General features: G+C 51.6%; 1 protein-coding gene across 1 annotated transcript; it reads left to right on the top strand.

The window, feature by feature from the left end:
* Positions 1–62,430: 62,430 nt before the first annotated feature.
* Positions 62,431–65,771, top strand: LOC113832231 (NK1 transcription factor-related protein 1-like). The gene is made up of 2 exons (XM_027386702.1): positions 62,431–62,899; positions 64,915–65,771. Exons 1-2 carry the CDS (start codon positions 62,431–62,433, stop codon positions 65,769–65,771), a joined length of 1,326 nt encoding a protein of 441 aa, XP_027242503.1.
* Positions 65,772–71,576: the final 5,805 nt, after the last annotated feature.

Here is a 71,576-nt window from a genome sequence, read left to right as displayed (position 1 = left end):
CAGCCTATGCAGAAAGTAAGCAAAGAGTGTCCTGGCTAAGAGGCAATGAATATCATGGCCTGCTGGCAGCTGGGAAAGGAATCTGCCACAGTCCAGCTTGCGATGCCTAACCATGAGTGATGTTTTGTTTTCAGTCACTGTGATTTCAGGTGATTTGTCATAGACAATTAAAACCACTGATAGCATCACCAACACACCGCACCACCATTGTTACCACCATCATCATCACTAATCACCATCCCTGCCGTCACAATTATGACCAGTATCTCCACCACCGTCACCTTCATTATCACAGTACCACATGGCCATCATCATCTCTGCCGTCATGATCACCACCGTTACCACTGTCATCATCACCACCAGCCCCACCGACACTGCCACCACCACCGTGTCTACCACCAGAGCCGTCATTGGTCATGACCACCGTCATCACCATCGTCATCATCATCCTCATAACCGTCATTGGCATTGCCACCATCACTCACCACTGTTGTCAACACTTTACCCTCACGCCTGACATCACTAATGCCATCATAGCTTTACTATCACCACTTCTGGTCGTTTCTGGTCTGCATGCAGTACTTTGCACACTTGCTCTGTAATAATCAGGAAAGCACTGCAAGAAGATGCCTCAGCTTTCATGGGGCCACCAAGCTGACAGGTGACAATGGCCAGGCTTGAGGCAAAGTTTCTTCAGCTTCAGCTGCAAACTGACTCCCTCTCCAAAGCTTAGGATAGTTGCTTGCTGTCCGTCTTCCCTGGGAGACATAAGGCAGAAGGGGACACCCTCCATGCATGCACCGGCAGAAAACAGATGAGAAGTAACCTCCTCTTGAACATTGGCTACTTCTCTGAGACTTGGCTAAAGCTCCACCTCTTTCCTGTTCTGGTCTCCTACAAGGCACCTGGGAATTTTCTCCTGAGTTATAAATGACCTTGGGCACCCTTGGTGTAGAGAGCCAGACTGGATGTTACAGGATTACAGTTAAATAAGATTCAGTGCCCAGACTCTAAGGTCCACCGTGGGCACAGAGGTGCGAGTGGGGACTTAGAAGAACAGGGACTATCTTGGAAGGCCACATACAGCTAGACCAGGTGCCAATGCTGGCTCCTCAGCTCTGCTCCTCGGAGAGCCATGTCTCATGTGCTAGGGAGACAACCACCACCAGGTGGCGCTCAGCTTCTCAGTGAGGAGCCTGTGCTAATTCTTACTTCCTTGTGGACCAGATCAGTTCACAGTAGCTCAGGCTCAACCAGAGCAAAGACATGCTTGCCCCCTCAGGCACCTAGAGCCAGGTCAGAAGCCATGGCTCCATGAGCAGACTTTTTTTTCTCTTGTTCAGGGGCTGGTGTGTCTGTCCAGACAGCTGGACCTGGGTAGACCTCTGGGCTGCCAGCATATGCCCTCCTGTGATCCCCTCTTCCCTACCCACCTGCACTGGGTTCTGAGACCCCTGGAAGGCTCAGAGGTGATCTGCTGCAAAGTGCCTAGTGTGGTGCAAGGGCATGGATGGCTGAGTCCCAGGTCCCATTATCATCCCCTCTCATTACCCGTGGAAACCGTCAGGCCCACAGGCCCAACAATGCCTATGAAAGTGGCTAACATGTGTCCCCTTTAACCAGGGCCATTAATTGATAACACTTAATTAATCTGCCCAGGAGAGAGATCAAACGAAGATTGTGTCCCTTGGCGGCCACACATATTGACTTTGTTATTCCAATTAACCGCCGGGCCAGAAGGGTCTCAGGAGAGAGGCTTAACCTTTGCATCACCCTGAGCTGGCTGCTGGCTGGGCTAGACTAGCCTCACACCAGCTCACCAGGCAGGCTTTTCCTGTGGTGCCCACTTGGCCCTCCCACCAGGCAGCGTACTCTCCCACTCAGGATTCCACACGTGTGGTCACCTCCAGGCCAGCGTGGCTACCCATTTGAGGATCTGCTCACTTGCAATTAACTGCCTTATTTGGAGCTTTTTTTCCCCTCCTTCTTCAAAGAGCAATTAGATTTCTGCAGCCTTTGGAGAAAGCAAATGACCCAGAACGAGACACCTTATAAATCAAGGCTTGAGGGTGGGTGAATCCCTGCGGCTGCAGGTGCCTGGCTAGGATGATGCCCTGAATGAAGCTGTGCCCACAGAGGTGCTGTCTGTCCTAACAGGAGCCCTCTGCCCCAGAGGGAGGACTCCTGCCCCAGGCAGCCAGGTCCTGTCTTGCTGTAGGGTTTGGAGCATAGGTGAGCTATGGAGTCAGGAAGCCTCTTCCTGCTCCTAGCTAGCCTCGCCCATCTCCTCTCCCACAACCCACCCACCCTGTGCATGCCTTAGACACTGTTGCTGTGAATGGCCTCTGTCCCGGTAGTGGCACTCCCCTCAGGATGTTCTTTACTGCAGTGCCATAGAGGTCATGGACACTGAGGAGGGTAACCAGCTGCTCCACAGGACCACAGGGAGTCTGGCCCACTGTGGTCACCGGCTTCTCGAACATTCCAGGACCATCAGGAAGATTTGCCGGATGACTTTCAGTTACCCTAAAAGACTTGGCCCACATGCTCACTTGTAGCCAGATCAGTCTGTTGCAGACCTGTCACTTCAGACAGTGACATGAAGACATGGGCTGCCCAGGCTGCTTTCATGTTGGGAGAGGGTGTTGGGAAACTTCTGAGTGTCTGAGCAGAGCCAGTGTCTGGCGAGAAGTTCAGCACATGAAGCCTGGAGCTGGACAGGTTGGGTCAGGCCCACCCTTAGGAGAAGTATTATTTCCCCCCAATATGGAAAAGTTTTATCCATTAACTGGTGAATGGTAAGTAAAAAACAGTCTACCCGTGGAATATTACTCATCAACGAAAAGGAATGTAGGACCTTAGGATCAGCAATCTTGAAAATATACTGAGTGAGAACTCCAGCTGGAAATGTCCACACTGCCTGATTTACACAGGATTTTGGAATAGGAGATCCTAGAGACTGAAGCACAGGCAGGGTAGCGAGGAGTAGTGGCTGCTTGACAGGAGAGAAATGGTGGTGATGGCTGCAGTACTTTAAGAATATACCTTACGTGTCTTAATTACATTGCTTATTTTTTAAAGTATTTTTATTTTATTTGCATTGGCATTTTGTCTGTATGTATGTCTGTGTGAGGGGTGTCAGATCTTGGAGTTACAGACAGTTGTGAGCTGCCATGTGGGTGCTGGGAATTGAACCAGAGACCTTTTTAAGAGCAGTCAGTGCTTTTAACTGCTGAGCCATCTCTCCATCCCCCTTACATTGTTTATTTTGTGTGCATGTATGTGTGTGAATGTATATATACAATGGTATGCATTTCAGAGGACCACGTAGATCTAACATGTAGATCTCAGGGATTGAGGTTCGGTCATTGTCAGATTTGGCAGCAAGGTTCTACTGAACCATCTTGTCAGTAAATATTCTTTAAAAACAGTTACAGAATCACACAATTCCAAATGGTTAACTTTATGTTTTCTCCATTTTAATACATATTTTTCTGTTTTGACTTTTTAAAACATAATCTCTCTGTGCAGCCTTGGCTATCCTGCAACTTACTACAAAGACCAGGCTGGTCTCGAACTCACAGAAATCTGACTGCCTCTGCCTCCCCAGTGCTGGAATCAGAGGTGTGTGTTACCACTGCCCAACAATGTCCAGCTTTTAACCCAAATTTAAAAGAAGGTAAAAAAATAAGAAAGAAAAAGAAAAAGGAGCTAGAAACAGACCAAATATTTGAGCAGAACTGTGTGTGTGTGTGTGTGTGTGTGTGTGTGTGTTGCTGGGATGGCAGCCAAGGTCCCACACCTGGGGGTACAAACTTCACCTCTGAGCCTCAATCTAGATCTTTGAGCAGATAATTTTGCCACAAATTGTTCATGAATAGCAATGAGCAGGTTTGAAATCACAGATCATCAGGGACGTTTAAATTTGTGTGTCAATTAGATGCCAACTACATCTATTATAATGATACGAAGTGAAGACTCACGCTCTTACCTGCACACTGGTGGGCAGTTTGGGGAGCACAGAAGTTCAGTAAATGGCCGGGGTGTTTATTTTCTTTCTTTCTTCTTTTTTTTTTTTTGAAGATTTACTTATTTTTATTTTATGTGTATGAGTCTGTGTGTATGTCTTTGTATGTCTGTGTATGTCTGTGTACCACACTTGTGCAGTGCCCATGGAAGCCAGAAGAGGGCGTCAGATCCTCTAGAACCTGGGCTCCACAGTTGTTAGCTGTCATGTGGGCGCTGGGGCTTGAACCCATATTCTCTGAAAAAGCAGGAAGTACTCTTAACTACTGAGCCATCTCTCTAGCCCCAGGGGTTGTTTCTTAAAAAGTTATACATACAGGGGCTGGAGAGATGGCTCAGTGGCTGAGAGCACTGACTACTCTTCCAGAGGACCTGAGTTTGGTTCCCAGCATTTCAGGCATCTCACAAACGCCTGTAACTCCAACCCCAGAGGATGCTTTCTGGCCTCTGCAGACACCAGCACTCATGTGGCATACTTAAACAGACACACATACATATAAATAAATATAAAATAAGTTGTTGTTGTTGTTACACACTCATCTACCACATTCAGAACTCTCTGGCATCGAAGGCACACACCATCACAAAGACCTGCTTCAGAAGTTTGACCTGAAAGAGCCCCAGCCTCCAAGGTTCCCAAATGTCTGTCAGCAGAAGACATTTACCATGCTGCTCTGGAATGCTACAAGGGAAGGAGACCAAAACCAAAGAGGCTAGAGGGCAAAGTAGGTGCCTGTGGTTGCCGGGGTGGGGGCAGGATGCAGCTGAGGACTTCCGGCTGGTGGACTGCCTGCCAGGCCATATGCCGCTCTCACTGCAGATCATGTCAAAACCATACGCTTTAAAGGTGGGGATTTGTTGTGTGCCAGTTATATGTTCATAAAACTAGGCTTTTCCTTTTTTGAGACAGAGTCTTACGGACAGGCTGATCTGGAACCTGAGATCCTCTTGTCTCATGCTTTCATATGTGGGGCTGACAGGCCAAGTCTTTCCTCCTAACTGGCTAATACTTTAAAGTGGAGGTTGCGCCAGGCAGTGGTGGTACACAGCTTTAATCCCAGTGCTTGGGAGGCAGAGACAGGCAGATCTGTGAGTTTGAGGCCAGCCTGGTCTACAGAGTGAGTTCCAGGACAGAAACCCTGTCTTGAGAAAACAAACACAAAGTGGAAGTTGCCCTGGGGCTTTTTCATTCCCATCTGTGATCCTTGTGTGTGTGTGTGTGTGTGTGTGTGTGTGCTCGTGCGTGTGTGCGTGCGTGCGTGCGCGTGCACATGCATGTGGCCACGGGGAGGGGCAGGAACCTGCTGGACCCTATCCTTTCTCTGCTTATTCCTCCTGGTTCTCAGAAGCCATGGTACCAAGTTAACAGAGTCTTGGCCTGGTGTGGACAGTATGTACACCAGGATAGATGGGTAGGAAGAAATCCAGGCACGAGGATAGTGTCCTCATATGATAGAGCCTGCCCCAGATAAAATGACTAGAAGGAATTTCAGGACAGAGGCCTAGGCTCTGAGTGTGGCCACACCCTGCCACTGTCCACTCCAGGGCAGTGTCTGCTGTTCTTTTCTCCAGCATACCAGGCAGGAATCCTGTCCCAAGCTGGCTTTGAGCCCCATCTGTGCTGCAAGTGCTGATGTGACTGTCCTGACCTCCTTGGCTGCTTTGACTGAAGCAAGGCCCCAGACATCTTGACCACTGTTCCCCAGAATTCCTTCCCACTCTAACTCTCAGGTCAAGTGCCTGGAGGTCCTGAGGTACCTGAGGTGATGGCTAAGGGAAGGGAAGGCCCTGGGTTGACAGAGTTGTCCAACTTCTCTGCTCAGAGTCCAGCCCCGGGAGGGGTCCCCAGACAGGAGCTGCCCTTTCCCTTTGTCCACCCTCAAGCCTAAGGCCATGCTGGACATCTCCCTTGGCCACCTGGCCCAGCTGTCTGTTGTCCTGTCCAGCCTGCCACAGTCTAGGGAGACAGGATTGCCCCAGACAGAGAACAGACACAAAGTGTGAAAAATTGGAGTGACAGGGCTGCACTGATAGCTTGTTGAATGAGTGATTGAGGGGGGTTGGGAGAGACATTTACATTTATATAGTGCCTTTTGCTGGGCTGGGCATGATGCAGCCCAGGCTGGTTCTTTGGCCTCGATGGCAGTCATAGGGCAGAGCCTGGCCAGGGTGGGGTGACCCACATGGTTGTCCATAGACCTCCTGTAACTATCCTCTCTAGAGAGCCTAGCTTCACCCACCATGTCACTCCAAGTGCTGTTTGTGAAGCCACAGGCCAGCTGCAGGGTGTGGTGATCTGAAGAGCCTGTGCTGGTCGTATGGTCCTCAAAGCTGCTACACTCTTTGGGCAATCGAGCATAGCTGGCAGCCAAGCTGTGTACACCCAGACTTGAGTGTGTTGTAGCTGGAGATGCCAATACCTAAGGAAGTGATTAAGGGGGTGGGCCTGGTCCCATGAGAGAGGCTGCAGGGACCCTGCTCTCTCCAAGCTGTAAGGGAGTCAGGCCCTGATGCCTAAGCCAGTTGTGATGTGAGTTCTGTTCTGTGTCAACCCTGAGAGGGAGAAGAAAAGAGCTTCTTTGGTACAGTTGTGGCTGCACTCCATGACGAAGCCACTGAAAATACCTTCGACAGCAGCACTTGAGCAAGGGGTCTGAGGATGGCATCATCCCTAAGTCAACAACACCCAGAAAGGGGGGAAAAAGAGAAAATACTTGAGAATGAACTCAGCAAGAGTGATGTGAGAGGGGCCAGAAAGATGGCTCAATGGCTAAAAGCACTTGTTGCTCTTGTAGAGGACCTGGATTCAGTCCCCAGCAACCATATGGTGGATCCCAGCCACCTATAACTCCAGCTCCAGGGTCCCTGGCCCTCTCTTCTGACCTCTGCAGGCACAAGGTACACATTGCATATATGTACATGCAAGCAAAGCACTTGGACACATAAAATGAAATAACTCTAAAAAGAAAACAAAGCAGTGTGAACCCCGTGCAAAACCAGCTCAGCTGTGCAGTTCCACAGGGGGCATGAACAATGGAGAGATGACCTAAAGGCACAGAGAGGGTGTGGCCCTTGAAAGCCAGACTGACAGAAGCAGCTGGGTCATTTAGGAATGGGCATACCGACAGAATTCCTATGGAGCTAAATGCCCAGGAAGGAGAGCCAGGAGACAGCAGCTGGCATTCGGGGTACCCTCATGTAAACCCCAAAACCACAGGGCCAGACCAGCTGGCCCTCTCAAGAACACGGGGCAGGAAGTGGAACATGCTTGAGAGAGAACGTGCTGCAGATGGCCTTTCAGAGTTGGCAAAAGTGGGCAACTTAGGTCAAAGGCTAGCTGCCTGACACTGCCCTATGCCTGCCACTCTTAATTCAAAACTAAGCAATAGACAATAACCTCTTTCCCAGGGGACTAAGTTCCCAAGAAATAGTCAGGCACAGTGAAAGACTGACAGTGACAGGTTTCAAGATTTCTTTCTTCCTCTTTAGATGTGTGTGTCCAGTACGTATGTTTGTACGTACATGTATGCAGTTAACCGTAGGGCTGTAAGAGGATGTCTGATTTCTTGGGGCTGGAGTTGAAGGCTGCTGTCAGTTCCCTGATGTGGGTACTGGGAACTGAGAGTAGCAAGTGTTCTCAACCTCTGAGCCATCTCTCTAGCCCCAAGTGCTTCACCCTACCACCACTGTCCAGATTAGCTATGACATCTAGCTTGGCCTCAAACTTGTGATCCTCCTGCCTCAGTCTCTAGAGTGCTAGAATTATACGAGTGTGCCATTATCGCTTGCTACAAAGCCAAAGTGTGTCTTGTGTGGTCCTGTCCTTCCTGAAGGGCAAGAAGGATACACCTCCAAGGCTGGTAGAGAGTATCTGGTGTCAGTGACCCAGTCTGCTGGTCTCCTAACACCTTGACCCCCAGCTGAGGCACAGTGTGTGAGCTGGTGAGACCAGGGCAGGGGTGCTGGGCTCACCCTACTGGGTCACTCACGTCAGCTCTCTGGTCTTGATCCCGACCACCTTTGGATGGGGTATGTCAGGACTCAACCACTACAAGCCTAGACTGCTAATTTTTCAGGGAGTTTCTATAGTGGCCCAGGTGAAAAGTCCCACTTCCTTAGGGTTGCTACCCTCAGGCCATACACCTCACACACACTGGGGTCCTGTCTTTGGAGGGGAGCCCTCTCCATACCTTGTGAGCGCCAGAGTCAAGTCCTCTAGTCTACCTTGAGCAGCTACCAGCCTTGAATCCTCCAGCACCTGGACTGCTGGAGGCTGTCAGAGCTTTGGGGTCTGAAAGCAGGGGTCTGGCCAAGGAAGAGGCTGAGTCGGGAACCTCAAGGTCCACCACTGCCTCGGGAGCTGCCCTGTTAGAAGGGCTGTGGCTTCTAACTTCACTGTCTTTGCTCTGGACCGGATGAGTCAGAGGACGTGTCACACATCACTTTCGTCATGTCTGTCTGACCCTTAGGATACTCCTTTCTGAATAGGGTTGATGAGGGGGGAGACTCCCCAGCTGGGCTGCCAGGGGCACCCCCAGCTCAATGCCTCTGAGTGGCGTCTGGCAGGCACTGCCGTGCAGAGGCGGCGTCTCTGCCCCCTGGGAACTGGCTGGGGCCGGGGGCGCGGCAAGGGGGCCGGGGCTCCGCAGCCCCGAGAAGGCTATTTAAATGCTCCATTGGAGAGGGATTAAAGTTTACGCAAGGTCACCGAGGGTGTGATAATTATAATCACAGGTTTTTGGCTCCACAATGACAGCCATTTGTTATTTCCACTCGGGCAGCTCCTGCGGCCCAGAGCTGGTGACAGGCATGGACTGATTTAGTAACCCAAGCCTGTGCCCCTCCCCTCCCACCACAGTCCCCACAGCCCACTGCTGGGGGCTGCCACGGGGCCTACACCCCCAGGGGGATGGACAGGCTTATTATGGGATGTGAGGGTGAACGGTTGGTGGCTACTGAGAGATGGAGGGGAAGCAGGAGGGGAGAGGACAGGGCCAGGGTTGGGTAAACTGGGTCCACAGGTTGGGGCTGGGGCTGCTGTTGGATGTGAGCTCCTAGCCTCAGTGTGAGCCTGCCAACCCCTGTGCCTCAGTTTTTCCATCTGCAGAGCAGGACGAACTAATTGGCTCTGCTATGACCACATTCAGTCTAATTTTTAGTGGTCACATTAATAATCCCAGGACCAATGGACAGAAATGGAGGGTTCTGTTTACTATGTTGATTTCAAGATCACCCTGGGATTGAGTTTACTTCCCCTATTGGACATCTGGCCTGGGTCCCCCAGCTCCATTGTGGTTGTGCCTCAGTCTCCTCGAAACTAATGTGGAGGTCATGGGCTTGGGTCTCAGGGAAGGAGAATCAGGGTACAGCCCCTTCTTGCCAGGCTGTGCCCTGAAGGCAGCAGGTGGATTCCTGCACTTGGGTCCCTGAATCCCAGCCAAGGGTCTCAGTAGGTACACCAGGAGGGTCACAGGGCTGGGTCCCTGAATCCCAGCCAGCATCTCTGAAGGTGTGCCAGAAGGACTCGCATCTGAACAGACATGTGCCAGGGACCAGTGTCATTCCAGACCCTGGTGTTTCCTCCTCTATAAACTAGGCATGAATCTGTGATGGACAGGCTAAGGAGGTGGCTTGCCACAGTCCTGCCTCTTACCTCCAGGGCATCCTCACCGCCCCCCTGGGAGATTCTGGCCAGGACTCTCAGGCCTTGGAGAAGAGGGGAACCCCAGACACCCCACCCAGGTCCTGCCTGACTTCTGCCTGTTGCTGCCTGTGATTGATGCAGCATTTTTGTTTGTTTTCCCAGTCAGAGGTAAGAACACTTTAATATATATTAAATGGTGATAAATGGGGGTCCCAGCGGCTGGCCTGACGTGGCATTTGTCTTAGAGGGAGCGGCATAAAAAATGGAGGCAAAGCCTGATTGGGGAGCCTGCCATTCCAGAACATGTCTGTCTTGACATACCAGTGTGGACTAGCCATCCTGCTTCATACCCATCATTTAGGGATCACAGTAGTCAGCAAGCCTTCCAACTGACCTGGGATTTGGCCAGACCAAGAGCACTGCTTCTGGTCCTAGAGCAGTAGCTGTGGCCCTGGGTCATTTGCCAACATCTCCCCGCTGGTCTAGATGCCCAGACTGGCCACCCCACACACACTGGTGGACATCTCGGTTGCACCCCCTTCTCCCACACAGCACCAGGGAACCTGCCAATCCTCCTTAGAGCAGATGTACCTCCAAGGGTAAGACACCCTGGGACTGACTCTAGTACTACATTCTTGCCAACCTCCCTCGGGGACTCCCCAAATCTCTTTCTCCATCTGACCATTAGGCTGCCTCTTCACTTCCCACCCTTTGAGACGCTGTCCCAGAAGGCCTCAGAAACAGTGGAATGATGGAGGCACGGAGTCTGATGGGGGACAGATAGCGTCTCTGAACCTAGTGCTGTAGGCTGGCACTGCTGCACCAGCTTCCACACTGTGGGTGATTGAATGGGTGAGGTCACATGTGCCCTTCCAATCCCCACAGTTGGGTCTGTGCTCTGCCCTGATTTGGGTTTTCAGGTGAGCAGGGAAGGGTTAGCTTAATTCCACTGGAGCAACAGAAGCCAGGCTTGAAACTGAAGATGTGGTGGGGGTCAAGTTGTGCCTATGAGGACAGGAAAAGGGGACCAGGCCTGCACAGTGCAGACAAAGGGACTGCAGGATGGGCCACTGCCCTTCACAAGAGACCAAGTGGTGAAGAATATAGGCAGAGGTGGGGTCCTCTCTAAACCATGCTCATGATGCTGTGTTGGGCTCAGATCCTCAAAGCCTGTCTGCCACACTCTTCAGGGTTTGTGTGTGTCCTTAGAGTGAGAATTAATGCTACTTTGAGGAGGAAGCCATGTCATACATACCCTTCCTTTTAGCCATGCCTCAGATTTTTTTCTAAGTCCTGCTTGAAGGAAGAACTGAGGTTCCCATAATAGGAGGTGTCTCTGGGGTGCACAGAATGCAGCAGGCCAGGATGGTGACAGCAGCTCAGACGCTGGGACCTCAATTATCGTTCGTGGACTGGGAAATGTCAGCAGCATCTCCCGCGTGCCCCCAGCACCAGGCTAGGACCTGAGGCAGCAGCAGCCCCAGCATAGAATGATTCGATGGGAAATTACATAATTGCCCACTGCCATGCGGTCACCCTTGACCGTCATGGGGACAGCCATCAGAGGAGTGCCAAATGCAGCATTTGGGAGCTCAGAGCAACCCCCCCCCGCGCCGGGTGTCCCAGGTGACATGTAGCTGTTGGACTCTGCCTGCCTGTGCTGCATCATGGGGGTGGCACAGGGCAGAGCCCATCATCTTAGGCCCCAGCATACTGTGCTGAGTGGGTATAGTCAATGTTTCCCTAGAAACAATGTTTCCTCCAAGACTTCCCCAGAGAAACCAAGGGTGGAGGTGACAGGAGCCAGATCCACAGAAGGATGCTATTCATTTCTCCCACACAGTGGGAGCAGATCTCCCATCCTGTCCTTGTAGGGCAGGTTCCTCCACTGCCAGATCAAGTATGGTGACTGGACCTGGCCTGCTCACAGTCTAGCTCCTGGCAGGCTTTCTTTAGCTGCCAGTGTGCCTCAGTCTCAGGCATCAGAGTGTGGAGACTCCATCACCCAGCACAAGGTCACTTCAGTCTGGGGTCCTTTCAAGACCACTGTGCCCCCCTGTGACTGGTGGCAGCTCTGAACAGCAGAGGCTGGGTCATCACACTCTGTCCCGACTTATGGTCACACTGAGCTCCAACACTACTTCTCCAGTCACTCCGGTTCAGAATCTCTGACCTTGAAATGCAGGAGAAGCCCTGAAAGACAGGGAAAGGATGTGCTCTGTATAAATTTCATGCTCTTCAAAGTGACATTTGTCTGCTTGGTGCTCTCTTGGATGCTCTGTTAGCCTCCTAGACACGTTCTTCCCACCCCCGCCCAGTCACTGGAAACCAGAAAAACTCTCATCACTCGTGCTTGCTTAGAAACTTTTAACATCTCCATCTTATCACACTCGTTATTTATGTGTTTCTGTTCAGGGACAGATGAAACAAGCCAGAAAAACCATGGGCTGAGCTCCTACAGCAGAGGCAGACAGATCTGGAGAAGAGGAGAAGGGGCATCTGGGAGGGAGGTACCAGGACACTATGGATGTCCTCTGCCTGGAAATGGAGACCTGACAACATTCCTTTAGCTTTCAGTCCATCCCATGCTGTCCCATCTCCCTTCCTGTCCTGGCTGACAGCTGATACCTTGAGGTATATCCTTAAGAGGGAGCACAAGAGTAGGAAGCAGACTAGAGGTCAGAAAAGCTGGCCTGATGGCCCTTGGTAATGGGCAGAGACCTTGCCATCTCCCTAAAGACCAAACCACAGCACCCTTCATGCTGATGGCCTTGGCCTTGCATCTTCCTGTCTGTTGAACTCCAGAGGTCCATAACAGTTCACTTAACCCATGGCATGTCCACTGTTCTCATGAACTTACACAGAGATGCCTGTGAAGCTGGGCCCTACTCAACCCAGCCAGAGGCCTCCATTGAAATGCCTGGCCTGAGCAGAGGTAAAGCCACACCAGGGACCCTTCCCACCATCCCTACACCTAGCTTGGCCTCTACTTCTCTCTTCCAAGCCTGAGTCAGGCCAGAGTTGGGTGTGGGAGCCCTCTCTAAATGCTGTGTCCAAGCAGCTAGGCCTTGACTGATTAGGGAGCAGTGGGGATCACTCCCTCCCACAGGGTACGCAGTCTTCTTGGCTGCTGTCTGCTCCCTACCTTTTCACATAGTCTGTCCCCTTCCTTTTTGTCTTTCCCGGGCCTCTTTTGATGGAAATACAGTTCTGATCACCCTGGGATAACTCATCAGTACCTGAACCCAGAATTACATACCCTGTGTCATAAAACTCCAGTCTTAGTTTTGGCACTCCCACACAGCTGTGACAGCCGCTTTTCAAGCCCTAGGGGTTGAGGTGATGGGCCCCAGACTACCACATGAAGGTGAGCTGTTTGTCCCCAGACTCAATGCCGAGGGCCACATCCTAAGGGTCCTTGTGGGTATGTGAGGGAGCTCGGGAGGCCTCTCCCTGGATAAGGCTGAACCGAAAGGTCCAGGAATGGCCTCCAGGAGGGAAAGCCCTGAGCGGTGTGGGGCTCAGAGGGTACCATGTGCATGGGGAGGACAAGTCCCCTGATTACAGATCTCTAGGTAGTTTGATGATAGAAGTTATAGATAAGCAAAATTCCTGGTATTCAAGATACCAAACCAAATGGCACTTCACACCTACCAGACTGGTGGAAATGCAAAGTCCATTATCAAAAAATTGGAGGCAGCAATTACTAAAGAGGCCTTGTACAGGCCCCAGGGTAGTATCAAAAGCCCCCTGCAGCAATTCTGGCTCTCTTGGTTGTATTCGCAGGAGTCAGAAGAGTAAAATGTATGATGGCCACAGCACCTGACACCATGTGTTCTTGGTCAGATGGCAGCTCTGCCCTCAGTGGGGACTTAACCTTTAGACAACCCCTACCCCACCCCAACTCCCGCAGAACTGTGCTGTGTTCCTTGTACTCACATACTGAGTCTGTACTGCACCCTTCCCCACCTGATGGGCCACTGGGAGCCAGGGATGACCAAGGAAGCATGAGTTGCCAGGGTGGGCCTCACTCAGTCTGACCACGTCCTCATTGCCAGAGGGCACAGAGACAACAGTCACCTGTACGTTATTGCCACTAGGTACCGGAGACTCCAGAGGTGTGTCCTTAGACCCCAGCACCTCAGGGATGTGGTAGCTCTTGGTCCCTCTGATATGTGGAGTACAAGCAGCCACTCACTATAGAGGAGAGTGATTGAAGGACTCTCATACTACCCACTCCCAGGAACCCTTCAGGCCTTTGGTTGGAGACTCCCCTTGTACTATTGCCATCATGGGAGGTCTCGGGGGCACCCCAGAACTTTAGTATCTTTCCCATGTCTGGCTTGGGATTCCAAGCAATGCACAATGAAGTTGGAGGTCCCTGTTGGTGGAACCTGAGGTAAGATGTCCCTCAATTTACCTGCCCTTCTTTAAAGGCGGATTTCCACAGGGATCTCCTCCCTATCCCATAGCTACAGATTCCCCAAGACAACAGACACTGACCACTTTCCAGGCAGCTCAGCACCACAGATAACAACTTCAGTTTCAGGTAATCAGCACATAGAAACACCTCCCCCCTCCCCAGGGGAATAGGAGGTGGCCTCAGGGTACAGGGTAGCCATGTACCCCTATGTAGGCTACCACAGAGCCTCACCTTTACAGAGTCCCAGACTTTTGGGGAGTCTCATCTTGCCAGGGGGGATAAACCTGTCCTATTGGGAGAGAAGGATCTTGTGCCCCTCCAGGCCATGGTGGCCATCCCACCAATCTGAAGGATGGAGGGGGTCAGGGGTCACAGGTTATAATTCCTGCAGGGTCTCTGGGTGCCGTGGGTGACTCTTAGTAGTGTTCAATCCCCAAGGTTCCAGAGGTTCCCACAGGCCTGACAGTGGAGGAAACCCTAGGTATAAGTCTTTTGGGGAGGCAGAGTGGGTCTCTGATGGCAGAAGGTCCCTCTTGCCACTAATGAATTGCTAACAGGAAACAGTGTGGGGCCACACTGGAGGATGCAGCCTACAACACAAATCTATAAAATTACCACTCCCCAGCAAGACATCCCCTGGCATAGACACTAAGGTCCCTCGTACCATATGGTAATCCAGGATCCATGCAGAGCAGCCAGGCCAACTGAGTACCAAGATTTGTTCTGTGGAACATGGCCATTGTCAGCCATGACTTATGAACCAAAGAAATTGGCCCCAAGGCAAATGTTATCAGTGATACAGGGTAAGGCCTGCTTGTGTGTTAGCTGGCCATGACAGGTAACTAAACACCTGGCTGGTGACTCTGTTCAGGTCTTGAGGCAAGCGTGGAGAGGGCTGGGCAGTGACATGGTACAAGGGAGGACTCCGAGGAGGCAAAGGGAGAAGGGGAGGAGGTGTGTTTGAATGCTGGTTCTGACAGGCCCTTCTATGACCACATCTGATGTCATCTCTTGGCTTAAATCATCTAGCTGAAAAACAGACAGTGACACTGGCTGGCCATGCAGAAAGCAGCATGAGAGTGTCCCTTCTGTTCCAGGCAGGTAAGTGGCCAAGCAGGGCCAGTCTCACTCTGCTCCTGTCAGCCACTCCCCATCTGACAGGTGGGCATCTCTGGAGCTGGGGCAGCCAGGCTCAGGGCCTTGAAGTAGGGAACCAGTTTGAGTAGAAGAGAAAGGGGCCTGCATCATTGGGAAGAACTGTGTCCCAGAGGGAGATAGGGCACTGCTAACAGTCTCACTGATCAAATCACAGGGTCCCAACTCACAAAGTTGTGAGAGTAACTTCTCATTCAGTCAGCCGAGTAGACCAATGAAGTTTACTTCAGGCAAGGTTTGATCTAGTGTGTGTATGTGTCGGGGGGGCAGAGGTTGCAAGGTGAGTTTAGGAGCTGGAATGACCCAGAGGGAAGAAGTGCTCAGGGTCATGTTGAATGCTGGAACAGGTGGCAGTTGAAGTGGACTGCCCCCTAGGAAGACACTCCAACAGTGTTATGGCTGAACTCCATGTCTGGCGTGTATGAAACCAGGTCCCACCCACAGATGGGAAAGGAAGTGTGGGCACTAGCTCTCAGAAAGTCCTGGGGAGAATGCCTGTAAAGGGATAGGGTTGGTATGGCTGTGCATTGCTTGAGTCCGGCCCTTTAGCTTCTGTTTCTAGAGTCTGTTTTTTTCTGTGTGAGAAGTGGGAAGTGACAAGGTAACTCACATGCAGGATCTCTGAAGGAGCAGGTAGGGTAATGGTGACTGGTCATGTTCCACCGTAGATCCTCAGACGGCCTGTGGTAGCCCTGGGTAGGAGAAAACATCCCATATCTCTCAGCCTGCCCTGGGAAGCCCAGGCCTTGGTTCCTTGCGCTGGTGGCTTTCTCTGCCTATTTGCTTTCTCTGCCTAGCTAGGAGCAAGCCTCCCTGCAGCCAAGATGGTTTGCTTACCCTGGCCTCGCCCAGCTAGCCCTGTGGATGGTGCCCTGCCACTTAAAGGGAGGGGCTTTCTGCTCCCTGGTGGTCTGGTAGCAGGGAGCCCCCATGTGGCCTCCCAACACTGGACACTGCCAAGGGCTCTTTGGGAGGGAGGGGCGCACCACCAGACTGCTGTAAGTTCATTACCTCCTCCAATGCGATAAGCCCTCTGATTGCTGCATTAGGGGCAGAAATGCAAGGTTATAAATTACAGGACGAACTCAAGAGCCTGTCTCTCCAGGGCCAGTGGGAGAAGTTAATTATTTTTATGGGCCCAGATAGGGCATGGGCAATCCGAATGCCTGGGTCCAGGTCCTGGCCACATAGGCACCACCCCCTGCTCTTCCTTTCAGGGAACCTGGCCCAGGCTTCTCAAGGTGGCACTGCAGCAGTAGGCCAGCCCCTTACTCCTCCTGCTGAAGTGTCGGTTAATGGGAACTTGGGTTTGCTATTATCCCTGCCCTGGGAGGAGTGGTTTGAGCTCAGTGCTGAGTGGCCGGTGGGGCCATCAGTAACCCTGAAGGATATTCAGCAATCTTTTTCTCCCCCAATTGCCCACCGCAGCCTATATTACAAATACATAAATCATAATGTTTCAACAAAAGCAAAATTTAATTTTCTCCTTTCAGCCGTTATCTGGGCCGGGTGGTATATGGCAGGCTGCGCCCGGCTCATTTATTACACGCGCTGAATGGGTAATGGCAGGCCCGTCGATTGCAGCTAGCTTTGTTAGGCCTCTGAATGTGCCGCGCAGCCGTGGAGGCCCAATCTCCCCGCATCTGTAATAGATACACAGGGTTCTATTATTCCTTGCCAGAGCAAAATTAAATAGTTGTGTGTGTGCTGGGGTGGGGGCCAGGGCGGGGGAGGCAGAGGGCCATCCCAGGGGGAGGCTCAGCGGCCTTGGCCGCGCCCCCTCACTAGTGCCACAACTGCAAGGGGTCCTTGCCCACCAGCAACAGCGCAGGGGGTGTGCAGTCAACTTCTCGTCACAGCTACAGTCAGAGGTGGTCTTGGATGGGTGGCAGGGACCCTTGGTGTCCCACATGGATAAGCTGTGACAAGCTCACTTTAGAGATCCATCTTAGGATCCTGGAGCTGAACTCCTGACAGAGGCTGCTCTGCAGCTACTGAGCATTTCTTGCTAACTGGTTCTCGGGCAAGTGTGATGGAGACCCACTCTCTTACCAGGGATGCTTCTTCAGATGCTCTTCCGTCTGCCTAGCATTGTCCCATGGAGACACCCAACTCACCTCAGCTCCTGACATGGGCACTGTGACCAGCAGGGTTCCAAGGACTCTGTATCCCCATGCCCTGGGGGCATAACTATCCATGCCCTATCTGGAGCCCATAACCCTTCACAGCAGACAGTGTTCCATTCTCTAGCCTGTTGAATTTGTTGATGGGGACCCAGCCCTCAGGCCCCACAGTACCTCTCTATTCTCACAGGAAATGGCTGAGGACCTGCTGTGCCCAAGACTCAGCCTCCATTCAGAGGTGCTGAGGGAATGCTGAAGTTCCGTGTTCCACACAACTTGCATTCTGGAAGCTTGGCTTCGGGAATGAGGGAATGAAGGAAAGACAGACAAATGCATGGACACACATATGGTGAAACTGGGATCAGGTGGTGTGGTGGTTTGAATGTAATTGTATCCCATAAGAAATAGTACTATTGGGAGGTGTGGCTTTGTTGGAGTATGGTCTTGTTGGAGGAAGTGTGTCACTATGGAGGCAGGCTTCGAGGTCTCACATATACTCAAGCCACAACCAGTATCTCAGTTTACTTCCTGTTGCCTTGCAGGATCAAGGTGTAGCTCCTCCACTCTCAGCCTCTTCTCCAGCACCATGTCTACCTGCATGTCCCTATGTCCACCATGATGATAATGGACTGAACCTCTGAAACTGTAAGCCAGCTCCCAATTAAATGTTTTCCTTTATAAGAGCTGCCACGATCGTGGTGTCTTTTCATAAAACCCTAAGATGGGCAAGTTTCTCAAATGTTACCATTAAGGCCTTAACCTGGTCCCTTGGGGTGTTTAAGTGCATCATGGGAGGAGGGGTTAGCTTGGCTTGGTTGGATATCCACGGACAAGTAGTCTCATGCTATGAACATCCAGGAGAAAGCCACAATTGCTAATCTGCACACACTGACCAACCATCCATAAGACCTCATCTTTGGACTGCTGAGAAAAGCTTTGCCATTTTTCTTGGCCTGGCTCATACAGATAATGGCTTTACTAATTTCCCATGGGCCAATTGGTCTTGGAGTTCTCAGTAGGCCATGGCTATGTCAAAATACACACTCACCCTGGACCTCACTCACTCAGGGCATCCTCTGCTTCCTACACTGCAGGGTACAGTGACCTACTGTGGTGATATATTGTTTATGATTTATTAAAGCTTGCTTGAGGACTCAGAAAGCAAAGTCAGCCATAAGCCATAGATGCCAGGCACACACCTTTAATCCCAGCAGCCAGAAGCTAGGAGGTGATGGTACCCACCTTTAATCCTAGGACTCAGGATTAAGAGATAGATGGATCTCTGTGAGTCCAAGGCCACCCAGATCTACACAAGAGTGAATCAGTCTAAAAGAGAGTTATAGCTCACACCTTAAATCTTAACATTAGGGAAGTGTATAAGACAGAAGCAAGGTCTCAGAGAGGCTTTCATTCTCCAGCCATGCTGAGGAAAGGTTACAGTCTGAGGCTTGGTGAAAGCTTGTGGAGACAGGACCAGCCCATTAAGCCTGGGGATAGAGGTAAGAAGCTAATGGCCAGACGCTTTGCTTTTCTGAAATTCAGCTTGAAGCTTGAACAGCAATATCAGTCTCTGGGTTACTTGTTTATTCATGTTATAACCTACCTCCATACCAGCTGTGGATTTTGAGGTTAGCACATCAGAAGACATCATGTCCACCTTGTGGACTACCTCAGCCCAGAGTACAAAACAGAGACTACCCATGACCATGGTTCTGCTCTTTCCCAGTGTCCTCCTTCATTCCTAGTGATTCATGAGCTGGGGCCTGAGTTTCTGGCTACACTTGACTATGGAAAGACATCTCGGTCAAATTGAGTCAGGAATCCACTTCTGGCAGGTCTTTCATCCCCTCTGTGGCAGATCTGGACAGTGACAGTGTGATCAGCCAAGCTGTCCACCTCCCCCACCCCCATGCCCAGGTACTTCAGCAAAAGTTTCTCAAGCATGACTGACTTCTGTGGACAGACTAGGGGGAGATAAGGTTTGGACATGTGACAGGTGGGACCAGGCTCAGGACCTGCTTTGAAGGAAAGCTCATGGTTTTGTCAACAGCCTGGGTGTACAGCAGTTGAAGAGATAGCTCAAAGGTAAGTTCATAGTTCTTACCTGCACCTTGGATGCAGGAGCTTCCCTTCTGAAGGGGGAGACTAGAGCTTGACTTGAAACTGGCAATCATGTGGGGATGTGGGGTAGTCCCTGGATTTGTGATAGACATCCAGGAAGAATGCTGGGCGGGAGACAGAAGTGGGGCATTGCCTTGCATAGATGGTGCCCAGGGCTCCACATCCAATGAGTGACATAGAAGCAAGAAGAGCTGAAGCTTCCCCCCTGAGGGTTCCACTGTCAAGGAGTTGAAGGGACAAGAAGACCCAACCTAGGAGTCAGGTAAAGGTGGTCATCATGGGGCAAGTCATTGAGAGTCAAAGAAAAGTGTGTCAGGAGGAGGAGTCTCTTCCAGGGCTAAGGCTTGGACCATTGAATTGTGGACTCAAGAGGCCTGTGACTCCTGAGGAATGGCGATGTCAGTGGAATAGCGGGAAAGAAACTGATAGGAGCAACTTCGGAAGAAGAGGGCATTCCTCTCATACCCAATGGGATGAAAGGCTAGACTATTATTCTACTGACAAAATAACAAGAAAAGATGCCCATACCATGAAGACAGGGAGCATCTGGCAAGGAAGGTTTTGAGGCACAAACTCAAAACTTATCCAAGAAGAAATGAAAACAATGAATCATCCAAGAGCTATTAAATCAAATTTAAAACTAAAACCTTTCTCAAAATGTAACTCCAAGACTAAATGGTTTTTTCATTACATTTGTTTGTAGTGTACACGTCTGTACATGTGTAAGAGAACATCAAGAAAGGGCCAGGCCAAGCAAAGTAGGACAAACAGTAGTAGATGCATAGCTGTCACCTGAGACTCCTGGTATGATGTGAGCAGTAATGGGCCCAGGCAGCCCCATCTTATCATTTTCCATTCCACCCCACGCAGTGTCTCTTCTGGGCTCACTCATCCCTATGTCAGTACCTTTACTCAACAGTCACTCCACGTTCCTGGTGCCTACAGCTTGCTAGGGTCTCTATTGCATCTTGAACTCCTCCCTGATAATTTCAGGGGTTAGTGGCAGTAGAGCTCATTCCAGGAAAGGGGCTTCCCCTGGGGAAGAGCATCTCCATCATGGAAAGAGGGGCTTGCCAGAAGGAAGAAAGCCAGTGTGCTGATAGCTTTTGTCTCACCAGGGCCCCTCCCCCATTTACGGCAGCTCACTCCTCTCTGAAGGACTCACAGACACATCCAGAAGTGTGCCCCAGGTGATTCCAAATCCAGTCAAGTTGGCAACTAAGATTAAACATCCCAAAGGGCTATCAGCTGGGAACCCAGCTCCTTGGCCCACAATGGGAACCTGCAGCATGTGGATACATCTCTGTGCCCCCATATGGAGTTCTCCTCAACCAGTCCACGTGCACCATGTGATGACCCATTCAGCAGCCCAGCCATGACCTGCTGCTATAGTCCTCAGGGCACAGAATGCCATGGCTAAGTCCTGCCCACTAAGGCCAAGACCCACCTTACATGCACACACACACACACACACACACACACACACACACACACACACACACACACACGCACACACACGTATATCCATGTAGCCAGGGATTCTCTGGTTTGCTATAAGCTGGGTTCTTAGGGCTGGGCACTTTGGCAGTCTCATAGACAAGTCAGATAGACACACCACTCCCCATAACCTACACCTAACTCTAGGCCTACACCTAACTAACCATAACCCACACCTAACTTATCCCGTGGCGGCTCTGAGGTAGCTACAGCCCCTTATCTGTCAGCTAGGCTGACATTCCTCATGTGTGTATGTTAAGGAGCTTTCTACACAGGAGGATGCCAGCCTCACACACTGGGCTCACAGAGATTGGGCCAGACCTAACTCACACAGGCACAGGGCCAGACATAGCCCATACATGTCTCCCGAATTCCCAGGCAGATACAGGTTATCACCTGGAGACTCAGGCCTATGACCACTGCTGTTACATTGTCCCGATGACTAAGTGCCAACCTGATACTGTCTGGTAGCTATCCTCCCCACCTTCTCACCCCGGTTCCACACCAGCCTCCCTGGTCCAGGGCTATGCTCAGTTGAGCTTGGGGTACTTGGAGACCGCATATAGAAATCCTGAGCTCAGTGGGGTGCTGGGCCAGGGAAGGCTACCACAGCTCAAGCAAGACCTGTGGCCAGGAAGCAAGAGAGAAAGGAACTGGAGTCCTAAATCCCCTTCAGGGTCATTCCCCAGTCATCTAAAGACTTGCATTAGCTCCTCTACTCACAATAGCACTATCAGCCAGGGACTAAGCCTTCAGTGCATGGGCCCTTGAGAGACACCTGAGAGCACTGCACCAAGCAAGGAGAAGTTCATGGTCCCAGACATCAGTCAGGCATGCAGATACCCTATCATGTCCCCAAGCCCAGGAAGGACATTGAGGGTAGCCTTGCATGACGTTCTCTTCCAGGCTACAGCCAACCAGGCAAGCCCTGGCCTTGAGAAAAGCAGCCCCTGAAGGCTATCTGCAGAGTTCTCTACAGGGAAGCACTGTCCCTCTGTGACCTTAGGGCTTCATGAGAGAGTGGTCCTCCACTCACCTAGCCCTGAGGTAACTATACTGTGGTAGAGATTCTACAGTCAGCCCTCCCTCTGTGCCACCTGCCTGGACCTCAGGAGTGTGTTCCAGGAACCCTAGTTTATTTGGCCTTGGAAAGGCCTAGAAGCTATCACATCACTTGTGGTCCTGCTGCTTCTGTGGGGCTGCAGATGCTCACCACAGATCCTCTTGGGACAGAGCCAGCAATCTCAGCCAAGGTGAGCTCCCCAAGGGTGGGCAGCCCTGGGGAGACAAAGGCTGCCCCAGGCAGGAATGGCCATCAAGCACTAAGAAAAGGCATACTGCTGCCCAAGCTTCTAATTTGTGACTAATTTGTTGCACAATGAGGTTGCAATTTTCTAATTGTGATTGCCATTTTAATTTTACTCATGGCTGTGCACCCAACAATGTATAGTCTAGTAATTAAAATTAATTGTACCTTCACCTGCATATTTCTATTAGGCTGTTAAATTTAGTCTGTAAGCTCAATGATTTTGCTCCCTGAAAGATGCTGAATTTATTTCCCTAAATCTGCTCTGCCACACTTGCTGACCCTGGCTCTTCAGCAGCCTTGCCCTCTGATGTGGGGCAGTCATCTCTGTTCCAGCACCACAGCTTTAGTGGCTAGGGAGCTGAGGTCCCAGGGCTCTCACTGAGCCCAAAGTCTCATTCATTTAATCACTAATGTGTTATTAGGTCCCCAAGTCATAAGCAGGGATCTCATGAATAACCTTGGAACAAACAATGGGCTTTTCCATCAAATTAAGCCCATGAATTACTCCTATGGTTCTTGTTGGAAACCATTTTCCCAGCATGGTGTCCTGGTGCCCTTCTGTGGAAAGGCAGAGGTTGAGCCAGGGCTCCCTCTGGGATCCACATGGCAGGATCTGAGAGTCAGGCACAGACATAGCTTGAGAGCACCTTTGGATGCTATTGTATGTTCTTTAAATCCCCAGATCAAAGAAACTGACTGTAATGTGGAGGTGATCCCAAATCCTATGAGCTCCAGTGGCTGCAGGGATTAGATTTTGTGACCCCATTTTGTCTGTGGTGGAAGCAGATGTGGCAGTTCTCCTCATAAGGGGAATAACCAGACAGCAGAGGCTCATGGGACCTAGGGCATTGAATCTTGTCTCAGGCATGACCCCTCAGACCAGGGACAGTGCCCTAGAGCAGTGACAAAGGGCATCCTCAGGCAAGTGAGGAAACAATGGGTTTTTGACCAGCTTAGAGAAGGCAGAAGATATAGACCTAAGTTCTTCTAAAATTTCTTCCCCAAGGAGCATAGGCAAAAGAGGGAGGCCTAGAAGGCATGCCAGGCAGAAAATTCTCACCCTGCCTCCCTCAGTCCCACCCTGACCCTTAGATGGCCTTAGTGGAGCTAACCTTGTTCCTGTGACCAACTGTACGAGAGACTCCCCTGAGGCAATCCAGGTCCTGGTCAGAGGCTAGGGTTAGCTGAGGAGGAGTGAGGTGGAGAGTGTCCTGAGCTGTGTTGATCTTGATGACTCTTGCAAGCATTTCTAAGTCTCCAAACACCCCACACCACCCTGGAATCTGAACTCTCCCTCTGATCAACAAAATGTGGCCAGGGATACCTGAGAGTAAAGGGTGGCAACTCTGGAGAGTCACCAGTATCTCTTGGATGTCTTCCCACAGTCCACACACCCCATATACCAATAGCCCCTGGGCTGGGCTTCATAGACCCCCTCAAGGGAGCTCAGATAGGCTGGGCTCAGGGAAATGCTGACCCACAGGGGACACAGCTGATTCTCTTGTGCCACCTGACAAGGGTGATATGAACTTTATCATTTCTAGGAGCCCAGAGGAGAAACAAAGACAAGTGGTGGGAGAGCTGGATAAGACATCAAGAGTGGTACCCTTAGGACCTCAGGACCTGGCCATGCTCAGAGTGAGAGTCTGTCACCCACAGGGTCAGGATGAGCGTCTGGAGCAGAAGGGCAAGGTGGTGAGGCATGAGACAAGTCATAAAAGGACCCTTTGTCGGCTTCTCTGGGCTGAAAGTTTCCAATGTGGCTGAGTCAAAAAGATCCATTCAGTTAAAAAAAAAACTAGACCATAATAGGACCAGGAGAAGACAGCTGTGACTCTTCTCTAGGGAAAAGGTGGCTTCTTGTGGCACAGAAAGTATTGGTCTTCTGTATTTTTCTTAGGGAACTTGTGCTTTTCCACTTACACACCCACCCACCCCATTCATCACCCCATTTAAGCATCCATCTATTTATCCATCCTTCCACCCACCCACCCAACCACTTACCAGTCCTTCTATATACTTACCCATCTAGCCACATGCCCATCATCTAACCATCTATTATTCATTTACCCATTTATCAATTCATCCATTCCTCTTCCATCCCTTCTTTAGTCATTATCCACCAACACACCCACTCATTCACCACATGAGCCATCATTACATTTATCCAACCCCAGTCTGCCTATTCATCTATCAGTCATCCATCTAGCCATCCTCTATATTCCTTCTCTCTCTTCATCCATTCATTCATCCATTATCCAAAATCCATCCATCTCTATCTGCCCTCTATCCGCCCACCCATCCATTCATCCATCATCTTTCTACCCATCCATTCATCCACCCATCTATCATTCACCTATCCATTCATCCATGTAGCCATCATCCATCCATTATCCATTCATCCTCCTACCAATCTGCCATCCATACATCATTCTTCTACTCATTCATTCATCTACCCATCTATCATACATGCCATCCATCTATCCATTCATTCACACATCCATTATCTGTCCATCATCTATCTATCCTTCTATCCATCCACTCACTAACCCATGCTGATTCAGTGTACATGGAATAGATAGATGGATGATGGCTATATGGGTGGATAGATGAATGGACAGATGATGTATATATGAATGGATGCATTCATCCTTCTACCCATCAATTCATCTACCTATCCATACATCTATCCATCACCCATCCATTCTTTTACTCATCTACCATTCATCCAGTTATCCATTCATTCATGTCTCTTATCCATCCATCATGGCTCAGTGGTGAAGAGTGCACACTGCTCTTGCAAAGGACCCAAGTTCAGTTCCCAGCACTCATTTTGGGCAGCTAAAAACTACCTGTAACTCCAGCTCCAAGGGATCCAATATCTCTGACTTCTACAGGCATCTGCACTCATGTGCACACACTCATACACAGACATATAAATAAATTAAAATTAATGAAAATAACTAAGATAATAAAAAATAAATCTTTTAAAATTCCTAAGACACAGTTTTTTGGTGGCCAGTGCACACTGTGGGGCCTCTGGTACAGAGATCAAGAACACCAGATGAGTGACATCCTAGTAGGGATATGGGGTTAGGGAGTGACACAGAGCTTGCACTGGAGTATCAGGGAAGCAGCCTTGAGGCCAGGTGACCAGAGGTTGCCATGGTGTGATGTCACATCCTGTCCTGCACCTCTGGCTGGTTTGTGCCCAGAGTAGCAGTGAAGTTGGGGGGGGGGCTTCAGAAAGGAGCTCACAGAGGCTACTCTGGGCTCCCACAGTGGGAGTCTTGGCCGTGAGCAGTCTGGAACTCCAGGCTCTGTACAACAACCCTGACTGCCCTATTCTACTGTCTAGCCTCACCCAGTGAGAGCCCTTTCAGGGTAGGCCCAGAATCTCCTACAGATCTGAGCTGTCCTTGCTGGCCTTTCCCCCAGCCTCGCCTTACCCCTATCAGTCCTCCATCAAGGTAGCTACCCACCGGATCCCTCACCTCCTATGTGCTCCTCTCTGGCCTGGCAGCCAGCTCCAGAACAACAGCTCTAACCTCTTCCAAGATCTGCCACTCCGGGTTGAGGCAGAGGCTTACCATCTAGCAGGTACTGGATCTTTCCTGTGCCCACTAACCTAGCATTGGTCTAGGAGGGGTTGAGACAGCAGGGACCCTCTCTGTCTACAGGTCTAGCAGGTGCAAAATGGTAAACACCTTAGAAGGTGTCTATAGCTCCAGTGTAGAGATGCAATCAAAGGATAGGCTGGTAAGGATATACAGGGTCATAAGCTTAAAGAGCGGGATCAGGAGAAGCCTTCTCAGTCCAACCAGGTGGAAGAAGGGCCCGGAGAAAGGGAGTTATGGATTTCTGGGACGTGCATCCTGTATCAGGACCTGTGGGACCCAGACACACACCAAACATGGCATGGGGGAGCTGGGGAGCAGAGCGGGGAAACGGGGCATGAGATGGTGACTGCAGATGGAATCTGTGCAGACACCTAGGGGAGAAGAGCACAGCTGGTCAGGCCTGGGCTTCTGTGCTGACAGCGGTGTGGGATCAAGGGCAAAATGAGGGTGGGTTAGAGGAGGCTTCTATCACCTACCAGCAAGAGAATGGGATGGGTTAGAGCAGGCCTCTATCACCTACCAGCAAGAGAATAGGGGGTGGTAATGTGGAGAATATGAGAGGGGCTGCAGAGGAATATGAGACGGGCTGCTGCCCACAAGTGGAGGGTCCCAGGATTCCCAGTTGAGGAAAGTTTGTAGGGTAAGCACTATTGAGAGCTTGTTGCTGTTATAGCCCATTAACTTGGGGTGCAGCAGGGCAGCATTACACTGAGCATCTGGAGGTATGTTGGCCATTCCGACGCGCACAGGGTCAACACCTCAGTAGGGGGGAGGGTTTTACCACTGGGAAATAAAGCCATGTGCCTTCACTCCAGTGCTCAGACCCATCCCCAGCACAGCCTGCAGACATAGAACCATGAGGACAGGGTGTGGTGGGATGACGCTGACGCCTGTCGGGGTGATAGCAGGAGGTGTGATGCTGGCAGCGCGTTAATCTTCCCCAAATTAAAATCTGCAGCACAGTGGTTAAGATTGAGGCCACCGCGGTTCAGTGCAGCGTGACCGCCAATTTTGATAAAAGTGTTTTAAGAGCAGTGAGACGGAGATAAATTGCCTGCAGCTGCAGCGCACCATCGGGTGAGAGCCTCACAGGCAGCCATGGACACCAGGTCGCCCCCACTGGCCAGCGTTCTCTCCAATGATGTCTGGTGACATTCGGTCAGCCTGGGCAGGGGGTGAGCCCCTACCCAGAGGCTCTCAGTCAGCATAGGGTAAGTTTTAAGCCTGTCCTGGGTTCTCTGGAGAACCTACCCAGCCTGCTAGGAAGATGCTGAGACCGTATAGCTCCAGTGCAGGCAGATCCCACTGTGACCACAGTCCACATTGTTTCCGATTACTATGAGTGAATGAATGCTTAACCGTGTGGACGTGTGGACACCTCTGGGCCCCAATGCTTCATGGGTGCCTCCACTCAACAATCTGAGCACTCTTAGATGGTGGCCAGGGTCTCAGCCTTGGAGGTGGCAGACAGGCCCACAGTGAGGTAGGCTCAGCCTTCTGGGTTCAGGCAGGATCTTCCTCTGCATCACAGGCCTGCTCAGCCCCACGGTGGGATCGGTGGGATGGGTGGGAGGGGACATCTACCATGTTAAGTCCGAGACCCTGTGAATAGCTCTGCTAGGAACCTTGGCATCCTTCCTGGCTCCTGCTCATGGAGACCTAGAGAGGGTGTCCCTCCCACTATACCATTTGGCCCTTATTTTAAGTCTGGGGTCAAAGCCTCTCCTCTGTGTTACTCCCTACACAGACCTTCCCCTATTGTCCACCCCCACTGCCCCTCACTCCCCTGCCCTGTCGTTGGAGCCCACTGGACGCCAGGGGTCTGGTGTAGAGCAGGGAAGGTGAGCAAAGGTGTGGGAGGTGCTCACCAGCATGGAGGTCAGGAGGAAGGAACAGGGGAGGTAGCGGGTCTTAGATATTGGGGCAGTCTTAGAAGATTATGAGAGAGGAGAGTGGATGGATGCCTGCTTGACATTGCTGGCAGCTTCTGCTTTCTTTTACAGAGTTGAAGCTGGTAGGAGACACCCAACTTTGTAGCAGGTGATGACTATCTATCTGGTCGTCTCCTCCCCTGAGCAGCTGTGAAATTGATATTTAAAACTAATTGTATGGCACCCTGGAGGCAGCCAGGGCAGGTGGTAGTCGGAGCATGGCTATGCTCATTCCATCTCGCCTTGGGCTCTGTTCGTGACTCTGGTGGGAGATTAGGGCAGAGGATGGGGCCTTATCTCTAGTAGCAGCCCCACCTCCACCTGCCAGCAGAGCCCCATCCCCACTGCCCGCGGCCACTGAACTACCCCCTTCTCAGAGAGTGGCACTCCGATCTCATAACATCCAATTACTGTCCCTACTGCTGTCTAGAGCGCTGATCAAATCGCTCAGCTGCAGAAAGGAGCCCCAAACAGGTCAATCTTGGTCGGTTAGACACGGTGTCCAGCTTGAGGCCGCTTTCAGCCTACTTCAGGAGCCAAAGCAGCAACCAAGAGGGTCATAACAGCCAATGCACCCTGCCCCATGATGCTGGGTTCTGGCTGCTTTCGAGGCAGAAAAGAGGACCTCATCTGGAAGTGCAAAGCACCTAAGGGCTGTGACCTCTGGGAAGGCAATCAACCAGCAATGACCTCTACCGGCCACCACTAGCACTAGCAGTTGGCACTCTGGTCTTTAGGCAGAGTCCAGGCCTGTATATCTCAGCGGGCCAAGATAAAGGGTGTTCTTCCAGAATCCATGTCCACTGGAACCTGTGGGAACAGGGTCTCTACATCATCAGTTAAGATGAGGCCACACTGAGCAGGGCAGCCTTAGCCACTGGCCACTTCCCCTGGGAGAAAAGACAATAGAGACCCAAAGACATGTGGGAGGGAGGTATAGCAAGTAGATTGCAGTCACGCCACTATAAATCAAGGGTGACACCAGCCTGTCTTTCATCTTCACTCTCACCATCACCTACCACCCCCGCCTAGCGTCAGTCACTGCCACCACTGTAATCAGCATTACTCTCCTCACCGCCACCATTACCGCCACCACTGGCACTGTTACTGTCCTCACTGTCATGGCGCCACCGCCACCTCATGATTGTCATTACTTTACTATCAGCACCACCCACCATCATTACTTCATAACCACCACCATCATCATCATCACCACCATCACGATCACCATTGCTGTCATGATCACCATCACCACTGAGACCGTTAACACTATTAATCTCTCTGTGAGCTCCTTAATAATCATTGCTGTCAACTTCACTGTTGCCAACATCACCATTATCTTCCAAAACCAATTTCTAGCTGTGATGTCAAAGGCCAAAGTCACTAAGTGGCTCGCCCAAGGCCACCCAGCTGATTGTGGAGGATCCGGGTCTCACCTGTGACTCGATGTCTGTTGACCTGAATTCTAGTCCCCCACAGAAGTGTCCCCTAAGCATCTCTGATCACATCCCTGCTGCAGACCTGATTTTCTGGCTGGTGCCCATAATACTTTGCTTGCAGCTCCTGATCCTCTCTCTCCACCGTCATGCCCCATCTCTATAAGGCTAGGAATCCTTTTTCATAATACCCAATAAATAACCTGGATTTAATTGAATTAATATCGACAGCATGTAATTGCTCCTTGTTGCTCAAGCCTGCTGAGGAGGGGCGTGAGGGGGTGGAGCAGGGACGTTATTGCTTTAAAAAATGCCCTCGGCCCCGAGCAGCATTTTGGCCTTATTATTATAGTAATAATGAGGCAGCTGATTTGATCTCTCCTTGCACAATAGCACAGTACAGCCCCGCTAAATAAACAGCCAAAGTCCTTTGTCCCTGTGGGCTGTTTCTGGGTAATTAAAATCAATAGGGTCTTCCTTGAAGCCCTCCGTGGCCTCATCAAGGCTCAGAGCTTGGGGCTGCCAGGTGAAAGACAAGCAAATGAACTCAGAGCCTGGTGGATAGAAGAGCTGCTCACGGGAGAGGTTTTCCAGCTGGTGGCAGCCTCTTAGAGGCCTTCCCTGGCCCAGGGACTTTCCCGTCACAGTCCCTAAAGTTAAGGGGTTGGTATGAATTCTAAACATCGGGGCCTGAAGTCATGTCTCAGGCCATTCTCCCCACCATCAGGAAAACATGCTCCTGCACCCTGCCTGCCTTCCCCATGAATCCTTCCAGGCCTCTCTACAGCCTTGTCCCTGGTTCAGGAATGGCTGGCAGGAATCACACATTGAATTTCTTGCAGATAAACATCAGTGGCCTCCAAACGCCAGGCTCTGCCCTGGGCTCCAAGGGGTCTTCCTCTTGGCAGCTCACATGGAGGAAGGGAAGCCAATCTGGCACACATGAAGCAAATGCAGGTTATTGGCTTCACACAAAGCAAGAGCTGGTGTGAGTTTGGGAAGCTGCAACACAGGGTAAGGTGACTAACAGGAGGATATGGAGATAGAGGGGTGGGATTCTGAAAACATCAAAGACAGCAATGGTGTAAATATATGAGCAAAGTAGTAGCTTAGAGTACATGGACAGGGGGTAGCTGCCCACTGAGGCGCAGCTGGCGAGGTAGCATGGGATATGCCAAGTGCAGAGGTCTGCCGGACATTCCAGTAGTCTGCACAGCTATGTTCAGGAGAGTGAGTTTTGCACTAACCCAGGATCACACAGCATTGTGTACACACTGTGCACACAGAATCACACCTTCCTCCTAGCCTTGCTGAATTGTGTTTCCACTTCTGATTCCAGCTGGGGGTCCTTCCTGGTGCGAGGCAGGAAGTCCAGCCTCCTACTCCCTGACCTTCCTCCTGTTATTGGTGGTGACTGTCAGGGACAAGTGCTGCCTCCTGGCCCAGGCATCACAGAATTCCCTGTCTCCGTTTCCTGTGCCTGCATTTAGCATGTCAGTGGACATTACTCCCTGGTCCAACCTGGGAGCAATTAGGTTCCTCCAAGTAGGAACTGAGACATTCCCTGTGGCAGAGTGGGCATGACAGGTTTCTTCTGCCACCAACTGGTCTTGCAGGCTGCAGTCTCTCAGGAGGTGCAGTCTTTCTCCCACCCCCAGGCTAAGGGTGGATTCAGATTGTTGTGGCTTGAGTAGCAGCTGACTCTGCTGTTCATAGTCTCCCCTTGGCTCTGGGAAGCCTTCAGGTCTGGCTGGCTCTAGGGCCCTATCTTTTGAGTTTGCTGTGACTCGATTCTGGAAGCCCACTCTGTGGGAAGAGGGTCAGACACACAGAAGACCCCAGATGTAAACTTTGCCGGGACAGTCAACCTCAACAGCCATAGTCGCTGTTATAAAGTTAGCCACTGAAGGGACCCTGGCCTGGCCCAGTGCTTTTACCCTGGTTCATGTCAGCCTTTTCTACTGTGTCTCAGGCCTCAGAGTGACCAACAGTGACCCATAGAAGAACCTGTTCTCTGCCCTCAGCAGCAGCCATAGCACCTTGAAGCCAAGAGAGATGGGTTATGAAAGATCATTTCTGTGAAGGCAGTCGCCAACCAGCCTTCATGTCTACACTCCACACAGGATAGTGCTGAGTGCCTGTAGCCTGGCTGAGGCTGTGGCCTGGGGCCACTCAGCATGAGTGCAGGATGGGATGACCCCTCCCATGGCCTGCAGCCACAGGCAGCTCAGTGTCTGAAGATTGAAGATGGCCCAAGAAGTTCTATCCACCCAGCGTCCTTGGGGTGCTGCAGAGATTGGGGCTGGGTAACTAATCCAAGCCCTTTTTAACTTCCCCTCCACCACTGGGGTGGTCTCTGCAGGTCTTGGTGAAAAGGGAAGCAGGCTGGGGTCTCCGCAGAGCCCAGCACATCAGGTATCCAATGCTGGGTGAGGGTGACATGCCCATGCAGAGGCCCCGCTGGACACTGTCCCACACACCAAAGGGTAGAAGTGAACCATGGGCACAGGAGTCCACTACTGGACCACCAGCCTTTCTGCTCTGCTCAGCAGCAAATTCTCTATGGAGACCTGGGTTCAGCCCTTGGCCTTCTAGCCACACAACCTAAGGGTCCCTCAGAGCTCCCAGGATACTCCTAGACTATGTGGCTTAATGGAAACCAAGAGAGTCTAATTCTGTTCTGAGTTTGCACTCTGCTGCGTGATCTTTTCTTAATTAAATACAACCTGAATTAAATTGCTTTCTGGGTGGGAGCAGGAACAGCGCTGGCCTACCACAGGGATACCTCTCCCCATCTGGGCTGGGCAGGCATGCAGCCCTCGAAGGACAGTGATCCATGGAGCAATATCCCCAGAGTCCTCGAGGCTGACCTCCCAGCAGTCATTAGCTGTGTTTTAATTAACTGTCCGCTCACCCTGTCCTGGCAGACACCAAGGAGGGAATGGGTAGAACTGTGGTGTCCACAGCCTCAAATCCTTCTGAAGCTCAGCTGCAGGTGCCCACTGGACCAGCCTCCAGGGCTTCTGCTCTTGCCCCAAATCTGCACCACCTCCAGCCACTTTGGGGCCAAAAATCTCACATCCATACCCTGTTTCTTGGATTTTCTGGGACCCAACAACACCCAGGCTTGAGTCTTCTCAGAGAACAGCAGGTTAGAAGAACACTCAAGTCCCTTTAGAGCAATGGTTCTCAACCCTCCAAACGCTGTGACCTTTAAAACAGGTCCTTACGTTGTGGTGACTCCCAACTGTAATTTGCTACTGTTATGAATCAGAATGTAAATATCTGATATGCAGGATATCTGATATGTGACTCCTGTGGGGGTCATGACCCACTGGTTGAGAACTGCTGCTCATGGTCATATCAGGAGTGAGGAGGCCTCAGGGAGAGAGGACAGGGTCTGGTAAGTGGTGCCTGGGGAGGGACTGGGGATTTGGGCATGACTGAAAGAGAAAGGGGAGAGGGAGTGACCTCAGGTTAGCCCCCAGTGCACAGAGGGCACTCATTTCTTTGAGGGTTGTGCATTGTCCATCCCTCCCTCACTAACCTGCTATGTTACTGTGAGAGTCCAGAGGCCAACAGGTAAATCAATCACACCTTATCTGTCTCTTATGGCTTCAGAAACTTCCCTCAGCAAAAAACATGTAGATTTGAACCTAGGCCCAGATGCAACTAGGGACCTCAGTCCTGTACCTTCATTCATTCTGCAAACTTCATAGGCTCTGTGCGGGCTTCATCCCTATTCCTCTAGCATCAGAAAGGGGAAAGGCCCAAGAAGCCTGGGAAGGAGAAAAAGAGGTTTTAGCTCCTATCGAACTGGGGCTGGGGTGGGGCACCCAGCACACACACACACACACACACACACACACACACACCAGCTCACACTAAGCATGCACACCATGTGGTGCACAAACCCCACTGCTCCATGCACTCTTGCACTGGCCGGCACAAGTGGAGTATTACCAAACGACAAGGCGAGCCTCTGATGGGCAGGAACACTCCCGAAATCCCTCCCTGGACACCAGGCTTTCTGGAAAGGTTTCAGGTGGCAACTGCGCTAGTGGTTCCTCTCCCCAACCCCCTAGGATATATTCAGTCACAGAGGACAAGATAGTTCTCATATTTCATCAAAATGTAACCTTGGCACTTGGTTGGAAACCGGTTGGAGTCCTTCTATGGCTTTCACCCCTTGTTCAGAACCCCGACTACAAGCAGGTGTAGACCCCACACACGGGCTTCTTTGGCTCCCTTGCTCAGTACTAAAACAAGGCACCTTTGACATTGGCTTTTTGGTCCTGAGGTTAGCCTAGGTGTGCCTGAGGGGTCTGGGTAGGACTTGTAACCCCAGTGGAGCTGGGCTTTGAGTGCCCCTTGCCAGGCAAGGGTGGGTTTTCATTCCCTAGAGGACCTGGACTTTGGGAACTATGGCCACAGGCATGAACTAAGGCTCTTCTCCCAGCTGGGGCCCAGGGTTGTATGGAACTAGAACACAGTGTGATAACCTGTCTCTGCAGGGCCCAGTGAGAGCTTCTGCTCTCCACTATGTGACCCAGGACCCTTTATGGTCACTCCTTCCCCTGGAGACTCAGGGGACAGCTAAAAGAGGCATCCTGAGAGAGCAGATATCAATATGGCCCCAACCGCAGCAGGCAGTACCTGGAGTCCTAAGCAGTAGCTTCTTCCCCGGATAGGAGCTCGGGAATGAGTCTTCCAAAGATGCACCCCCCCCAGCCCACCAAGAACCTCCTGGATACAAACCAAAGCTAGAGATGGCTGGGAAGGGGAGAGCATCCCAGTGTGGAGACACATGAGCAGGAGGGAGGCAGCGGGTGTGAGACCAGCCTTCAGAGAAGCTGACCCGTGCTGGGAACATGTCAGCGTGACTTCCCGAGTCCAGTCCTCTGGTGAGCAATCAGAGCCCCTGCCAAGGTTCAGGAGCGGGCGCAACAGCGGCCAGAGGGGGAGGCCTCCGCCTTCATGCTTTATTCTCTGACAGTATCCATCTTTCCAAATTGATTTTTGATATCCATAGTGACCTGGAAGGGAGACACGGCGATAACTCTCAGAAAGTGGAAAACAATATTATCGCCACAAATATGAATTACTGGCCGCCAGGTTAAATCTACTGTGCGATGAATTATGTGACCCTGCACTCCTATAACTCTCAGGGATTTTATAGAGTCGTGAGAGGCCTGTGGACGCTGACAAGCACTTAACAGCCAGAACCGGTCCCCAACAACTCCTGGGGCCATTTGATTTAGCCATCCGGGCACTGCAGGCCACTGTCTGTCTCGGAAGCAGAGCTGGTGGTTAGATGTTCTTGCCCATCTGGGACTAGGGACAAGTAGTAGGAGCATGACTGGTTCTGGATTGTCTTTCAGAGCTTTGGCCTCTAGGGGGTTCTAGGGTCTCACTGGTACTAGCCTTTGAAGGAAAAAGTACCTGCTGTGTGTCCCTTGGGGACATTCAGAGAGTTCACTTTGTTAGTGAGAGGGAAAACAGCCCAGAGTCATAGCAGAGACCAAAAGTCAAGCTGTTAGGTGCAATCAGCCCGGTCTAGGTTGGGGTGACTACCATATGGTGCTGCGTGCAAGCTTGGAAAGCAGCAGCTTGAACAGTCATGCAAATGGGTCCCCAGGATGTATAGGACCAAGAAGGGAGCCCTGAGCCCTCCAGGAAAGTCAGCACCGGGTCCTATCCCCAAGGCTGACCACTGCATGGGGAAAGAACAAAGGCAAAGAGAGGAAGCAGGGAAGGGAGCAAATGAACTAATGAAGGAAGAACTGAGCAGATGGATGAACAGGAATGCCCATGCCAGCAGCATGAGCCTGGCAGCCTCTGTGCCAGGAAATGGCTTACAGACCAGAGTTCCAGTTCTCAGCTGCCATGCCCCGCAAGTGTGTGGTGTAGCACTTCTGGGACTCAGTAGACATTAGGGGCAGAGCAGAGGGACAGCTAGTGCTTTGAAGGCTGAATTGAGTTGAAGCCATTGAGGTCCAAGAGTAGTGACCACATCCTGGATGACTCCATGTCCAATGCTGACTGAGCAGTGGGACATCTGCCCTCTAAGAACAGCCAAGAACCCGAAGACTGAGCGACAAGGTGCTGTGCTGAGGCCAGTGCAAGAGAAGGCAGCCAGGTTGGGGGGTTGCTGGAAGCAGGGCTGGGGTACCTCTGCCTGGTCATCAAGGTCCTGTGCTGACCAGGCTCCCAAGAAGGCAGCAGTGACCCCTTGTTACAATAAATCTTTCCGCCAAAAGCCGCTGAGCCCCACCGCCACGTGTACACTTTATGCCAGCAGCCTGCCCGAGTTAGGCCCAAATAAATACACAGAAACTTGTATTAGTTACAAAGCTGCTTGGCCAATGACTAGGATTCTCATCTGTTAGCTCAGTCTTAATTATCATAAATCTATATATTTTATAAGACTTATCTTATCGGACACCTTATTGGCGTCCCTCCTTGTCGGTGGATCACATCTTGCCATTGGAGGAGGCGAACGGGAAAAAGGGGCCCTTCCTGATTCTCCTTCGCTTAAATACACTTCCTGCCTGGATCAGCACTTCTCTACTACATTTCCCAAAATCCTCTTTGACTCCTAGTTCCGTCTAACTTGCAGTCTCATTGGCCAAACAATATTTTATTTAACAATCAATAAGATAAACATACACAGCAGTACATTCCCATCAACCCCTAGCAGGCTCCCATGTGTGACAGTCACTTGGCATCTCCAGATGCCAGTCCCGAGCTTGCCCTGAGCTCCAAGTCCCTGTCAGGAGAGTGAGCTTAGTCCCATTCCAAAGACAGGAAAGAGCTGTCCAGTTGGGGGCACTCATCAAGGGTCAGTGGAGCAGGTCAGGGAGAAGGCAGGGGAGAAACCCCTGTTAGCGCTGTCCTGTCCAGCCAGGTCCCCAGGCCCCTGAAGGACAACCATCTGCCTGGGCATCAGGAGAGTTCCCTCACTCCTGATGATGAAGAGACGTCCCCAATGCAGACAAGGCCAAGCCTCCACACAATTGGCAAGGTAAACAGTCTCAGCTGGCAGGGAACTCCTCAGTCCTAGCGCCTGGCACACTTCCCTGTGCTATGAAGCTTTGCACGGAAGAACTTGGATTTGGAAGAACTTACCTTCACCCATGGTGTCTGCAGCTTTCCTGAAACTGAGATGTGGGCACTTCTCCAGGCTTCACCTCCTCATTCTCAGGACCCCCAGTGGTCTCCCCCTGTCTCTAGGCTTGGTGCCAACACTACCCATTGAATTGGTGCTGTAAGGCCCAGAGGTTAGGGTAACTAACCTTTCCCCTGCCCCTCATGCCTGGAAGGAGGGATATCCAACCTGACAGTGGTGAAAGGAGGCAGTGTGTCTACTGGTTGACTATCTCCCACAGTGTGGGACAGCAACAACACAAATGTCATTTAATTTACATGACAAAGTGCTGCCATTATTGCAAGCTGACAGAATAAAGCTCGGGGCAATTTCTGAAAATTATTTAAACAATGTAATGAGTTAAATGTCAGTGCTGGCTAATTATGTTTATGCTAATTGTTAATTAGCCCTATAATGGAGACAGTCTTAATTAACAATAGTTATGAGAGTGGGAGGTGGGCTCCCTGGGGTGGGACCAAGCCCATTCCTTCTGACAGCTCTGAGAGCCAGTATGTCCTGGGGTGGAGGAGTTCTCCCAGGCAAGTGTGGGGCAGTGCCCACTACATCCACCTCTCTCAGCAGGAAGTTCCCCCATAGTGCACCGAGATTTCCTAAGCATGGTCCCTATCTACCCTGCCTGCCACTTCACCCATCCCCACTACCACAGGATGGTGGAATAAGTGAACCTAGCAGCTACACCGCTGATCAGGCTCTGAAGGAGCTCCTCCAGGAACTAGAGTGAGGACCCTCCTTGCAGGATCACTGTGGGGAGGAGGGGTACACATCATTCCTTACACCAAGAAAGGATGCTTAGTCCCATTCCAAAGACGGGAAACAGCTGGCCAGTCAGGGGGCAAACATCCAGGACAGCGGCAGGGTCAATGGGGCAGGAACCTTTCTCTCCTGGTTGCACCCTCCAAATTCTTCTGCCATCTCACTTTCTGGGAGCCCTGTCATTACTGAGGCTGTGCCTGGCACTGCTGCTGCAGACTTGCTAGTTGTGAGTGCCCTCACACCCAGGGCAGTACCAGGAAGGAGAGGAAAGAAGAGACCCCAGTGCTGGCCTGGGCTGCAGTGGCCAAGCCTTTGATATGGACAGGTGACCCTGCAGACTGGGGCCAAGAGGTCAGGAAAGCATCGGGAGAACTAAGCATGCTCAGAAAGCAATACAGGGAAGTGCTCAGCTGAGCGAGAAGACTGGCAGTATTGAAGGGAGGACCAAGGCCTCAGCCTACTGCCCATCACTGTCCTATTTCAGCACCTTTCCCATCACACAAGTGTATCTGAGCAGTTCAGAAATGTCATTTGGCATGGAGGCCTGGGAGGGGTGCAGTACATAGGTCAAAGGATATATATACTGGGCCCTACTTCTGATATCCACATGAGGCTCCACTCCAATCTAGCCCCGGAAGTGAGTCGGGTTCTTCAGGTCACTGAGAGGTAGGGTGAGTGTCCAGCCAAAGGCCCCAAGGATGTAGCTACACCTTTCTGCTATTGTTCTTGGGCTCTGAGGCTATCAAAGGCTCCCCAGAGGTAGGGCATCCTCTGTTGTTGACACTGATGCCAATCTGCACATTGTCCTGTTGGTGCCCTCCTAGCTTGGTTCTAGGCACAGGGGCCCTTCTCAGACTATAATTAGCCAAGTCTCTGCCTCTGCCATGACATCCACATGAGGCTCTGTTGGATTGGAAGAAGCCTCTTAAGGTTCCTGCACTAATCTGAGTCCTCACTGTCTCTTAGCTCTACAAATGACGCTGTCCCCGTGTCCTGAGGCCTCCATTATGCCAACTGATTCCTGAGAGTATGAGTTTAGATGTCCTTCACAGACCAACAAGATGGTAGGCAGGAGCTGGGCAAATAAGAGGTTTTCTTTTTTTGTTTGTTTTTGTTTTCAAGACAGGATTTCTCTGTGTACCCCTGCTGTCCCACAACTCCCTCTCTCCCTCTATAGACCAGGCTGGCTTTGAACTCACAAAGATCAGTCTGCCTCTGTCTCCTGAGTGCTGGGATTAAAGGTGTGTGCCACCACCTCCTGGCCAAACGTGAGATCTTAAGTGAAGTTTACAGAACAGTGGGAACTCCACACCTAGCAGTGCCGTCTCCCAGTGGATGTGAGCATCTTGTTTTCTCATTAAGGGTGTTTCCTCAGCTGCCAGAGACCCAGAAATGTTTGTTTCTACACAGCAAAGCAGTGGATGAGCCTCTCCTCCAAGTCTCTGTCAGCCCAGCACCAACACTATGGACATGTGCATATAACACACAGCCACACATATGCACTCACACACACCGAACATTGAGTACACACAGACACACACTCTGTACCCTATAGAGACTAAATCTCACTCCCACTGCATGTCACAGCCCCACCAGTGCCAGGGCTCTCTAGTCTCCTGGGCCAGAGCCATATTCCACAAGGTGCTCCTTGGGACGAGGAGTTGGAAGGGAACCCCTGGGCTTCCAGGTATTCAACCCCAACATCAGCCTAGGCTCACTGTCTCCACACACTTCAAGGATGAGTGACAGAGACAGGGAGGTGCATCAGGAAAGGGGATGCTAAAGACAGATTACTGGAATGATTTCACCACAGGAAAGATAAAACCTCTGCCAGACAGTTCTGTCTAAAAACCTAAAGAGGTAGGGGCTATGACAATGGAGGCAGGGGTCACCGCTGGCATTGGAGAGAGCAGAAGGGGTGCAAACAAAGATATTTGGGCAGCATCTAGGGGCTAGAAATGGCACGGAAGCTTCTTTCCTACAGGGTCCAGAATACAGTTTGCTTGGTACTCTTTGACGTCTTGTGCCTAGAATCCCAAGCTCACTATGAGCAAGACCCAGTTTTCCTCTTCCTCCCTGAGATCTAGACACTTCCACCAGGCTGTGGTATTCATAGAGGAGGTGCCACAGTGTACATAGAAGAAGAGCCATTAATGCCATGAGGTGACATGCCCAGACTTGCTCAGGCTGATCCACAGACCACTTTGTGCCATACATGAACATGGCTGCTCCTTGAAATTCAGTGGCTGTCAACAATGTCTGGTCCATAGGAAACTCTGTCAAAGACCGAGGTCCATGCTGAAAGAGTGTGACCCTGTCCCAAGGTGTTCTGCTAGACCAGGGAGGCCAGCTGTGAGTCCTTGCTGCTTGGTTGCACTGTTGCAACAGCAGCAAGGACACAGAAGAAAGCAGGAAAGAGTTCCACACATGGGGAGGAGGTGGGGAGGAGCTGAGCTGGGTCCAGCAATGAGGCCCCAGAGGGCTGGCTAAAATGAAGAGCCACAGAATCAGTTTGAGTCAGGGAGATGAATTCTGGGACAGGAAAAAGTAGATCTAGATAAGTCCCAGTGTATCCAACACCACAGGCCTGGAGTAGACTACAGCAGAGACCAGAGCAAGTGATCTGTGAGAGACAGCAAGAACACCCTAATCTCCCAACCCCATCCCCCTCGGTGAGTGCTCTTTAGGTTTCAAGTGAAGTAGTGCTGGTCAGAGAATGGGATGGAAGAGGTGCAGGGATTCACACCAATTCCTGTGAGCAGGTCTACATTCCTCTTCCCATCCCAGCTGTCTTGTCCTCAGCCAGAAGCCTCATGCCAGTCCTTAAAAAGGAACTTTCTGGAAAGAAATGAATGAGACTGGCATGGCTTAAAGCTGTTTTCTTTTTAAAAAATATTTTTATTTAAATTAGAAACAATCTTATTTTACATATCAACCCCAGTTCCCTCTCCCTCCTATCCTCCCGTACCCCCCACCGACCCCCTCTCCCCACTCCCACTCCCCATCCACTTCCCAGGGGAGTGAGGCCTTCCATGGGGCATCGTAAAAGTTTGTCACATCATTTGGGGGAGGGCCTAGGTCCTCCCCCGTGTATCTAGGCTGAGAGAGTATCCTTCCACGGGGAATGGGCTCCCAAAGTCCATTCATGCACTAGGGATAAATACTGGTTCCACCACCAGGGGCCCCATAGACTGTCCAGGCCTCCTAACTGTCACCCACGTTCTGGGGGCCTGGTTCGGTCCTATTCTGGTTCCCCAGCTGTCTGACTGGGGTTCATGAGCTCCCACTTGCTCAGGTCAGCTGTTTCTGTGGGTTTCCCCAGCATGGTCTTGACCCCTTTGCTCATCACTCCTCCCTTTCTACAACTGGATTCCAGGAGTTTGGCTCAGTGCTTAGCTGTGCTGAAAGACACTTAAGAAAGTGCTCAACATCCTTAGCCATCAGGGAAATACAAATCAAAACAACTCTGAGATACCATCTTACTCCTGTCAGAATGGCTAAAATCAAAAACACCAATGACAGTTTATGCTGGAAAAGATGTGGAAAAAGGGGAACACTCCTCCACTGCTGGTGGGAGTGCAAACTCGTATAGCCACTTTGGAAATCAGTATGGCGGGTTCTCAAGAAAATGGGAATCAGTCTATCTCAAGATCCAGCAATTCCACTCTTAGGCATGTACCCAAAGAATGCACATTATACAACAAGGGCATCTGTTCAACTATGTTCATAGCAGCATTATTTGTAAAGCTGTTTTCTTGAAGACAGAAGACAGAACTTCTTACTGAACTAGGTAACAAAATTGTCAGGTTTCCTGAAACAGAACTGGTAAGGAACTTGGAAGGTTTTATCAGATGACTCAAAACTACAAGCCTCTTTCCTCGTGGCCAGATGTTGATATTAATACAAGTTGATTGGCAGACTCAGGGTACAATGATTATGGGGATAGAGTAATGGTTTGGTTACCTAGCAGCCTGGAGAGGCTGTCTGCTCAATACCAGACAGGTTTGTCATTTCTTTAGGTGCCAAGTATAAATTGTGCATTGTTAAAGGTGGGTGATGCCTGGAATTGTAGAGGATCATATTCATGTTTCATAGGTTCAAACTGCAAAAAATATGTAGAGCAATTACCATTTTATTTGTGTATTCTTGTGAGGGTGCACATGTGTAGGGTGTACACACATGTGTGTGCACATATGTGTAGAGACTGGAGAACAATCTCAGATGTTATTTTCAGGATCCACCTCTGTTGACTCTCACTGTACTGGAACTGACAGCTAGGCTGGGCTGGGTAACTAGAGAGCTCAAGGATTTGCCTGTGTCTGCCTCCCCAGGGCTGGGATTTCCAGCATGCACACCATGATGGCATTTTTACATAGATGCTGGGGAGTCAAACTCAGGTCCTCACACTTGCAAGGCTTTCCCAACTGAACCATCTCCCCAGTCCAAGTAACTACTTTAAAAAACAAAACATAAATGCTCAGACATTTTAAATACACATACCAAACTTCTGTCATTTGAATATAGGTTACTTTGTATACTTTATGGAATTCAGTAGCTTTTAATAATAATGAAGTTGTCAATAAAAAATTAATGGATTTACAGATAAAATGACCTTCATGAATCAAGAGTCCAAAAGAGAAAACAAAAACTCAAGAAAAAAAGAAAACAGGGAAAACAAAAAGGTAAGTGGCCTAACAGATCATAGGGACAAGCAGGTGGGCCCTGTGCCTCCCACAAGGGCCACACAGGGGGACAGCATGAGCAGTGCCTGCCCAGTGCAGGCCAGCAGGCAGCAGAGGTATCACCTGGCTCTGAAAACCTGTACCCTGGAGTGAGAGAGAACAGAGATGGGGGAAACAACAGGCAGAGAGGACCAACAAACACACTCCTGGCATTGATGATGGGATAAAAATTACAGTACAGGGGCTGGAGAAATGACTCAGCGGTTAAGAGCACTGGCTGCTCTTCCAGAGGACCCAGGTTCAACCCCAGTACCCACATGGTGGCTCACAGTTGTCTATAACTCCATTTCTAGATGATCTGATGCCATCTTCTGGCCTCTGGGTACTGTATGCAGGTGGTGCATAGACATAAAATGAAGCAAAATGCTCAAACATATAAACAAATCTTCTTTAGATAAAAAGTCACTTTATGAATCTGTCTGGATGACTATATGTGTACATGAATGCAGGTGTCCTTGGAGGCCAGGGAGAGTATCACAAACCCCAAAGCTGGAGTTACAGGCAGAGGTGTGCTACCCAAAGTAGGTGCTGGGAACTGAACTTGGGTCTTATGCAAAAGAATTACTCACTTCTCTTTTTTCTTTTTCTTTTTTTTTTCAAGACAGGGTTTCACTATGTCATCCTGGATGTCCTGGAACTCACTCTGTAGCTCAGGCTGGCCTTGAACTCACAGAAACTGCCTGCCTCTGCCTCTTGAGTGCTGATTAAAGGCCTGCGCCACCACTGCCCGGCATCGCTCTTAGCCACTGAGCCATCTCTGTAGGCCCCAGAGAATGTTTTTTAGATGTTTACAGAACAATAAAGGTTTCAAAGAACACAGCACCAGCACCAGGGGCCAGGAGACAGTTCCATAGGTACGATGCTTGTTGTGAAAACCTGGGTACCTGAATTCAGATCTGCAGCCCCCACATAAAAGCTAGGCATGCTGGCACACACCTGTAACCCCAGTCTAGCCAAAATGGTAAGCTCTAGACATAGCAAGGGATTCTATCTCCAGAAATAAGGTGGTGAGCAATGACACCCAACATTGTGAACATATACACACATGCATACACGCATGCACACACAAATTTGAAAAACAAAAATTTTTGTTGTTGTTGTTGTTTTGTTTTTTTCGAGACAGGGTTTCTCTGTGTAGCTTTGGAGCCTATCCTGGCACTGGCTCTGGAGACCAGGCTAGCCTCGAACTCACAGAGATCTGCCTGCCTCTGCCTCCTGAGTGCTGGGATTAAAGGCGTGTGCCACCACTGCCCGGGGAAAAGAAAATCTTTATAGAGGCCAATTAATGCTGATAATCTAAACTTGAATTCTCAGGCTCTAGGGACATACTGGGGGAAAAAAAGGAAAGGAACATTGAGTCACCCACAGGGGACAGCCAGGCTTCCTTGGTGACTTCAGTGGTCTATGTGACCTTCAGAAGACTGAAGTGTCCAGCAGATGCCTCCAAGCTCCCTGTCACAGCCGCCCTTGGCAGACCATGAATAAGACAGGAAGATGCTGGCTCCATCTCAGAATGGGAAATCCCAGAGCAACCTTGGAAAGGTGGTCAGAGAACAGAGTCTGGAGTGTGCCTGCTGACCAGGGCCTGAAACAGGTGCCGGAATGGTGGACTCCCTATCCCTGCGGAAGGGAGGACAAGGAGCAAGAGCAGCCAGAGTGAGCAGAGAGGAGAGAGGGCTGAAGACAACATAAGGTGACTACAGAGAGGATGGTCAGAGCCTTGACACAGGCTGGGGAGAGAGCGATCAGCATACATGTGTCCCACTGCTGAACAGTATCCATGGACACATCTGACCTCAGGTAATTCAGACCAGAGAAAACAGGACACTCGCCTTGGCTGTCTCCAGGTGCTTATCGTTGGAGCACACAGAGATCCCCATTTTCTCTTCCTCCACCCAGGTTGGTCTCTCTCTCTCTCTCTCTCTCTCTCTCTCTCTCTCTCTCTCTCTCTCTCTCTCTCTCTCTCTCTCTCCATATTCAAATTCTACATAGTCTAGTGAGTGTGACCTGGTTTAGGTTACCAGCCATGCTCATGGCTGTGGGAAGATGGGAAGGCCAGGGTGGGCCTCAGAGCCAGAAAGGCTGTGTACCTTTGATCAAGGGCAGTGGCTCTGGCATCCACAATCCTTCATGAAAAAAAAAAAGCCTGTGTCTGGGGCTGGAGAGACAACTCAGCAGTTTAGAGAACTTTTGATCTTCTAGAGTACCCAGGTTCTCCCCAGCACCCACAGGTGGCTCACAATCACCCATAACTCCAGTTCCAGGGGATCTGATGCCCTTTTCTGGCTTCCCTCCTCTGCATCTAACTTCCAATGACTCAGGAACACATGTGGTGCACATAAATATGCAGGCAAAACACTCATACACATAAATAAAATAAGCACATCTAAAGTGTTTTTAAAAGGAAAAGCATGCTACCTCCTACAGTTTTCTTCATCTTCCTGAGTTGTGAGATGATTTCAGTGCACTGTTTTGTCTGTGCTGTTACAGTAGGGGATAAAAGGGAGAAAGCACACAGTACACACCAGACACTTGATCCTTGATCAGGTACCATTATCTCCATCAAGAGGATGGCAAAGGAAGTGATGGTGGTGATGCTGGTGATGCTGTTGATGCTGGTGATGCTGGTGGTGGTGATGATGCTGGTGATGCTGGTGATGCTGGTGATGCTGTTGATGCTGGTGATGCTGGTGGTGGTGGTGATGCTGGTGATGCTGGTGATGCTGGTGATGCTGGTGATGGTGGTGATGCTGGTGGTGGTGATGATGCTGGTGATGGTGGTGATGATGGTGATGGTGGTGATGATGGTGGTGATGGTGATGCTGGTGGTGGTGATGATGCTGGTGATGGTGGTGATGATGGTGATGATGCTGGTGATGGTGGTGATGGTGGTGGTGGTGGTGATGCTGGTGATGGTGGTGATGCTGGCGGTAGTGGTGATGGTGATTGTCCCACCAGAAACACTGGATATATTTGATTTCTAATTCATTTTTTTCTGAGACAGGGTCTCACTATGTAGCTCTGGCTGGCCTGAAACTTGCTGTGTATACCAGGTTGTACTTGAACTCACAGAGATCCACCTACTTCAGTCTCCTGAGTTCTGGGAATAAAGCTGTGTGCCACCATGCCAGGCTTTGAATTCAGTGTTGACCATGCATATTCAGAAACCTTTTACTGTTGCCAAATTTTTGTGACCCTCCACTTTTAGTTTAACAATCCTCAGTTTAAGAAGCCATGGCCTAAACCTCTTCGTTAACGCTGCTGTATGTGAACACGGGATGGTCAGGCCTGCCTCAGCAACTGGGTGGGTTCTGCCACAGGGAGTTGGGTTGACAAAACCTACACTGCTGGGACAGGACCTAAACAGTTGGCCTGAAAAAGGGAAAGCATATCGACCCCAGACACTCTTTGGGAGGCCAGTACGGGACTAATCCAGCCCCCTGATCATGGATGCCAATGGGGAGGCCCCTGCACTCCTGGGAGCCTCCAGAGGTGGACTGGCTTTTTGCCCTGGTGTATGTGGGGGACTTTGAGAGCCCATCCCACTTGAAGGGATGCGCTCTGTCCCTGAACACATGGGGAGGGACCCAGGCCCAGCACAGGAAGATTTGGTGGACTTGGTGGAGCCCCGGTTGGGGGCCCTACCCTGCCTGGGGAGTGGTGGATGGGGTGGAGGGTAGGTTGGAGGTGGGGGAGAAGGAATGGGGGTGAGGGGAGGGAGAGGGAGAGGGGAATTACATGTGAAACAAGCCTGTTCCCTAACTTGAATTAATAATAATAAAAAGAGAGAAAAAAAAAAAAGACCTGACCCTGTAGCCTGGGTTAGCACCTCTGCCAGCATGCTATGATTTGGTCCCAGCACATCCAGGCCTCCACCCCCTATATCCAGTGAGCCCTACTTCCGGGAGTTCCTGGAGGCCAAATGTCTAGGCATCTTGGCCATACATACCAAGCAGCAGTTGCAAAACAGCAGTGACAGGATATAGTGCTGTCCCCACACATCTCCCTGGATCTTATAATTCCAGAGCCAGGCAAGATAAGGTGTGAGGACTCTCTCAACCCAGAATGGAAAACAGAATGGCCCAGTCCCATAGTCATTAGTCTGTGTGCTGTGTAACAGGTACTGGCCCTCATGCTGGGGTGCCAGCTCCAATCAGAGTCATCTTTCCAACAAAGCCAATCCACATGGAGTGTGCTGGGAGATGGGCCTGAGGTAAAAGTCAGAACATCTGGGGGTGGCAGAGAAGCATAGCTGGCACAGGGGAGACCAAGGTAGACTGAGAGACAGTCTCAGTGTGTGGTACCAGAGGTGGTCAAAGACTGTGGGAGGTCTCAACTCTCTAGAAAGTGCTGCTGGGAAGACGATCTGGCCTGTGGAGTACTTCCTGTTCAGGGGTCAGTGTACAGATGGCCCTGGAACTCATGGGTACTGGGCCTAGGAAACAGGAAGCAAGAAGACACTTCAGTCACTGTCACAAGGTGTGAGGGCAGTGTTTGGGGACACGAAAAACCCACAGAGAAGGCATGAGGGTGGGAGCTTCTTTCAGGGGACAAGTACAGGGCTACAATCCACCATGACCCAGAGCCACAGTAACACAGGTACCCTGAGTACCTGACAGGATCACCAGTTCATCCAGGTATCCCTGTCAGAGAGTGAGGCTCCAGATTTGAATCTGGCACAACATGTGTGTGACTTTGACTACATGAGATTGTCTCAGTGTAAGCCTGTTCTAGTGTGTACTGGCTCAGTTGAGTGCCTGTGCTTACCCAAAGGTACACACACAGGCATGTATCTGGAAAAACTTGTTTAAGTGTGTTTCTGAGTATGCAAGCCTACCTGGGTGTGTTTTGGGGTGTGTGCCTGGGCATGCCTATCTGACTGTATACTCCCGTCTGCCTGTGCAATTCCTCTGGCCTCGTCTGTCCTATTCAAGGCTTGACCTTGGCTTTGATACTGAGCCTTCTCTTTGCTACAAAAGGCAATAAACTCCAGTGCCTGTGGGCTGCAGGCCTCTTGCTGCAGGGGATTGATGGATCCGAATTGACTCCTGGAAGCATATCCATCAATTAGAGCCGTTGCCCTGCTTCTCCGGTCCCTCTTATCGTCCTTTCTGTAACTGCAAAATCAAAACAACTGTGTTCAGCATCGATGTGTACTCAGGCCCCTTGTTGCTCCTCTTTTATTGCACATCCTTCAGAAGGGCCCTGACCCCCACTTCCTGCACAACTCTGGGAAACACTAATGAGATTCTGATTTGAAGCCGGATGGTGGCAGGCACCTCAGCAACTGCCAAGCAGCAGAGTCTCGTGATAGCATAGAGAAGCCAAGTGGGGTCTTCTGGGCTCTGACAGTGTCCCCTCTGCTGAGAATGCAGGGCTCAGGGCAGACACTCATGCCTGAGGGGTTCAGAGTGACAGGGCCTGCACCCTTTGGGGTGATCTCCAATCCTTCACTGTGTTTCCCACTGCTACCTACACAGCAGTGAACCACATAGGAACTGCTCTTGAAGCTGTGGGTCCAAATGGCATGTTCAAAGTCCTGGCAAGTTCAAGGTTAGATACGTAGCCTGATGGACAATGTGGGCTTAGATATGAATTTCTACCTAGAGAAACGTTTTTGCTCATGGGACCTCAAGGTTGAAGGTCACTTCCTTTACCAGCTGGCTAAATGTGCTATGCAGATCACTTTCTCTGATCTGTGGGGAGAGAGGCCCCACACCTGGGCCACAGCCTTTCCATGGCCAAATCGACACTGGTTCTCAAGGGAAAGGTGTGGCCTGAGGACACTGAGATCTGGTTTCTGCCCTGCAAGTCTGGCACCTGGCTTGGGGAGGAATCAAGGCTGTGAGAGAGGACGGTCATGGTGAAACTGAGTTACAAGGTACATACTGCCCAACAAACATACTGCATTTTATTGGTTGCTTGTTACTTTTGGCTGGGCCCATATAATGAGCCCTAATAATGGCTCCTAGCCGCACCCTCACCAAGATCAGACCTCACCAGACCCTCACCCAAGCTTCTAACAAACCCCTAAATCCAGCTTTCTCCTCAAAGTGACCACATGGCTAGACAAGACACTCAAAGCAACAAAACTTCATGTGGCTCCAGAGACCTCACCACTCTCTGGTCTTAGCTACTCCCACCTGACCCCACCCTCAACATCCACAGAAATGGACCCAGTCTGCCTGGAGACTTGAGACCTTGGTCACAGTGATGAACCTGTAGACTGTGACCCAACTCAGCTCTTGTGACTCCAGCCCATTCTCCAGGCTGCTCCTAGATGACCTCCTGGAGCAGCTTGGCCCCCTCCTCCCACCAGAGGCCATCTGCTGCCCTGACCATCACTCATGGTCATATTTTTCATCCCCTTCACCCGCACCCTGCATAAGGCCCGAGAAAACTCTGCCTGGCTGCCTGAGCGCATTCTCTCTGGAGGTTGAGCACATGGAATGAAATCCTCCGAGCTGCTCCTGCTGTGTTCAGTGCCCTTTGGGGCTTTATCACCTGATTGCACTATGTTCACACAACAAGCTTCCTCCACACCACTGACTGGGAGAAGAGGAATGGATAAGGTTCAGTGTCGAAGGAGCACCCCCAGGCATTGTGGAATGATCCATTGGTCTCTCACAGAGCATCCTCCTTTGGGCTTCAACTCCAAACTCAGCCTCCACATGTTCTCCAGGACCACAGGCAGCCAGAGAAGGCTCCACCTGGCCCCATGGGTTCTCCTTTCACACAGAAGAGAGTCAGGGGATGAGTGCAACCACTTGGACAAAAAAGAAATCCGTCCACAAAATTGCACTGCAAACTGGAACTAATGGACTGAGCTGTACAAAAAAATAATTATGTCTAGGGGTGTGTGTGTGTGTGTGTGTGTGTGTGTGTGTGTAGAGAGAGAGAGAGAGAGAGAGAGAGAGAGAGAGAGAGAGAGAAACAGGGTATGGTAAGGACAGACTGCACACAGAAATCCTGGACTTGATGATCCTATGGCTAATGGAAACACTGGCACTGTTATTTGAAATTACTGCAGGTATGCTGCAGGATGAAGCATACAAGTAATTATGCTGGTATCATTAGGAACCAAGAATTTTAGCAGAAGAGAAAAAAGATGAAATTGTAAATCAAAGAAATGAAATTTAAACTCCGTAGATTAATAAAGCATCTGAAAAATGAAATTGGGGAAATAATTCTATTTACAGTAAGTAGCATCAAAAGGAATAAAACACGTTAGGAATAAACTCTCCTGTGGATATGTAAGACTCTAGGGCTGGAAACCACAAAATGAGTCTGAGAGAGGCAAAAGAAGGCCTTAAGGAGGGTGGACAACTTGAGTTGGCAAATAGAAAGATTCCATGCAGTGTAAGGATGGCAACCGTCATCACTGATCTCAAATTCAGCAATCCCTTCACAATTCTAGCAGACAATGTGGTCCAAATGGGACCCGGGATGTCCAAGCCAAAGATAAAAAAGAAGAATAAAGCAGGAGAACTCATCTTTCAAGGCAGCATAGACCCGGGCCTGGGGAGGTGGCCCAGCAGTTAAGAGCACACACACACCAGCTGCTCTTGTGGAGGACCTGAGTGTGGTTTCTAGCACCCATGTCTGGGTCTCACAACCACTATAACTCTAACACCAGGACATTGGATGCCTTCTTCTGGTCTCTGTGGGCACCTGCATTCACACACACACACACACACACCACACACACACACACACACACACACACACACACCCTTCACTGACATTTTTATGTCAGCTTACTGGCTGCACATGAATCTACTGATACTTTAATTATCGTCTGTGACCCCATGGCCTGTCAGTCAACTCCCCACCAGCCACTCAGGCTATGGCCTGGAGGGCCTTCTGTCCTGCAACCCTGGCTCTGCCATGGCCATGATGTGTAAGTTTAAATTAAGTCTCTATCATTCTATTTAACAACAAACTTGGAAGTCATATGCGGGGGTGGAAACCTGCTAGATCAGAGAAGCCAAGAAGCAACCAGCTGACCTTGCTTTTTGGCCAAATCAAAAGGAAGTGCCAAACTCAAGTCCCTGCCCTTTCTTTCCTGTGCATCTTCTCTATCCAAATTGCTGGCTTCTCTATGGCCAACAATTTCAGTCAGCCAGTTGCTGGCTCTGCTCCCTGATTTAAGGTAAACTTTATTGAACAGTCTCAGAGTGTCATGGTGCAATCAAAATTCCTTCAACACTTCACCCAGTGTGTGATGCATGCATACACACACACACACACACACACACACACACACACACACACACACACACACAAAAGATTAGGGTCTGGGGAGATGGCTCAGTGGTTAAGAGCACTGGCTGCTTTTATAGAGGACCCAGACTCAGTTCCAAGCAACCACATAGGATGTCACAGCCCACATGTGAAGGTCAGAGGGCAACTTACGGGAGTCAGTTTTCTCCTTCTGCCATGTGGATTCTGAGGATAGAACTCAGGTCATCAGGCTTGGTAGCCAGTGCTTTGCCCAGAGTCATCTCACTGATCCTTCATCTTATTATTTTTTTATTTTTAAATGCCGGGGCATTTACCACCGAGCCATGCCCCAACCTAGAGTTCTTCATTTTGGTTTTTCGAGACAGGGTTTCTCTGTGTAGCTTTGGAGCCTATCCTGGCACTCACTCTGGAGACCAGGCTGACCTCGAACTCACAGAGATCCACCTGCCTCTGCCTCCTGAGTGCTGGGATTAAAGGCGTGCGCCACTAACGCCCAGCAAGTTCTTCATTTTGAAAGGGGGTTATGTGTTCTTTTTATTGCTGCATTGTAAGTGTTCTTTCTCTGTTCTAGATACAGTCCTTTGTCAGATAAAATTCAAAAATGCTTCCCTAGTTCTCTGATTGTTACTGTGTGCACCCTCAAGTCTCTCTATGGTATGGAGGATTGAGCCTGTGCCCTGCTCACACCAGGCAAGTACTCTGTCATTGAGCTACACCCCAGCCATTCTTACTTTGCCAGATTTATTCTTTGTTTTAGTTGTTCACACGTATGTATGTGTATCTCTGGGTGGGCATGTGCACATGAGTATGAGTGCCCTTGGCAATCAGAAGAATACTTTGTGTACCCTGGAGCTGGAGTTACAGACAGCTGTGAATCACCTCATATGGGTACTGGGAGCGACACTCAGGTTTTCTGCAAGAGCAACAGGTGCTCTACCATAAAGCCATGCCGTAGCCACCCTTCATTTAAAATTTTTAAAATTTTTACTTTATGTGTTTGAGTGTTCTGCCTTCATGTATGTCTGTGAACCATGTCCATGAAGTGCCTAAAGATTTGACTGCCACCAAGTTACAGCTGGTTGTGTTTCACCACATAGGTGCTGGGACTCAAACCCAGGTCCTCTTGAAGAGCAGCCAGTGCTCGTAACACGGAGCTACCTCTCCATCCCTTTTCTTGATCATGATAATTGAAGGATAATGTTTGTTAACCTCACAAGAACCCATTTCTTCTTCATTGTCATTGCCAAATCTGAGACCATGGCAATTTATCTCTCTGTTTAAAAACTTCATAATTTTAGCTCTTACATGGTTTTTAGTTCATTTTAAGCTAAATTGATGGTGTTAGGGGTACATCTTATTCTTTTTAATGTGGATATCATTTCCCCAGGACCATTTGTTTAAAAGATGGTTTCCTTGGACATCGAACAGTCTTAATGCCCTTGCCAAAAGCAAGTTGACTCTGGCCCACTGATCGCCATGTGCACTACTACAAATTGAGTCTCTTGGTAAGTTAATAAAATTGATAAGCCTTCAGTTAGACTGACAAAGAAAAGCAGGGAGGTTACCAACAAGAGAACAATTACTTCAGTGCCCACTTATAACCAGGACACACACCATGAGAAAGATACTCTTCACCAACTAAAGAAGAGACAAGCCATCAGGACAGAACCCACAGACATCCGGGGAGCACTCCATGAAGAAGATGGTCTTTATGAACTCCAGGAACAAGAAAGGGAGCCTAAGTACTGAGCTCACAGACATCCAGGGGGCATTCCAAGGGGAAGATACATGTGACCAACCACAGGAACAAAAGAGAAGCCATCAACTCAAAGTCAGACATCCTGGCGGTGCTGCAGGCACAAATTTCAACAGCTGGGCAAACTCACGAACTCTCAAGCTTCCCCAAGAACTTATAACCTGTGTCTAGAAACACAGTTGAATTTGTAGCTAATAATTTTCAAAAAGAAAGTAAGCTCAAAGACCAGGCACTTTCACTGGTGAATTTTAGCAGAGTGGCTTCACAGACAACAGGGCCACTACAAGTCTGGAGCCTACATCTCTGCAATCACAACATGTGTTTGTTCTGATCTGAGCACTGGCACAAAGGACAAGGTGTGGCCTGGGGGAACAGACAGGAATTCCTGAAGCCGCAGGCATGCTGGCAAGATAAGACTGCTTAAGACTGACCCCTGTGGCCACCATCACAGCTGCCTGGTGGAAGCTGGATCCCAGAACAAGCCTTCATGAGAAGCACATGATGAGTCAGTGTGTCAATTTGAAGCTTATGTACATATAACATATGTGTCCGTGTATACATTACATATATACATATAATTCTACAGTAGCTCTAGCAAGTATTTAGACACTAGACAAACACAATTCTTCTTAAGGAGAGTCCATAAGTGTAGGTGGTAGGAAGCAGATAGAGGCTTGCAAACCACAGTGTAAGGTGGTGGGAAGCTTGTTGCCTACATGAGTGTTGGTTTTAAGTCCACCCCCCCCCCCCCCGCCCGCAGGAGAGCACTGTCCACTTCCCAGACCAAGTGAGGCTGGCTTGACAGAGAGGTGGGAAAGGGCTACAGCCCTACAGAGGGCTTTTGGCCTTCCAGGATATCCCTCAGTCCCCGGAAGAGAGTCCTGAGATCCAGAGCCACTGGGCAGAGCCACTGCTCACAGTCACAGACTAGCCTCACCAGAAAAGACTGGGAGCCCAGCAGGAGAAGAACCAGAAAGAAGCACATTTTCTGACAGCTACTCACCATAGCACTATCATCCCCAGGCAAGTGGCCAGCCTTTGCTCCAGACCACTGTTCACATACCAACTTTAAGCTTGCTTCAGGACACACTGGGGGAACAACAGAACCAGGGGAAGCCTCCATTAGGGCCATCTGGGCAGTGGTGGCATTGAGACCAGCCAGAGTGGCCTCTGAAGGGGTGATGGTGGATGAGTGAGAAGAGAAGGGGGGAAGAGTCGGGAACAAGGAGCATCTAGTGCAAAGATCCCGCGACAGAAGTGGGCTTGACTCATGCACTAGGAGCATGGGAGTCTCCTGGCAGGAATGCCTGGAATAGTAGGGGCTAACAGTGCTGCTGAGGCGAGGCAGCAGCTTGGACTTTGTTCTCCTGTTGTGATGATGTGGGTGCATGAGAAGAAAATGGGGCTGTCCATCAGAGAACACACCTGTCGAGGCTTTCGCCCCAGAGAAAGACAGGTAGCAAGCTCAGGCCACAGAAGACAGCCAGAGACCAGGCACTTGCCAGGCCAGGCTGGCTCTCTGAGCTCTCAGTCCCTCCAGCACCAGGAAGCAGAGCCAGGTACTGCTTCAGCTGTCTGGCCTGCTGACCCCTGTTCTGAAGGGCCAGGCTTGGCCAGGACCCAGGCTGGTGGCAGGGCCAGGCACAGGAGACATCACGCCTCAGGCCCCAGCACCAGGACCTCGGCACCTGCCCCAGATTAGATTCTCCTTTCTCATTACCGCTGTAATGGGTCCTTCAGACCTCATTCCAGCCCTAGATATTATCTGACCCGTATAATTAATTAATTATCGCCCAAATATTATAGATTATTAAAAATAGCATAACTAATAGTGTAATATCTCAAGCTGTCGACTTTAATAGTCAACATTGTCTTGGCGGAGCTTATCAGCCCGGGACACCCGGTGAGAATATTGATTCCGGGTAATTTTAGCCGTCATCTGCCATCCTGACGGGATTGTCAGGCCTCACCCAGGCCGGCCTCATTTGAAATCGTTAAACCGCCGCGCGGCTCACAGCGGATCTTAATGTTTCCTTTTTCTCCCCTTCAATATGTTTCAGCAACAGCGAAAGAAATAAATAGAGAAGTGGAGGGGGTTAGGCCGGCACGAGAGAGGGACAGCCCGCCCCCCAGGAGAGCTTAGGGGTGACGGGTTCGCCCGGCCCTCGTGCCGTCTTTTCTAAGTTCTCCTGGCTGAGCCCACTGTGCAGTGGGGCGAAGAGTGGGGGTCCCCACAGTCAGACGCCCCATCCAGCCCACGCGCGCTCGTGCCCAGGGACGCGGCGCCCGCCAGGACTCTGGATGCTCTCGGCCCCGTCGGGGCCCTGTGCAGCCACGCGGCGGCACCTCAGGGGCTCGGACTTCAGCCTCAGGCCGCCTCCTGCTCACCCCAGTCCTCGGGAGCGCCGGCCCCGGCTGCTGCAGTTCCGCGCCGGGTCGGCAGGGGGCGGGCGGGGGCCGTGGGCGAAGCGTCACCGAGTCTCCAAAAAGAGCAGCCCTCCCTAGTGAGCGTCTCAGGACACTCGCACCCTGGTCGGCACCTCACCGTGTCCGCTTGCCCTCTGGTCTCCCACCGCCACCCTGAAACACTCCCTACAGGGGAGACGCCCCCATCCAGAGGACACACCCCTCCCCCACCTCTCCACACTCTTCCCCTGGACACCCTTCACCTCATGACACGCCTCCTACCCCCACCCCGCCCCACTTCTCATTCACTTTTCCCACCCCTGAGGTTACACTTCCCTGTCACCCGGACATACTCCTATTCCGACAACACGCCCCCTCCTCAAGACACCCTCTTATCTGCAGACCCTCTCACCCCAAAGGCTATGTCTCTCTCCAGGACTCCCCCATCTGGACGATATGCCGCTCCCCCGACAATCCGCGACCCCCACACACACACCTCGACGACACGTCATTTCCCCTCCTCTTGGATCTCAGAATCCCTCTTCCTGGCTTCCTGTCCTGTCCAGTAGAGTTTTTCAACCTTCTAATTGTGATTCATGTGCATGGTAATAATTTAATAATCAGGGGCTTGGCTAGCGGCATTAACCTCAATTAAGCTCATTGTTTAGTGACCAGCCCCTCTCCACATACCCTTCTGACCTGGAGTGGCCCTGCAGGCACTTAGGTATGCGTGCATGCTGGTGGAAGACTTTTCTGTAGTCATTTATTGAGCACCTTCTGTGTACTTGGCCTGGACTCTCTCCCTTCACCCACTTGCATCCCTTTAATGCTGGGCTACAGTCCTCCTACTCACCCTTCTGTGTTCTTCCTCCCCTTTTCTCCAGTGCCCCAGCTTCCCAGACTCCCCATTCCAACACAGGCCAGCCCTCCGTAGTGGAGCAGAGATGGCCCTTTGCTCCATTCCATTGCCTTCTCTAAAGCCAATGGAAATCAGGTGGCATATTCTCCTTGGTAACAGGGGTGTCAGAGCCTCCCCCACAACAAAGGTGGACCTAAGTTATTTATCCCTGATCCCAGACCCACCCTGTCATAGGAGAGTTGGGTGTCTGGTGTCTGAATAAATGATAGATGAAAGAGCCCCTATAGGTGTCACTTGAGTCACACTTACAGTAAAGGTATCCAGTGGCCCACGGCCACCGGATAGGACAGAGATGGACAGAAAAGCCAGGTGAGGTGGACCTGGGCTCTATGCTGGGTTGAGTGCTGACAGGCCACTGGCTGACTCAGGGTGCTAGGTCTCCGGCAGCCAAGTTTACCCCTCCTGCTTCTGCTATGGAGGTGTTATGTAGGAAACCACTGCAGAGAGCTCCATGGCACTGTACAACATTCATTACCTGCTGAGGACAGTGATGGCTGCTGTACTGCCCGGTTCTTTCAACTGAGGCTTTGAAGTGGGTTTAACTCCAAACCCTCATCCAAGACCCAAGCTGGGGAGAATGGAGCATGCCTTCATGTCAGTAGAAGTTCCAAAAGGCCATATGGCCAAGCCCAGCTTTAGGAGCACAGGACAGACATGTTCTCCAGAAGGCAGTGAGGAGATGAAGGGAAAGAAGTATGGACAAATATCCAACCAGAGCTTTCCTGGTCACATGGCACTAGGGATGGGGGTCAAGAAGCATCACCATAACTGCACAACGCATCCTGATCCTCAAGGTAATGTGTTAAAACCGTGGCACCGAGAGGGTGACCATTCCACCCCTGTGCAGGCTCATTCCCCGGTCCCTGTCCCCACCATCCTTGTGGCCTCTGGGAAGGCTGAGCCTGAGATGAGGGTTCAGATGCCTGTCACTCCCAAGACAGGAAAAATAAAAAAAAAACAGTATAGGAAACCATGACAGGATGTATCTGCATGAAATTCCATGTAGTCTGATTGGAAGGGCATTCTGGAGTGTGACTCACACCAGCTTTCCTGCCTCTGGAGGAAGACGGCTGTGTCCCCAGTTCTCTCTGGAAGCAGCATCCATGCCAACAAATGGCACTGCCAACAACCAAGATGGGCAATAACATGCCTGGATCTAGGCAGGTACCACCTGTACCCATAGGTCAAAGAGTAGAATCACTTATGCCCACAGAAGGTAGGTAGGTTACTATGGTGCAGAGCTGTGTGACCTTGATTGCAACCCTCCCCCAACTCTGACCTACTTTTCCTTGTTTTTGCAAACATGTGTTTGCATTTTGCATTCCATCTCTGTCTTGATGAGAGACAGAGTAGCACACAGTGTTCAAGAGCCCAGTCTGGCCAGAGCAACATGTGAATAGAAAAGGCCACTAGATGTGTTAGGGCAAGACAGGAGGCAGATGGTGCCAGTCTCACTGGCAGGAAATTGGTGAGCCCCAAGGTACGATGCTTTTGAAGAGCTAGCTAAGGGTACTGCCAGTGGTTGGCCATCAGATAAGAAAGGACCTTGGGGTGTGGAGCTCAGAAGTAGGACCATGCAGGATGACCCACGGAGTCCCATGGGCAGGCTGCTCTGCCCAGGCATGATTCACAGGCCATGTCAACTTCAGGGAACTTCTAGAAAAGGGCCAGGTTTTGGCCAGGCAGTAGTAAGTGAGCAATGGGGCATGAACCTGCTCGCCTTTAATCCCAGGCAGAGGCAGGTGGAAATGAGTTCAAGGCTAGCCTAGCCTACAAATGGAGTTCCAGGACATCCAGGGCTGCATAGTCTCAAAAGAACAAACCAAAACAAAATGTGAAGAACATTGCCAAGTTCCCCCACTCAAGAGGAGTCTCCTGACCTCCTGCCTTTACACAACGTGGCTTGACCACCCATCAAAAGAAAATCACACTTTATAGTGGATAGGACTCATAGCTTCTGACTGTGAGATGCCTGGAGCTTGTGTGCTATCAAGGACCCTGGGGAGTAAGGACAGGTGGCACTCTGCACATCCTGCTAAAACCTTTCAAGTAAGTCAGCGGCAGAAAAAAGGCTGAAGGATGGTGATGGCACCCAGGGGCAGATCCTGTGAGAAGAGGGCTCCTTTAAGCACCCTAAAGGAAGTGAAGGGAAAATGAACTGACTGGTCTCCACTCTGATAAATTCCAGATGGGCAATCAGCAAGTTGTGCCACATGGGGAGGAATAAAGGTTGATAAAGGCCCTTGTCAGCCCTGTTTCTGCAGTGCCCAGGCCAACTTCTCTCTGGCACCAGAAAACTGTTATCTGTGACCTTTTCATTTTAAACACTGACCAGGAGTACCAATGTTCACCTTACAGCCTCACCACACTGAGCACACCATTGATCCTCTTTGGCCTCAGTTTACCTCATCCTATCTTGTGGTTAGTAAACCCTTCTAGGGCAGAAATCCAACTAGCAGTTTAAGAAAGGGAGCCAGCAGCCTGTGCAGCCTTCTCTCCATGACAGTGCTCATCATTCCCGAAACCCTGGAGTGACTCCGTGTGTTCCATTTGTTGATTTGAGCTTTTAATTTAAAGGGTTTGAACTTTACTTTTTTCATCTCCAAGTAATCTCTTGCTAGGAACAAGCCCCTGCCTTCTGTGCCCTCCACCTCTGAATTCCGTACCACTAGCCTTGTGAAACTCCCTAGGCCTTTGGTGTGAGGTGAACGGCCGGCATCTCATCTGAGTATGTAACACACAGGGTCCAGACACCACACTGTACCGGCAAGCATAGCCTGCACGCTCTGAGATGGGAACTTAGACAGTGGGGCGGTGCATGAGTGGAGAGCAGAATCATACTAGCTGGATCCAGTTGCTGAACCTGACTCTGACGTGGACTCCTGGAAGCTGAGGTCCGCTGATGGGTGGGGGTAGGGCCAGGGTTAGAGGGAGGGGGCGGGGCGGGTGTCCGCCGCGCTGACTCGGCGACTGTGGGATGGCGCTGTCCGCGGTACTGACCTGACAGCCGACGGGTCTCTTCGTGGTTCTGGGAGCTGTCCGCGGTTCTGACCGCCAGCCTACCAGTCGGGCTCTGTGAGCAGTGCTGATGACAGAGGCTCCTCTGTGGCCTCTGGCGGTGGAGAGGTCAGCAGCAGCCCGAGCTCCCTCTCCTGTGTCTCTGACTGTGCTGTGCCCATTCTTCAGGGGATAGAAGATCCAAAGGGAAATATACATTTTAAGGAAAATGAATCATTTTCCAGACTAGTGAGCAGCAGGGTGTGCCATGTATCGATACGGGTGGAGGTCAAAAAAGGCACAGGGGAGCTGTCCCCTTGTCAGCTTAATTTCCTGCATTGCATCCTTTCATGGGGAGGCAGCACGCTCAGAGGCTGCAGGATGTCAACAGCCCCTCAGTCCACACTCAGGGAACCAGGAGACTAACTAAAGTTCTCTGCATGTTGCCAGAAAGGTTGTGGGAGCCCTGATGACTGGGCAGAACAGGGGTGGGGAGTTCACAGTGCATGAGGCAAACAGTAGCCAAAGTGGAGGCTGTCTGTGCATGTGCCCAATCAGAGAGATCCTGAACACTATGCCCTCACAGCCTGCTCAGAGCTCCTAGGAGCAGAAAGAGGAGGGATATTCCATTATGCAGCGTTCCTTTACTCTGAGTAAGTGACTATTACTGGAGCCCTTGGACCCACGAGGGGAAGCAAATGGAATCTTGGAGATCACCACACAGTGAAGCAGGGTCATTAGCCCAAGGTGAGTTAATGACAGAGGTTGGGGGTCCTCTTCTTGCTCTTGTCTCCCAGAATTTCAAAACGAATAATTCAGGGGGAAGGAAGCTGGAAATGCCAGCCTATCCTTCCTTTTCCTGGGCCCAACTCTCAGACCCCTTGTCACCAGTCCCTCTTTCAGATTTCTACCTAGCCACATTTCTCTCTGACTTGATGTCCCCCACCCCGCCCAGTTCAACATGACCTGTCACCCTGACTGGCCTACCATGGTGGGGCTCAGCAGGAAAGGGGACACTTCCTGTCTACTGAGCAGGCAGAGCCATCTCCACTCTAGGCTGAGATCTCACCTGTCAGTGCCCACCTGGGGCCCCACAAGGGAAGCTGGTGGATTAGAGATAACCCGAGATGGCAGATGGGCAGAGATTGCACAAATGAGGGTCTAATTGACAATCAATTGTGATTAGGAGCTAAAAGACGTCCTTATAGCCCTCGACAGTTTAGGTTGAGGCTGGGAGGGGATGGGGCATCAGAAATCCCTCTGTTTGGGTTGTCCTCAGCGATAGGATGGGAAAAGTGGAAGAAGCTGCCTCCATGTCTTCTTTGAGCTAGGTCCACACAGCACTGCCCCAGACCAAAGAAAAAAGAGGAGGATCCTCTATTAAGCTACAGAGGACCCTCAGACCCACTCTATTCCACTGCGTTGGCTGTGAGCTTGGCAGTTCATTACTCTGCCTGCTGCAGCTCCCATCAGAACACTGAGGGGCAGGAAGAGATGGGCAGTAAGGGCAGGGGAAGTGAACCCTGGATGGCCAAGGTGCTTCTCAGAATTACACTCAACTCTGATCAGCCACTACCCATCAACAGGGAGGAGATTTGTCAGTGCCGAGTGTGTGTGTGTGTTTGGGAAAGACAGAATCAAAACAAAAACAATCAACATCCAGTTGAATATTTTTCTATAACATTATGTTCTTATTTCATATCCTATTAACACATTGTATTATATTCACTATGCCCTAGCAGTAATCTACACCTCCATTCTAGAAAATGCCACTTTCCTTGCATTTGCTTGTCCTGAAGACAAGCTATATAGAGATGGCTGATCAGGTCATCGTATTTCCTCACGGGCAGGTGTCCGCTTTGTGTGATGGCTAAGAGTAGAACCATGCCAGCTCTCACCCATCCAGTAAGGTGTGGCTGCTGTGGCGGCTGTTAAATATTTGGCAGCATTTACCTCTCTGATGACCTGTGCTCGTGACAAGTGTTTGTGGAGGAATATATGCTTTCAGGATGTCACACAGAGTCTCCACTCCCCAGAACCATCGCGGAGGTCTGTCCTGCCCTCCCAACCCTCAAAGAAGCTCCCTTCTGCTTCCCACGGAAGCAAAGACGATGGGGATCTGGCGTAGGCCAGCACTTTAAAGAGACAGGAAGGGAAAGGAGGAGCAGGCGAGGGAGGGGTGATGGGTGAATTTCACTGCACTTTGGGAGCCACCTTCTGACTATGTATGAGTGCTCATGAATGAATCCTGCTTGTGTGTTGATCGCTTGTGAATGAGTGTGTGTGTGTGTGTGTGTGTGTGTGTGTGTGTGTAAGAGAATGGGGCGTGTACATCTATATTCAAACTCAGCTGAGAAGAGGGAAGGAGCAAAGACTAAGGTGGGGGCGGGAAGAAGATAATTACCTCACTGCGATGAGAGATTGCCCACCCTCCTTCCCCAGAGGTGATTTATAATTTAAAGATAAAGAATAATCAAGTCCTGGCAAGGAAGGACACAGTGTTGTGGGTCTGATTAGAATCTCAGGATGGACAAGCACGCGGTGAGGGTGGGAGGGGGCAGGGAAAAAACTGAGAGAGAGGAGAGCCCTGCCCCCCCTCCTCTTGGTTCCCGTCCCAGCCTCCCAGAGGCTCAGCATGTCCGAGCTTGGCCCAAATTACAGGCGATCGGTCCCCCATTATTTCTCCTAACTTTTAATTTCTGCTTCCGAAGGATCATTGCCCGCGGTAATTGCAAAGGACCGTCCTTGTGCAGAGCAGGCTCCCGGGACCGCAGTGGGAGGAGGAGAGCATACCCGCTGGAGCACACATCGCCGTTGGCTCACACACTCACAGCCTGGGCAGGAGCTCCACCGCCGGACCCCACCTGAGTCCATCAGAGGCGGGTCAGCTCCTTGGCCTGAGCCAGAGGAGTAGGGAAACTCATGACCTTCGAAAGCAAAGCACCGGCTACCGGCCTTCACTCTGAAGCCAGGCTCGATCTTCCGGGGTCTCGGGAGATTGTCCTGAGAATATCCAGCCTGTGGACAAGACGTGCACAAATACTTAGGCCTCGAACGGTCCTTCTGATATCTTTAGGGGTGGGAAAGGGGGTGGTTTCCGTATTATTTCTGGAAGAAACACATATTTTCCCATTACATGAAGGGTATCGATCTTTATGTAGGCCGCTTGCTATTTGTGCGATTTTTCATTCACCCTTTCGAGGGGCGGGGACCAGGAGGGCTGTCTAGCCCTCCTCATTTCGATTCCACTTCTAATGAGCATCACTCGCGGCCGTCAGCCCCGCCCCTTGCGGGGATTTCGTGCGGTCCCTAATTTGATCGAGCCAAAGGGGCGGGAGTCAGGGCTGGCGGGGATGGAGGGACAGAGATCCTGACTGGAAAGAGAGCTCCAGACACGAAAGACAGCCGCGGAAACCCAGACCCTGGGAACAATCCCCCAAAGGGGCTGAGCACCCTGCAGAGACTCAGAACCTACGCCAGTCCCCTCCCCATTCTTTCCGATCCCAGCTGCAGAAGGCACAGGAGCTCAGAACGACGCGTGCCACGGCAGGAGGAGAGACCTGTCCCAGAGCGGTGCCCTGAACTGGGATGTCCAGACCAACTCAGGGCTCGCGGCTTCACGCGCCCCTGGGCCTCCGCAGCCCTCCATCTGACTGATCCCGCAATTATTTAAAAGCAGGGCTGTCTCCTCCCCCTTCGCAGAAGAGGCGGGCACGCAGTTTCCAGCCCCGCGGAGGCGCAGCCGCACGGTGCTGACCACGACACCCTCCAGCGGATTGTGGTGTGGCTCCCGGCAGGGCGTCGGTTTGTCTGGCTCTGCGGCTCAGTCCGTGTGTCCCGCACCGGGCCCGCCTACTCCGTCTGGGACCGTTCGCAGCCAATTAGGCGTGCGCGCTAACGAGGGTGGCGGAACCCCGCGGCCGCCTGCGGGCGCACGTGTGTGCGGCGTGCGGGCGCGTGGGCGCCTCCGGTGGGGCAGCCATAAATGCACTGGCCGGGCACGGCGGGCGCCTGAAGCGGTGGCGGAGGCAACGCCGGGCAGCATTAGTCAAGCAGAGCGCAGCGCGGAGAACAGCTGGGCTGAGGCTGGTGTTGCGGGACACAGGGATGGGAGCCCAGTAGGCAGCGGGCCCGAGCCGCCTGAGCGGCCCGAGGCCGGCATGAGTACCAGCGGGCCGGCGGCACCTGGGGACGTCCCCGCGCTGCCGCCGCCACCGCCGGGATCCGGCTCCGGGCCCGCACCGCCCGCTCCTGCGGCTACAGCTCGGGACGCTATGGACGGACGAGCTGAGTTACCCATCTTCCCCCGGGCTGGAGTCCCACCGCTCGCGGCCAGCGACACTGCGCCCGCGGTGCCAGAGGCGGCTGGAGCCGCCCGGCCCGCTGCGCCCCCGCGCCCCACCTCCTTCTCAGTGCTGGACATTCTAGATCCCAACAAGTTCAACAGCAGGAGACGCCGGTGCGTGCTACTGGGCCCTGTGGTGCCCGCTACGTGTGCCCCATGCGCTCCGGCGGCTGCGTGTGTTCCGGTCCCTGCTGCCTCTGGACGCTCGCCGCGCGCGGAGCTGGAACGCCGAACCCTTTCCGCCGCCACAGGAGTTGCAGCGGCTGCAGGAGCGGAACCTACAAGTGAGTATAAGGGGCGAGGGCGCTGACGGCTCCGGAATGTTAATGGTCCCGGGACCCTGCGGCGAGCTGGGCATGAACGTGGCGCCAGGCTATGTGGAAAGTTCGCAGAGCGCGGGGTCCTCCTCCCGACCCGGACTCTAGGGCCCGCACTGCTGGACGCCTCTGGAAAGGCTCTGCTGGGCCAGATCTGGGGCTTTAGGGTTGCGACAACCGCCCAGGGTTCGCCTAGTCAGTCTCTGGCTTTGGGGGGGGGGGGTAGATGGTGCGGGAGGCTAAGGCACATGCGGCGGAGGCGGCAGCGGGCTTGGTGACTTACCCACCCCCACCGTGGCCTCCCCAGCCCCCCCTTTGGACAAATCAGACTAATTGTGACAAAACGCTGGTTATCTCTGGAAAAACAATTAAATCCCTTCGATTACAGTTAAAGGGAAATGTGCTTAGCGGCGGAAAGCGGCCGGTAATGGGGCGGCCCGCGCCCCCTTTGCGGTCGATATCCCATTACGGCGCATGCATATCTCTTTCAAGCACCTTGCAAACTCCCCCCGAACATCTAAATTATAGGGTCAAAATTCGGATAATTACTCGATTAAAACCTATTACACTTATTAGGGGCCGCTATTGATCGCGAATTGCATTCGACCAGCTCCTGATTGCTTTTTGCGCCCCTCCCCCGTCCTCCCTCTAACTTCCTGGCCCCTGCGCCTCGAACGAACAAGAACGCGCAGGGTGGACAGGACTGGGGCCACTAGCTCTGCCTGAGCTTCTGCATTGACCTTCCATTTCTAGAAGAGGAAGAACAGGTCCCGCAGGCTGCAGTCAGACCTTTCCGGCTCTCTGCCAAGGGGCTGATACACCAGGAACCCCCGGCTGCCTGATGGGGCCCTGTAGAGAGGGAGCCAGCGTTGCACACTTGGGGAGGGTGACCAGGCTGGATGCGTGGATGGCTAAGGGTTGCCTGAGGGAATAGTTGCCCTGATAAGGCATGGGAGTTGAGGACAGAACATCAGCAGTTTTCATGCAACCTGGGTCTTTTGAGCTTGGGGGTATTTGCGAGGAGTATCGTTTATGCTCCGGTATGTGAGTGCACCCGACATGAGAGCAAAATCCGGGCACTGCCTTGGAAAGCTTGGAGGGCTCCTCTGGCATTTAAAGACCACCTGTGGGTGAGGGGTGTGGGCGGTCCTCAGATTCCTGCATAGGAGAGAGCCAGCCAGCCTTCCAAATTTCAGAGGCAAAATGCAGTCACAGCAGCAGCTTCTGTCTGTATGCTGCGGGGCTGGTGCTCAGATCCCTCCCAGGTTCCTGCATAGTGGTTCACAGTGCCCTTTGCCAGCCTCCAAACTCGACTAGCTCGTGGCAGGCTGGAACCCGCTTAAGACAGTGTAGTTACGGAGTTGGGTAGTGGGCCCCAAGACTGCCAGGGGAGTCAGCACTTCTCCATGCCTAGTTTGCAGGGTCTGAAGCCTGAGGTAGGGACAGCTCAGGACGACTGATTTAGGTTCCTAGAAGTGGCCGCCTCATAGCCGGCCAACCCCACCCCAGGCCTCTGGCCCCTCCAGCTATTAAGTGTGCGGCAATTGGCTGGCCCCCGCAACGCTGTAATTGGGAGGTAATATACGCCGAAATAAATTAAATGGACTTTAACTAGTTTGTACATTACACAAAATGAGTTTAATTAAGTTTGTATCTGCCCCTTGAATCGATCGGAGCTCTCTGTGCCCTGTGCACTCCGAGGTCCGCCGGCTCACCGCAGCCCTTAGGCCGAGGTGCAGTCTGCGGATGGAGCAGCAAAAGCAGCTTGGCACAGAGAGGGTCCTTCGAAGCAAGGCAGAGAGGAAACGCAAGTAACGAGGAGGAACGACTGCAAGGAGGGAGGAAAAGAAAATCTTTAGGGAGGGTGCAAACGAGGAAGAGGAGAAAATCAACGAGCAAAAGAGAATCTCGACAGGAGGGAGCGTGCAGTGCGGCTGGGTGCCGGGCTGACCCTCTGTTCTCTTACTTTTCGCCGCCCGCAGGTGCTGGGGACTCTTACAGGGCAGATGAGGCCGAGGCCAACGGATACAGCAGCGGCAGTGGCCGCAGCCCGACCGCGGACAGCGAGGATGAAGCGCCCGAGGACGAGGACGAGGACGAGGCGCCGGAGGTGCAGGATGCTCACGGCTCGGAGGAAGCGCGGGGAGGCGGCGGCGGCCTCGGGGCCCGCGGGTCGGGCTGCCCCGGAGCGGCCGAAGTCGAGGCTTCCCCCGTGGACGAGGCCGTAGTCCCAGGGCCCCGTGGTAACTCGCCCGGAGCTCCGGGCCCGCCTGCAACGGCTGCGGGAGTGGGGGGCGCGGGGAGCACCCCGCAGGGCACAGCCGTGGCCACCAAGCCCAAGCGAAAGCGCACGGGCTCGGACTCGAAGTCCGGGAAGCCGCGGCGCGCGCGCACCGCCTTCACCTACGAGCAGCTCGTGGCGCTGGAGAACAAGTTTAAGGCCACTCGCTACCTGTCGGTGTGCGAGCGCCTCAACCTGGCGCTGTCGCTGAGCCTCACCGAGACGCAGGTGAAGATCTGGTTCCAGAACCGCCGAACCAAGTGGAAGAAGCAGAACCCAGGCGCCGACACGAGCGCGCCGACCGGCGGCGGCGGGGGCCCTGGCCCAGGAGCGGGACCCGGCGCGGGGTTGCCCGGAGGCCTCAGTCCGCTCAGCCCCTCGCCGCCCATGGGTGCGCCGCTCGCCTTGCACGGCCCGGCCGGGTATCCGGCGCACAGTCCTGGAGGGCTGGTTTGCGCCGCGCAGCTGCCGTTCCTGTCCAGCCCCGCGGTGCTCTCACCCTTCGTGCTGGGCTCGCAGACGTACGGTGCGCCCGCCTTCTATGCGCCCCACCTCTGAGCCTCGGTGCAAGGACCTCGGTGAGGGGTGAGGACTGCGCAAGGCGGCCTCGAGGCCCGAGGACTTAAGGCAAGCGCGGCCGTCTCTTTTTTAAGGTTTCAGTCGTTGGTCCTGTATATAGCCAGTTCCTACAGAAGAGAAATTTATAAACGAGTGTGCGCTGGGGTCAAACGGGAGGCTCCGGTGGCCTGCTTCAAGCACTTTGCAGAACTCTTAATAAACCACAGGAAGTCACGCGGGGCGTTTTCGGAGGCTCTGGCGCCGCAGGATGCCTATATATACTGCCTTCCTGTCCGCTTGGGTTCTTACCTGTCTGTGTGTCTCCTTGAGCGGGGACTTCAGAGCGCTGAACTCTGGTTTTCCTATCAGTTTTAGTGTCCCATGACCAGCCGTCTGGTAGCTTGTACTCAGGAACCCCTCTGTCCTGGGGTTCATCTCGGGAGCTGGTGCAGCACAAAGCCGAGCCCCCTTCCTGCTCTCTCTGAAAGTGAGGCCTTTTCCCCCTCTCCCCGCAGCCTGGAGCCGCTGGGCTCCAAATTGAGCACGCATTGCCTTCCACACCGAGGTCTACCAACTCTCAGAGCAGGCTTCTTGTGGATAGATAGGAAAGACATTCGAGGCTTCCCAGAGGATGAAGCTGGGCTCTGTGGGTTGGAGTTGAACTAACTGCCAGAGAGTGTAATAGCCAGACTGGAAGGCCAGTGACCTGTCCAGGTGTGTCACTCTGCTGGAACGTTTGTGTAAAAGTTCATATGGTCCCGAATTCAAGGAGTCCCAGGTGTGGCCCTAAGTAGTGGCTGCACACACCTCAAAGCATACCCTGAGCTGCCTGTGCCTATGGTGGCAACTTGTTCGAGCTCTGGAAGGTTTTGTAGACCTAGTAAGGTTGAAGACAGGATGGGGAAGGGGTTGGCATGTGGATGGGTGGTGGGGCGGGCAGGCAACTGTACTCAGGTCTGTGACAGGGTCTCTGACTCACCTTGGAAAGAACAGGCTTGCTCCACTATGGGGCTTCACTTCTTATCCTTTAGGCATCCTCCTGTTGGTCTGCCCCCGCCCCCACCCCCACCACACTGAGCTCTTCTGGAGGAGTCTTGACTCTATAGTCGGTTGGGAGTCAGGTTGGGAGTGGGCTTCCGTGGCTGGCACTGGTGGAGAGTCCTCAGAATCGGCTTCATAGTCACCACGAGTCAAATGGCAGGTAAGAGCAGCGCATCTGGTAGTTGGCAGGGGCAGAAGCCAGCCTGCCCCTAGAAGATCTTCCCAAGACTGGTGCTTCTAGCCTCCCCCCTCACCAGCAGAGACTTGGGTGCCCAGCTCCAGCCAGCCCATTTTCCATTTCCCAGATCCTCTGGACTAGAATTTTCTGTCTGGAACTGATGTTTGCCAGACCCTAGGTGGACAGCAGGTTCAGTCTTCTAGCTCAACTGATCAACACTTGTATTCCTGGTGATTAGGGAGTGAGACCCCTGCAGAAAGTGGGATAAATTTAACTGTGATAGGTGATGGGTTGGGGACATTCCTGGCCTTGCTGCTGAGGGGTGGGCCTTTTAAGACACAGGTAGCTGACATGGAAGCCCTAAAAGGCTTCAGAAGACTCCTGGCATTAAAACAAATCATGATCGACAGGCATGGTCTGTGCAGGGGCTGCCCAACCAGAAGCCACTGTCCCTGAATGGAGAGGTCATACCAAGGGCCTGTCCATCCAGCCTGCCCCCCAAGCTCAGAGACCTTCTCTCACAGGCCAAAACATACGATCTTAGCCCACACAGCAAGATGCCATGGAGCATAAGAAGGGGTGGGTGGCCTCACTGTAAGCTTCCTCAGTGTCGGTGCTCAGGGGTCTCTATGTAGGAGAGGGAAAGCTGCCCGATGACCCTGGACCCAAGGTCCCCTTCCTTATGCCAGTCTTGCTGAGCTCAGCTGTGAATGCTGAGACAGTCTGGGACTTGAGAACTCTCATGGGGAGATGACAAGGTATCTGTACTTCCCTGGGGCCTAGCTATTCTGCCATGTGATAATGAGTTTTGGCTGGACTGGACTCTTCACATCTGCCAAGGCTAAGTCCCAAAAAGTGCTACTTAATACTCATGGGCCCTCTGACATCCATCCCAGGTGTTGGGACCAGGTAGAGAACATGAGTCCAGGGCCGTGAGGCTGCAAAGCAGTGAGCCCACCACACATAATTATTCCATCTCTAGGTTCACTGCTGACTCCTCACTGGTGTATGGCCATTTGCCATGACATGTAGTAGAGGCTACTTCCTGGCATTCCCTGTAGTCTTTCTTGCTGGACTCTTACAGTGTAGAGAGCCCTTTGCCTGTGATATTGTGTGACAGAACTTTTTCTGGGGAGATGCAACGAATCTATTCACCCCAGATAGAGATTCCATGACAGACCGAATTACAGATACCACCAAAGTCCAACTTGGTGAGCCAATCAGTTCTATTGGGGTCAGGAGTATGGGTGATGGGGTTATTTACAGAAGCAGAAATGACTCCAAGACAGCTGCATCACCAAGGCCCACCCCAGCATGAATGCAGCTCATAAAAAGCTGGGAAACTGGGAGGACACTGCACAGCCTGCAGACAGCTCAACGGGTTGAAGAGTGTTTCCCGGTGCCTTTGTTGGTTTAAACCTCTTCCAGGCAGCTGGACTGATCTTTGCAGCTCAGCTCTTCCATTCTTGTTTACTCTGGTAGGGAGGGACTTAGTGAGTCTGGTCAGTTTCAGAAACTTCCTGAAGCTATTTTGAGTTGTTTACTTTCCCTTTTAATAGCTTCCTGTAGGATGAAATGTTTCAATCTGGAGGACACAGTTACACATCACAACTATGACCTTTTGTCTGTGACAGGAATAGATTCAGAAAGCAAGAGGCTGTTTGGGTGTGGAGATAGGAGGAGCCAGCCCGGCCTGTCTAGTTCTGGCCTCTCAGCTGGCTTTCTCAACACACAGCTGGTGTCTGGTGTGTTTTGGGGTATAGATTCTGCTAGCTGTTGCTGGGGGAGTACCCCAGTTGTTCCTACAACTCTCCTTTGGCCAAGGCTTGGGGAGGCACACCAGTTTGTCTAGTTCTTAGTCTGAGCCTTGGGTGTTCCATTAGATGAGAAGCCAGCTGGTCTTAGGTCTTTCTGATCTTTACCACACCCCTTTGGTGTTGGTAGTTGAGAAGCTGCCTAGACCCCAGGACAGGGAGTCCTACTCCTAGGACTTAGAACCAGCTCTGACCTGGGCAGCTCTTCTACACAGAATGTGCTCATATAATTTCTTTTCCCTTTAGACTGGATCTTATTATATACCCCAGGGTATTCTCAAACTCAAAGTGATATTCCTACTTCAGCCATGAAAGTGTTAAAAATACAGGTGTGCCCTTCAACACCTAGCTGCCTGTCTTCCACAAGTGGTAGTTCTAGTGACAGAGGCTTGTCGATAGGAGGGCAAACCTGAAGGCAAAGCCAAACAGGGCAGGTAGCCAGGAATAGGGAGGGGCCTTCACCCACACCCAGGCCCCCTTCCTCTCTGCCCCCAACCTCCTGTGTGAGGACTGCTGAACGCAGACACTGAGGAAAATCCCAGGAAGGGCACACACATCCCTCACCCCTACACCAACCCTTCCTCTCCACCATCCTGCCTGTGTGCTCCATGGTCCTTTGGGTGTGGGTTAAGATTGTGTGTGTGTTAGCTCTGAGAGAAAACTCAAATGAAATTAATTTGAAAACAGACTTTATTTTCTCATGAGAGCATGGTGGTCAGTGGCAGCCCTAGGCAGATATAACACCTTACAGAGCCCTACCAAGCCCAGCTCTACCCAGTTCTCTGCAGCAACATATCTGGGCTGGGCCTCTATCCTCACAAACCCAAGTGTGCTCCGGCCACCATGTCCTTATCTTGGGCAGCAAACAGCAAGGAAAAAAGGATTATAAAACACTTCCCCAGAAACCCATGCTGCCTTTGCCTCATTGGCTAGTACTTCGCCATGTGGTCACTGAGGGAGGCTGGGAAATGGGGTCTTTTCCCAGGGTCAGGCCCAACAGAGACAGATGAGGGTTTCTGGCTCCCACTCTAGCCCTGGACCACAGACCCACACCACAAGCCTAGCTGCCTTGGCTTTCCTGTCTTTGCTTGTATGGCTCCTCTCATCTTGCTCATGATCTGTACTTGCTGTCCACACTGGTTATTTGCACTTCCTCTTCTCTTTCCCTGCATGGTGTCCCTGTGTTAGTCCTTCCTCTTCAGAGCCCTAAGGATCTTCTCACCTTATCTACTGTCCTACAGAGGGAGGCTGTGGCCTCATCAAACCCCATTCAAGGTGTCTCCAATGGCCAGTGGCCTTCACTGCCCAACTCAGGTGTCCACCTTGTGCCACAACCCTCAATCCCAGAAATGTCTAGGACCCATCACATCCTCCAACTATGCCACCTGGAGTCCAACCCTGTCCTATACCCCTCTGACCCTGGCAAAGGCTGCCAGTGGCTTCAGTGGCCAGTGCCATCCCCCTCATGTCTTCCATGGTGTTTGAGTGCTCCCTTATGCCTGGTGGGTCATTTCCTGCTGACTGTCACCAGAGCCTATGGTGAGCTTCTCAGGTATCTATTCTGGGCCAGGTGGATCAGAGGGACCCTCCCTAGCCCCAGGAGCAGGGATAACATTTGGATAGGGAAGTTGGACCCAGAATACAGCATGAGGCAGAGGAGGTGACAGCAGGGAAGCAGGACACAGACAGGAAAGCCAGGGAAACCATCCCTACATGGAAAGAAACAGCCAGTGGGGGGAGGCAGCAGGAATGAGGCCTGCTCTGCCACCACAGGGTGGGCTCTACACTGTGTCCACCCCTAGGATGACCCCTAGCCTCACACAATCTCACAGAGGCCCCTCTCCTACAGGATCCTGTCACCTTCCCACAAATACAAGTCTGGTATTTTTGTATTCCACAGCCTCCAGGAAAGTCCTTTATGACAGCTACCATTGGGTATGGTACCTTCCAGGGAAGATGACCACATCCTGGGATAAAGACTAGTTTCTGGTGCTGTGATGTAGCTCAGTTGTGCTTGCCTAGCAAACATAAGGCCCTGGTTTCAGTCTCCAACACTGCTTAACCGGGATGTGGCAGCGCATGACTGTAACCCTCGGACTCAAGAGATGGAGGCAGGCTGATTAAAGTTCAAGATAATCCTCGACTACGTGGTGAGGCCAGCCTGGATACATGAAATTCTTCCTCAAGAACAAACCAAAACCAACTATGTTTTGCTTCTTGGACAGGGGCTGCTGGGCGTGTGACTAAATTCTGGCCATGCTGACACTAGCAATATCTGTGTGGAATGGGTGTGGTTCATGGTAAGTCTCAGTAAGCAGATTCCTCTTTCCTTTTGTAGACACAATGCTCTGTTTCCCCAGGCTGTGAGGTAGCCTGGGAAGGTGAAGCCTGCATGGTTACTTGGTGTTCCACAATCTGGAAACAGATACAATTCTCATGGTGTCATGTGGCCCAGCTCCAATATGACAGAAACATCCCAGTTTAGTTTTCAGATTCATTCTGATACCCTTTTTTTGTAACAGAGTCTATCTACTCTGCTGTCCCTGTGGCCCAGCTGGTTAGGTCTGGACCAGCCCTAGCACCTCCAGGCCTGAATTTTACTAGTGGCAGCCCTGTGACTGCTCCTAGGATAAGGCCCAGAGCTCAATCTGGCCCTTGAGTGTTGGCTTGTGTCAACCCTACTCACAGCCCTAATGAACGTTGTCTATGGAGCCTGCAGCTGGCTGCCTCTGCCCTTTCCCAAAGCCTGCCAGCCCCGCCTCTTCCCCCCTC

This window comes from Cricetulus griseus (genome assembly GCF_003668045.3).
Source record: "Cricetulus griseus strain 17A/GY chromosome 1 unlocalized genomic scaffold, alternate assembly CriGri-PICRH-1.0 chr1_1, whole genome shotgun sequence".
NCBI classification, from domain to species: Eukaryota; Metazoa; Chordata; class Mammalia; order Rodentia; family Cricetidae; genus Cricetulus; species Cricetulus griseus.
This window is presented reverse-complemented; position numbering and strand designations above follow the sequence as displayed.

Coding starts and splice junctions, on each gene's coding strand:
- LOC113832231 (XM_027386702.1), top strand. CDS start 62,431: ATGAGTACCAGCGGGCCGGCGGCACCTGGGGACGTCCCCGCGCTGCCG. Junction 62,900..64,914: donor TGCAGGAGCGGAACCTACAA/GTGAGTATAAGG, acceptor CGCCGCCCGCAG/GTGCTGGGGACTCTTACAGG.